Source organism: Podarcis bocagei, assembly GCF_964188305.1.
Source record: "Podarcis bocagei genome assembly, chromosome: 5".
NCBI lineage: Eukaryota > Metazoa > Chordata > Lepidosauria > Squamata > Lacertidae > Podarcis > Podarcis bocagei.
This window is the reverse complement of record NC_138129.1, coordinates 70,537,104-70,609,192: the sequence shown is the minus strand read 5'-3', so window position 1 is coordinate 70,609,192 and position 72,089 is coordinate 70,537,104. Positions and strand designations below refer to the sequence as shown.

General features: G+C 42.6%; 1 long non-coding RNA gene across 2 annotated transcripts; it reads left to right on the top strand.

Annotated features, from left to right (window-relative positions):
- The first annotated feature begins 16,194 nt into the window (after positions 1-16,194).
- Positions 16,195-61,348, top strand: LOC308586841. 2 transcript variants are annotated; one of them, XR_014008090.1, is made up of 3 exons: positions 16,195-16,299; positions 25,419-25,505; positions 60,709-61,348. It is a non-coding gene; the product is annotated as an uncharacterized lncRNA (long non-coding RNA). The 2 variants fall into 2 exon arrangements; XR_014008091.1 differs by lacking the exon at positions 16,195-16,299 and adding an exon at positions 24,899-25,086.
- Positions 61,349-72,089: the final 10,741 nt, after the last annotated feature.

The following is a 72,089-nucleotide window of genomic DNA, read 5'->3' as shown; positions in this document are numbered from 1 at the left end:
CTTGTACATTTACATGGGTTTTTTTGTTTTTTTTTACTAGGGCTTACATGCCTGCTTGCTCTGCTTGACAACTCCCCTACCATTCCCCCCACAGTAACCCATAAGGCATGTTGCCACCACCTATGTGCTTCTGTTGCCCCATGATTCACCAGTGAAAATGGTAGGAAAGAACTGCATGCTGGAATGCCTTCTCAAATTTCGTCCATGAAAATTACAGTGCGAAAACTCCTGCAATTTTCTGGGTTAACAGTTGTTTTTTTCTCCTCCCCTGGAGGCAATTAGCACTGAAATGAACATTAGATTTCCTCTAGATTCCTAGAAGTGGCTTTCATGTTATGTGGAAGATCACAAAAAGCATGGAAATTATCAGGCAAGTGAATGTGGGGAAAATGTTCTGAATGCAGTATTATGTGTAAAATGGAGAAGGGCTTGTATCATATATTCTAAGCCTCTTTTGTTCGGTATGTTACATGCTGTTACCAAGCGGAGGGGTGGGGCATTTCACTGAACTTTCTGCTGAACACTGTCAATGCCCATGTCCCATCTGAGATACACTAAGACAGATAGAAATAGCTATGCTGGTAAAACAAGATACAATAAGAGGGGGGAAATCACAGAATCTTAGAATTGGAAGGGACCCCAAGGGTCATCTAGTCCAATCCCCTGCAATGCAGGAATCTCAGTTAAAGCATCCACGACAGATGGCCATCCAACCTCTGCTTAAAAATCTCCAAGGAAGGAGAGTCCACAACCTCCTGAGGGAGACTATTCCACTGCTGAACAGCTCTTACAGTCAGAAAGTTTTTACAAATGTTTAGCCGAAATCAAAACTGTGGTGACCAGTTAAAACTCTGCAGGTATGTCAAAGCTGCTCTTGTGCTTTTGAACAAACAAACGTTTTAATCAAGGAATGAAAGGAATTTGTATTGGAAATGGAAACCTTGATTTCCGACTCTTTTATGAATTCCCGAGCAGAGAAATGGCCCCCAAACATAACTATTACCCTTGTGCAACAATGGCTTGTCATCTTTCCTAACTAGCTTAAGAGAAAAGGACGCCATAGCAAGCAAGTGTAGGTGCAATGTACTGAGTGCTCAATCATCACATGTGAGTAATCACACGCCTCCTTTTAAGCTACAGTAGCTTTCTGCAGGCTCAGAGGTGGAAAGCTACCCACTTTCTTCAATATTTTACAACTGATACACAGGGGACAGCAAACTGGCCCCACACACGAGACCAGCTTTGCTCAGCAGCTGTAATCAACATGAGAGGAGAGGGAGCGGCAAACTTGAAAGCTCCTTCCCAACACTGTGAGCCCCCTCTGCAGTGACCAAAAGTTGAGCACAACCATCCAGAGAGATGAAACCTGTGCCTGTCAGTTGTCATGCAATCCAGAACCCAGTCACACAGGTTTCCAGGTCACACGAGCCTTGCCTTTGTATGGCTCTGCTTCCACAAACCTTGCTTCCTTTTATCGTTCAGAATCTTGCCATGGAAATCAATAAAGCTTTGCGCAACGCGCCAAACCAAAAGAAAAACCTGAAGCGCACGAGCTAAGCAGTGTAGGATCAGCGCTCAGATTAGGACAGCTAAGTGATGTTGAAAAGGGAAGCTTGCTGTTTCTACGAAAGTCACAGAACCATCCTTTCATGTCCCCAGTTAATAATCTAATACCGGTAAGCATCCCTAGAGCAATCTGCAAGTTGTTTTTTTTTACGAAGCGAAATCTCTACGTGGGACAAAGAGCTTGATCTGGAATCCAGGTAAGTCCCTGCCATGCTCGGTGCTTTAATAACTCACTCCAGTTACATGAGAAGCAGCAGCCTTAGCATCTAAGGGCTTGTTGTTTTCTTCTCCTTTTGTTGTGTCTCTCAACATCCAGAAGATGAGCAGAATCAAAGCTGTGGGAGAGGAGCTCATTGCGATGGGCCACCCTGCTGATCTACTAAAATAATAAGTTATCAAGTGTTTTATCTCTGTGGCAGCACCATCGGGTTTTATTATTGTATCTTGTTTTACCAGCAAGCATAATTGCATATGACAGTGGCTCTCCACAGACCACAATAACAGACTTTTTTTTGGGGGGTGTTATTCTTCTTCTGAAGATCTGGGAAGGTGGTGAAGCTGATCACTGGAGGAGCATTTCCTCCCAAACCAGTTTGCAGCATTTATAAGTCTAGGGACATCTCTGGTTGATGGTGTTGTGTATAAATTTTAATAATATGTTTCATTCCCTTCCCAAGAAGTCAAATATAATTGCATCTTTCCCTCAGATCTAGAATTGCAAGATTTTTTTCAGGGAAGGATCCACAGCCTTTGAATTTGGCTGAGAGGAAATTGGAACATTTGAGGATGCCGCTATAAAAAAATATAACAAAACACGTTATGTGGTCTGATGTGGTATATTGGTTAAGAGCATGAGTTTTGATTTGGTAGTCCTCAGTTTAACTCTCAGTAAAGGCCTGAATACCCTGTAGGCATCAGACAAGCCATAATATATCCCAGACATGCACATGTTATGTGTGTTTAGAGCACCACACATGGAAAAAGAATTGACAATCAAACCTTATTTTCCACTGTAAGATTTTTAGTCTAAATCACCGGCACTGAGCAACATCTGAGCAACCCTTGCTTAGCACTGTCTGAAAAGGATGCTGCCTCTTGAAACCCAAAAGACCCAATAGAGGCTGGACCGTCAGCTATGCTGAGGTATGGGACATTATTATATAAGAACCAATTATTGGAAATGAAAACTCTGCCACAGTGGGAAGTTATGCTAGTGTTCAGAAATTACTAAACACTTGACCTTTCCCATTTGCTCATTCTACTTTATATCACATATCTTAAAGCTTTATTATAGTCATCCGACACTGCTGAAATGTGAAAAAAGCTTCATAGTAAACAGAGAAAATGATATTTGCACAGTGCAGATGCTTCTGGGATTCAACCACAAGAATTCCATGAAATATAGACACACGTACACTTGGATTGAAGGAGCGAGAGCCTCAGCTGCTTTTTCCACATCATTTATACACAAATACATAAAGGTGGAGAAAAAGATACAAAGACCAAAAGAATGCAGACTGCCCTTTGCCTGGAATGATTCTATTCAGGAGGCAGACACTTTGCTTGTTTACATTCTTTTAATTCAGAAATCTGATTGAGCATTGTCATGTTTGGGTGATGTGAGCTGCACCGAAATCTCTGAGCTATAGTGCATAGCATGGATTAATGTACTTCCTTTGCATAATTTGGATATAAGGGCAAGAAAAATATAAATCAGAGTTTCCATGTCCGAAAAGGTCATAGGTGCTCACCCTTTATTTATTTCAAACATGTAGATTTTGTCTTCCCACATTTGCTCAAGGTGGTTCAATCATGGCCTTGCAAGAGTAAAAGTAAAAAGCCCTCCCTCCTGCTACCCAAAACCCTTTGTAGAGGGATATACCATATAGCAAGGAAGAGGAAAGAGGATTGCTGGACTACAATCCCCATCATCCTTGACCATCACCCATGAGTCCAGCAACAGCTGGAGGGCCACCAGTGCCCCACCCTTAGTTAAACTTGCTCCCTTTCCCCAGCAACCGAGTCTGTTCCAGACACAGGGAGAACCTTGGCCCAAGCAGGGTCAACACACTCCTCTTGAGCAGAGAAGCCCTCCTTTTATATGTTAGTGTCTATTCCCTTCAAATAGACACCAAATGCACAACCATCAGGAGGCATGGGTGGGGACAGCTGTTATCAATGACAGGACCAGCCAGCACAACTCCATTTCATGTGTTTTCTCAAAACAACAAACCACAGTTTATCACTTATTCTGAACAATAGCACTCTCCATCACTGAGTTAGAACCTGCCCTCTGTATTTAACAGGTACAGTGTAAATTGGCCCTAGCAAACAAGAACAACCTGATCGAGAATTCTGTGCACACTTTTTGCATATTACTTAAAAGCTAGTTACGGATCACTTACCCTAGCTTCAGTTCCATAGTTCCCCACACCAGATGATGGGATGTCCTAAAAGCTGTATACCTAGGTGGAAAAAAGGGGGGAATACATGTTTTAAAGCAGCCATTAACAACTGCTAAACAAACATATAATGCTCTCAAATAAACAAATCAAGATCAATTAAATCTTTTGCTAGTGTTAATCTTTGAGTCTATATTTATCTGACTGAGGAAAGGCATGGGAGAATGCTTCTTCCTTGATTAGTCAAGACTGAGAAAAGCCAGACGGATTTTGCAAATGAGAAAGGAAAGGTGGATGGCTGCCTGGCTGCCTCTATGGAATAGGATAGCCGAGAGCAGGTGGAAGGCTGCTGATACCCCTCCCAGAAGAGGGAGGGGGCTAATCAGATAATCAATTTTCAATCTTCTGCCTTTCTTTAGAGAGACCATTGTTGGCACCTGTTTACATTGACTGCGTGGAAACAGAGAATCCCTGGGAGGAAAAAACACCACCATCTGTATGCATCTTTGAATTTATTTATGTATTTATTTTAAATGTTGAGATGATCCCTAGAGTTTGCATTAGCACCTGCTGCTTCCATATGAGAAGGTCTTCTCTGATGGTGCAGTGGAGCTGGAGGGAATTTTGATATAGGAAAGATATATTTGATGCTTTGTCTCTGTTTTTGCAGTTCTTAGCTATTTGCTTAAGTACATTGTTTGGAAATATTTAGTTAATTATGTGGCCGATCTGTGATCATAATAATAAAGAAAAGAAAATTAATTATGTTGCTCAAAATGTGGAACGATAGTGATTAGTAATAGTACTGTTTGGTTTAAATGTGGATATTAAAAATTGCATTTCTTACATTGCTTCCTTTTTGTTGACATATGTAAAAAGCTTAAGAGATTTCTGCGGGAATCCAAAGTGGTATAAAATAGAACCACAAAATCACAAGACTGTAGTGTTGGAAGGGACCCAAAGGGTCATCAAGAGAGGAAGGGACCTCCACAGGCTGTGGCAGAATCTCCTTCCTTGGAAGTTTTAAAGCAGATATTGGACAGCCATCTATCATGGATATTTTAGTTGTGATTCCTACATTGCAGGGGTTTGGACTAAATGACCTTGGGTTCCCTCCCAACTCCACAATTCTATGATTCTATGAGTGTGTATTTTGCCACTATGATGTGTGTTTCAATCACTTTGGGTAAGAAAAGCATATGGATAGAGAAAAAGGACTAAAAGGAAAAATTGGATTTACTTTTTCTGGAGATCATTTTATTTTTTTCTACTCTACGTCCTCAAAGAAGAGATGTCTAGAGAACAGGGCACAGGGCAATTCAGAATGGGCAAGCCTGTGGAAACCACTTTGCTCAATTACAAAAATAGTATGATGTCTTTAAATGAGGCCCAATTTTGAATTGGATACATGAAAGACTTAGGTCACTGTTGACATAACAGGTAGCTTAGTTTATTGTATTAAAAAAAAAACTTTGAAAAGGGCATCAACATTCTGCATATAATTGTGCAGGGATAGACAAGAGATAACAGGAAAGAACAAAGTTACAATATGCACTTCATTTCAAAAGAGAGATGATTTAGTTTGTAGCACACATCACGCAGAAAGCTACTTCTGCCAAAAGCTTGGACATCTGCAGCTTACAAATAGCTGCTTTTCAGATATGTAAAGATTAAACTGTCATTATTCTGCTCAAGAAATCGCTGTCTGCAGCCCTTTTGGGATTATTTAGGTAAGCAGCATGATGGCCTCTATGGAAAGGGAAAGAAAATGATAGTGTCCTGTTTTATATTCTTGGAAACGGTAACAGCTCTTCTCCTACAGATAATTTAGATGCACTGTCACACAACACCCCCACTCAGTTGGTGCAGCTAAGAAGATGTGAAGCCCTTAGCTCAATAGGCAAGCCAAGGACAACAGCTTGCCTAGGTCTTTCTGAGGCGTAGGTAAGAAACATGGGAAGGAAGGGAAGCACAGCACATTGCTCTTAATATTCTATTGGCCTACAGGTTACCATGATCTCTGAACACTGGTGATGTTGGCTGGGGTTGATGGGAGCTGCACTTCAGCAACACTGGAGGCTCACTGGCTTCCCAACCCTGAAGTAATTGGATATTACTGGCCTGTGTGGCAAGGCTATTGTGAAGACTGTAAGAAAGCATCAACCATAGGATGCTACTATGAGGATGTGTGCAATGTACGCTTCCAGCACAGGCTATGTTCACTTGAGATGCTGCAAGGTCATTTCCCCTCTGCTGCATTTCCAAGTCTCTTTCTGTGTTGTCAACAGAGTGAGAGCAGAGAGGTCTTTTGCCTGATTATTTCTTCCCCAGCGCCAAACTCCAAGCTGATGACACTTTCACCACCATCTGCACATGTGCAAAAGCTGCCCGAATTGTTCACACCACAACGAAATGACAGTTTGCATTTTTGAATCGCATTGAATCTGATTTGAGGGAAAGTTCATGAAAGAGGAAAGGAGTACAGTATTTCTCTAAAAGCAGCAGGATACAGATGAGTTGTGCCTCATGTCATATGAACCCGGCTCAAGAAACCACCCATGGGAGCAGGCTGGAGCTGCAGTAAATGGTAATATGAACACACCCGCATTAATCTGCATGGCAATGAAAAAGCTGTCTGTTCCGTTTACATAATTTGGGCCACTATCTGATAATAGAAAGCGGAAGGCAAAATGCTGGCATTTTCATTCTAAAATGATGAAATGTAATGCAGTAATCATGAGGGGTGGGGGAAATCTCCCAGGAATGTACTGCATTTGTATAAAAGGGCAACATGTTTTTTCCTCTTCCCACAGGAACTGAATAGAAGATTCCAGTTGACTTTTTGAACAAAGAACAACCATCAAATTAAGAACAACCATCTCTATTAAACTGTAAATAGGAAGAAGTAATTGATAGGGCATTTAGTTCACTGATCCTACACACTGATATAATAGTAATTAGAAAACCCAGCAACTTCAGCAGTAGAAAAGAACAAGGAAACCCAACCAAGAAGTTCAAAGGAAGGATTTTTGAGGCTTTGAAGAAAATACATAGGTTCGATGGACTTGAGAGGATACATTCCAAAGAGCTGTGAAGTGAAAGTGTGTGAAACCCCCTAATGTTGTAATTTGCACTTGCAGTTTGAACAGAGCTTAGTTTGATCAGAGGCTCAACTGGGCTTAGCTCTACAACCAGCCCTCAGTATCAGGATGCAAGCCTTGCACCTTGAAACTATAAGAGAGTGACTCTGACCATGTGGAAAGTGCCCTGCTCTCTCCAGCAAATAACTCCAAGCAATCTCCATTGATTTAGAATTAGGGATAAGGCTTTCCATGAAAATCACAGGTTCTTTGGGGAAGCTTTTTCTCAACATTTATTTATTGCAACTATATTCCGCTTTAACTTTGGGAAGTGCAGTACTGAAGTTGCCAGTTTTTTCCCCACTGGTCACTCCCCGGCTCGGGTGGCAAACCTATTTGGGCTCGTCCGCGAAAACTGATGGATCCTGATAGATTCCGACAAGCCTTGCGGAACCCTGCTCCTCCTGGCGACTCATTAGATGACCTTGTTGAGGACTGGAATAACCGGCTCTTGGCAGCCATTGATGAGATCGCGCCTAAGCGCCCTCTGCGACCCCGTTGAAACCGGGCCCCTTGGTTTACTGAGGAGCTCCGGAAAATGAAGCGGAATCTCAGATGGCTAGAGCGAGTATGGCAACGGACTCGTGACGGAGCCTCAAGAACATCTTATAGGACGCTTATGAAAGCCTATGAGATGGCTATGAAAGCTGCTAAGAAATCTTAATTTGCAGCTTCCATTGCATCCGCTAGCTCTCGCCCGGCACAACGTTTTAGAATAATTAGGTCAATAACGTCCTTAGGAGGACAACCAAATTTAAGCACAAATTCGACCCACAGCTGTGAGGCATTCGCGAGCTTTTTTGCGGAGAAAGTCCTGTTGCTCCGCCATGACCTCCCTGTCAATTTAGATACAATGACTGAACTGGAGGCCCCTCGACTGACTTCAGGTCCAGTGTTGGACCATTTCGATCGGATACTCCCTACTGATGTGGATAGATTCCTCCAAGTTGGTAGGCCCACCACCTGCCTCCTTGATCCGTGCCTGTCTTAGCTGATTAGGGAATGTCCAGATGTTGCGCGGACCCCACTGGTTGAAATTATCAATTTGTCCCTTGACACGGGGAAATTCCCAGGGGAACTGAAGGAAGCAGTGGTGTGTCCACTCTTAAAGAAAACTTCATTAGATCCCTTAGACCTATTGAATTACCGCCCAGTTTCAAATATTCCATACCTGGGTAAGGTAATTGAGAGAGAGGTTGCTGAACAGCTTGGTAGGTTTCTGGAGGAAACATCGGCATTAGATCCATTTCAGTCCGGTTTCCGTCCTGGTTTTGGGATGGAGATGGCTCTGGTTGCCCTAACAGATGATCTCCATAGACAACTGGATCGAGGCGGGTCAGGACTGCTGATCCTTTTAGATTTGTCAACAGCCTTTGACATGGTCGATCATGATCTTCTGGACCACCGCCTCGCAGACGTGGGGATACAGGGCATAGCCCGTAACTGGTTGTGCTCTTTTATCTCTGGTCGGGGACAGAGGGTGGCACTAGGGAGGGAAATGTCGTCACACCACTCCTTGGTGTGTAGAGTGCCGCAGGGCACAATTCTCTCCCCGATGCTTTTTAACATCTTTATGCACCCCCTTGCCCAGATTATCCGGAGCTTTGGGCTGGGTTGTCACCAATATGCTGATGACACTCAGCTCTATCTGCTGATGGATGGGCCACACCGACTCGGCCCCTTACACACTGACCAGATGCTTGGAAGCTGTGGCTGGATGGTTTCGTGGGAGCTGACTGAAACTAAATCCTTCGAAGACAGAGGTCCTATGGCTAGGTCGGGATGGCATGGGGATGAGGGACCAACTCCCTTCTCTTGCAGGGGCCCAATTAGTGCCATTGCCTTCCATTAAGAGTTTAGGTGTAATCCTTGACGCCTCCCTTTCCATGGTGGCGCAAGTTACAGCAACAGCCAAGGCGACATTTTTCCACCTTCGCCGCATCAAGCAGTTGGTCCCTTAACTTTCCCGCCCCGACCTGGCCACAGTGATCCATGCGACGGTCATCTCCAGGCTTGACTACCGTAATTCGCTCTACGCGGGGCTGCCCTTGAAGCTGTCCCAGAAACTCCAGCGGGTACAGAATGCTGCAGCGAGGCTACTCACGGGGTCTCTGCCATGGGAGCATATTCACCCAGTGCTTTTCAAGCTGCACTGGCTCCCGGTGGAGTACAGGATCAGATTTAAGGTGCTGCTTTTGACCTTTAAAGCCCTTCACGGCCTAGGACCCTTGTACCTACGGGACCGCCTCTCCTGGTATGCCCCACGTAGAGCCTCAAGGTCCATAAATAGCAACACCCTAGTGGTCCCAGGCCCTAAGGAAGTTAGATTGGCTTCAACCAGAGCCAGGGCCTTCTCAACTCTGGCTCCGGCCTGGTGGAACACTCTGCCTCATGAGACCAGGGCCCTGAAGGATCTGATTTCTTTCCACAGAGCCTGTAAGACAGAGTTGTTCCGCCTGGCCTTTGGCTTGGAGCCAATTTGATTCCCTCCCTCCCTCTTTCTTTTCCTTCTCCTCCTGCGATGAGGCTACATTTTAATATTTTAATGTTTCATTATTTTAATGTTGTATTTTATTTTTGTTTTTAAGTTGTAATCATTCATCTTGTTTTTATTATTGCTTGTAAGCCACTCTGAGCCCGGCCTTGGCTGGGGAGGGCGGGGTATAAATAAAAAAATATTATTATTATTATTTTCAATATCAGCAGGTGATAATGTTTCCATGCTGTGAAATCTTCACCTACTGATATATGCTCACATAGTTTCTTAACAGCACAAGGCAAAGTCATGCCATATTGCTTTCTGGTCAGTTGGCAACCTCCCACACAGGCATCAACCAGGCCGAAACCTGCTTAGCTCTTGCTGTGAAGCAGCTGCCAAATGGCTTCAAACCATTTGTGTGTGCGTGCGCCTATACCAGGGAATTCTCAAAACTAAATGGCGCATGTTGTGATATCCAAGCAGAAATTAGCCGGAATAAAGAAACCATCTTATGTCACTCAAAGGCTTCCGGTCAGGAATCAGATAGCTCATTTAGGTAAATATGATGAATCCACTTGACAACTAATGCTGCAATCCTATACCCGCTTATCTCGAAGTAAGCCCCCATTGAACTCATTAAGAATTACTTACGAATAGAAATGTATAGGACTGTGCTGTAAGCAACCATTTATGACTTATGTGATTATCTAATTCCTTTCAGTTCGGAGGGGAGGAGTCACACGGCACATTACAGCTCCTTCCTTCACTTTCTTCATTGGGATGGAACAGCCAGGGACAAAGAGCAAAAGTTTGTTTGGGCTATAGTGCCTCTCTGGATTTCTGCCAGATTTTGATTTGAAAAGGGAGGATTTTGGCTCGCTCTCCTAGCCTCAACATTTCCAAAGGATGCCACTTTTTTTGACATCTGCACTATTTCCTGACAGCTGTAGTGTGCCTTTAACAGCTGCAGGATAGAAATTCAGTAGGTTCATCTTCTCCTATCCTGGCATCATGATGCCGAACACAAGCTGCACCTGTTGAATTTCTGCCCATGGCCCATCTTTGTGATACTGCAAGCAGAAAGCCTCTGTCAGGGAACAGCAGCAACCTATAAACTCCCAGTCTCTTCCCTCAGTAACTGACTCTAGGTATGACAACAGGATTTTCTGTTGGCACAGTACACTATATGTGGATGTACGTATATCAACTTAGCCTAGACTACCTCACAGGGCTGTTACAAAGATAAATAGTGGGTGATGTACACAACCTTAGGTTCCTGGGTATAAATGCTAGATATAAATATATATCACAGATTATTCAAGGAAAAAAACCCCACCATATACCTTGCTTTAAAGGCAACATTTCATAGTCCTGCTGTTTACAGAACCCACCAATAAGTTTGCCAACACGGATAAAGAATAATAATCAAGTATTTCACAAATTTGGTGTCTGAACTATGAACTACGTAGCCTAGCCTACCAGACGGGGCTGCTGCAAAGATGAAATGGGGGACAATATACTCAGCCTTGAACTCCTGGGAGGTAAAGCAAGATGAAAATAAACAACAAGAAGTAACAAAATATTTACACACGTGCAGTTTCACAACTCTGAGCAAAACTCACTTACACACATGCAGTGGTACCTCGGGTTACATACTCTTCTGGTTACATACGCTTCAGTTACAGACTCCGCTAACCCAGAAATATTACCTCGGGTTAAGAACTTTGCTTCAGGATGAGAACAGAAATCGTGGAGCAGCGGCAGGAGGCCCCATTAGCTAAAGTGGAGCTTCAGGTTAAGAACAGTTTCAGGTAAAGAACAGACCTCCAGAACGAATTAAGTTCTTAATGCGAGGTACCACTGTACAAAGATTTCTTTGCCAAATTTGACAACAAAAAAGTATCCTTGTGCTAAAGTCTATAGGAATTTTAATTTGCTCCACAGCTGCATGATGATGCTATGGTTGTATCTGCTAGTTAATGCTGTATTTTATATGTTTGTTTTGTAGCTATTGTGTATTAAATAAATAACAGCCCAGTGAAGACAAGCATAATACTAAGTACTATTAATAAGCAATTAAAACAATAAAAGCACAAATTCAGTTCAGGAGAATGCTTGCCTAAACAGGCGTGCCTTCGGGAGCTGGTAGAATGCCAACATTGATGGCAGCTCTCATATTTCAGCAGGGAGGGCATCCCACAATACTGGTGCTACAATTGAAAAAGCCCACCTCCATGTTACCACAAGCTGATAGCCATGAGGCCATGGCAAAACTAATTACTTTATTGCAGTGCCCTTACCAGGCAGTGGAGATTAAGATATCTTTTCAGGTAACCTGGTCCAGAGTTATTCAGGGCTTTGCATGTATCTTGCAGAGGTTTAGAAGGAGTGGCTGTGTGGGAGATATGAAAAATGGCGGCAAGGGGGAGGGGCGGCACTACATTATCACAATTTTTTTGCCAGTAGAAAGCAAGCCTCATTGATTTCCAAGACTCCCTTCTGAGTAAAACAGACCAAAGTCCTGTTGTGGAAGTGGAAATCCTTGTGTTGACTGAGCATGTAGTAGAATACCCCCTACATTTAAAGCACATTCACCCCACCTCCCCCCAGAACCCCGAGACCTGTGGTTTGCTAAGGGTGCTGGGAATCATAGCTCTGAGAGGGGTAAATTGTCCCCAATATTTTTGGAGCGAAGCCATGTGCTTTATGTTTCTAAAATGTATGTTGTGTACACAGCCAACATTTTGGAGGTGCTGTTTGAGAGATTCAGGTACATTACAGTGGTACCTCGGGTTACATACACTTCAGGTTACATACGCTTCAGGTTACAAACTCCGCTAACCCAGAAATAGTGCTGCAGGTTAAGAACTTTGCTTCAGGATGAGAACAGAAATCATGCTCCGGCGGCGTGGCAGCAGCAGGAGGCCCCATTAGCTAAAGTAGTGCTTCAGGTTAAGAACAGTTTCAGGTTAAGAACGGACCTCCGGAACAAATTAAGTACTTAACCCGAGGTACCGCTGTACAGGGGAACTGGAACATGGTAACATTTGGCTATTTACCGTATTTTTCGCTCTATAGGATGCACCAGTTTTTGGAGGAGGAAAACAAGAAAAAAAAAATCTGAATCTCAGAAGCCAGAACAGCAAGAGGGATCGCTACGCAGTGAAAGCAGCAATTCGCCTTGCTGTTCTGGCTTCTGGATAGCTGCGCAGCCTGCATTCGCTCCATAAGACACACACACATTTCCCCTTACTTTTTAGGAGGGAAAAAGTGAGTCTTATAGAGCAAAAAATACGGTAATTTACCAATTCAAAATATACCTCAGAGTGGTTCCTTTTTAGTGTTGCCCTTAAAAAAATGTTGCTGCTCTTTCTTGTGCATTGAACAGCAAACAGTCTGACACATAGAAATTAAGCAAATGAAGTGGAGCTTTTCTTCTCACCAATTTATCTCTGGGTCAAGAAAACTCCACTTCTTTAAATTATGGGTGCTAGCTGCTGCTTAAAGGCATAAAGAGAAGGCCAGTAAAAAAAGAAGGGGGGGGGGGAGCTTGTTAGCCTTTCCTTTGCCAAAGCAGACACCTACTCATTAGACCAAGGATTTGGTGCTCCCTGAATCCAGAGTTTGGGCAGCTACAATTATACGTCACTTTAAAGTGTGAAATGGGGAATTGGCATCAGACCAGCTTCTGCCTGACAGGGTAGATTGATTCTTTTTGTCCACCATCTTCGGTTACACCCCCAAAAGGCTAATTTGAGCATTCCTGTTGGGTGTGTGTGTGTGTGAGAGAGAGAGAGAGAGAGAGAGAATTAACTCTAAGCCCAGGGGGACAGATGTTAAAGGAATGTGACCATTCAAAGGCAGGAGATTGTCTGTTTGTATGTGCAGCGAGTGTGGTTCAATGTAGTCACATGGGTTTTGTTCAGTGCTTGTCTTTCTACCAAGCTCAATGGGAGCTAGATCAGGCCTGAAGAGAACTAAATACTTGACAGCTGTCAGGGCTGGTTATGGTCTACTGTGAAACCCCCAATGGCAGCCTTCCTTCCCAGAAACCGGTTCTCTGTATTGCAAAGAGGCAACCAACTGAACCTGTGAGATGCTGAGTCACACTGGCTTCACATCTCATTGACATTAGGGGGACCTCAACTCTTGATGGGAAATTATTACCGGTCCCCAAACTAGTATGGTGTGAGAGATGCAGCAAAATCAAAGCAAATTGTCACCCTCAAATAATTCTGGGCACTGTAGTTTGTTAAGTGTTGCTAGGAATCATCACTCTGCAAGGGGCAAACTACAGTGTCCCTAATTCTTTGAGGGAAATAATAGGATTTAAAGGGACAGTGTCATTCACATCTGCACATTCCCTGGAATGAAGAAGCAATGATTGGTTGAGAGTAGAACTGGGCTGTATCAGAAAGAAAAAGAACAAGAGTATTTGTAAAGTCCAGGGACTACTTTGTTCACTGATCAAAGCTTGAAGGTTGTTCTTGGCTTGTTGTGGCCCTAGGCAGCAATCGCAGCTACTAGAATCAGCCATATGTTGCCATGTTGCAGCTCTGCCGCTGCCTCTAGCTGTCTCTCTCAAGCAATATTTTGAGCATTATACAAGTTCAGAATCTCCACGTAGCCGGTTGTGTTGATTTGCACCACTGCACCGAAAATTCAGCTCAGCAGTCTATAACGCAAGATAAATTGTTTCGGTTTTGGTGTGTGGTGCAAATAAATTTCCTGTAGTTGCTGAGCCATTCTGAAGAAAAGTGGAAAAGTATTCTCTTAAATACAAAATATGCAATTCTTTCCACCTTTGAATTGATGATAGTTTAGCCATTTTATCCCTCAAAACCTATTGCAGATTTATCAGGAATTCTCTCGTTTGCTTTTTTTATTTGGAGAGAGAGAGAACAAGGCTATTATACACAGTTTAGACACTGTCTTTATGCAATGACTGCCCCCACACTTCCTGATCACAAAAATAGTCCTTTACCTGCCCTAAATGCACATACAAATCCATTGTCCTTCTTAGCTGTGGCTTGGGGTGGGGGGCTACGACTCTTGTGCAATGGTGTAAATCCACAAGTTGGATTCACCTAAGTTGCTGGCCAAACTCCAGCACTGAGTTAAATATGCTTGTCCATTGTAATAAATGGGATTGAGTTGTCAACTCTTTGTTGATGTGTTGCCAATATGTACTGTTTTCACATTAGCGGCACACAGATGTGGATTGGCTAAGGTCTGACCTCGACTGCTGGATCAAGCCTCTTAGGAAAGTTCAGGTAGAATCAGGTCTAGATGTATTCAATAAGATTTTTACCTTAAAATATTGATATACGGCTGTTTATCTTAGTAATACTAGAATGGTTCAGAAAACACAAATAAAATACAGTAAGATGCAACAGACATTAAAATCTTAAGCCACTGCAAAACCCCACCCACTGCAGCCAGCATGATATCTTACTTCAAGCTGCAAAATAGGAGCCAGCTTGAGTAAACAGGTATGTCTTAAGCAGGCTTTGAAAGCCCATGGCAGTCCATGCCTGCTTTATTTCAGAGGGAAGCAGCTTTCAGATAGCACGTGCTACCACAGAAAAGGCACTGCCTTGGATTGCTGTATGATGGGTCTCAGCTAACGGCAGCATGCTTATGGTCAGTTTCAGGTTGTGCAACTAAAGTTGGTTTGGTGCTCTTGCACAATGAGCTGACTGAAATTAATGGACAACAACTAATTTAGTTCTATTAATTTCAGTGGGTCTCATTTGAGTATGAAGAACACTGGATACAACTCTCCGATGTCAAAACCTGTTATTGTCACCATGCTAGGATTTCCATTGTCATATAAACAACAACAAAGAACCCTAGTATGAATTCAGTTGAGACAAACTGTGAAACAGCTGTTGTATAAGACCATACGCTTTTTACCTTTAAGAGTTTGATCAATGTTTACTTCTGCAAACGAGGGCAGAAGGCCGAGTGGCATTTTTACACTCTCTTCAGCAAAAGTCTTTATTTGGGGGTGGGGGCAACCTGAGGTAAAAGCTTCACAGCTTGTTAGTTCTAACAAGCAAATCTTATTTATTTGTCACAGCAGATGGGGAAGCAAATTGTAACGTGTTAAGAGATGTTGAACACTGTTTGTGTCCAATCCCAACCCTCTCCCTAAAGAAGTGGCAACACCTTCCTTCCACAGCTCTAAATAGCTGGCCATCTCTTAAGAATTAAGCTCCATTACACAATCAAGAGTCTCCAAGAATCCACCCACAACAGGATACGCAGCAGCAACATCGCCAGTTAATATTAAGTTACAAGCTTTGCATCATGAGACTGACTCGCAATAACTAATAACGCAGTTATTATGTGCATGCCACTGTTACCTTGATAATTACGAACACCACTGATTAACTCTGAGAATGTTTCATCTGCCTCACCTACAGGAAGGAAGCCACCAATCTAGGGCACTATTTATGTTGCTATAACAAAAGTTGCCATTCCAGGTAGAAAGTGGCCTAATGAAAGGGAGACGGAGGGAGGTTTGGCAACCAGAGCTGACAAACAGGAACAGCCAAGGCTTACAGGGAACAGGGAGGAGTGACGTTCCCTTTTGCAAAATAGGGTTTGGAGAAACCCTACGCTTCAAATGCACCCCACTCCCAGCATTTTGTGCAAATCCCCCATATGGATTCATGTACTGCTGCAACTCAATTAGAATTAATTGATGGTAAGTGAGGTGACATGCCATTCTCTATTTCCTAGCAGATAGGGGCAATGTAGCTTGTGCCAGGTTGCTTTTGGGTTAGGGTAGCTGGCCAGAGAAAGTGCCATTAACAAAAAAGCCAAGCCTTTTCCCCGAGTACAACCACATTGAGGAGGGCTGCATGCTGCTGGAGTCACAGAGAGGGATAGTGTGTCAGGCAGCATATGCTCTGCAGAAGCAAAGAACTGTAGGGAATGCTCAGCACAGCTGGTTCACGTGCGCTCTCACAACCCTTTGATTCCTATGGAGCGATGCTGACAGATGACACAACTTGGAGCAGTGTGTGCTCACACTGGTTTAGTGGACTTTCCTTGCACATGGTTTAAAGGCTGAGGATGCAATGTTTGGTGTAGTGATGTACTATCAGTCCTTGATAGTGAACAAGAAATGCTGCCATGTATGTATGTATGTATGTATGTATGTAACAGTACTTGTTGTATGTCTCAGGTTCAATCCCTCAAATCTTCAGGTAGGTCTGGGAACGTTCCCCATCTGAAATCCTCTAAGGCTGGTGCCAATTGAAATTGATAATACTGGGTTAGATAGACCAGTGATCTGACTTTATAATATAAGGCAGCTTCCTGTGTTTCTGTCTCCCAAAGTCATCTTTATTCTATGGCATGTCACCATTGCCACCAAATCAAAACATGGAAAGACTCGTTTAGTCTGGTCATATGTGGCCTTGAAAAATAAAATAAATAAAATAAGGCACGGTAAACCAGAACGTATTGAGTCCTCTGCTGAGGCTTCCACAACACAGGACTTTATCTGTGCTAGTCCAAAACTGTGCTCAGTTTTGTATTTTTTATATATTTATATACACATTTACTTATATACATACATCGCCATTTGTATGCTGCTCAATTAACAATGCCTCCTGGGCAATTAATGCTAAAAGTTAAAAACAATACAATGCAATTTACGTGAGCTCTCAAAAATAAACATAATAAAACCAACATACAAAACCAAAGCAAAACAAACAAATAAAAAAAGCAACAGTTAAGCATACATTAGCACGGCAAAGCTAAAAACACTGAAGATCTTAAAATAATCTTCAAATGCCTGGGAAAATATTTCTTTACAAAAGGTTCCTGGGAGAATCTTAAAAAGGCCAAACCCTGGTGCCAAAAAGGCTGCAACGGAAGCGTCAGTTTTACAACACATGCATGCTGAAGTGTAAACAAGCTGCGTCTTCTACACTAGAGCATTATTGCTTGGTTTGTCATCAGATGTGTGTTAATGCATAACTGTCCCATGTACATTGCCTTTCAGATCCCGCTCTTAAGATAAATAAGCCAAAGTGTCCACTGAGAGGGAAGTCGTGCCAATGGCCCACATCCTGATTCACTACAATTCTCACACACACTGCACTTGCAGAGGTGTTCCTCCAACGAGCCCAAAACATCTTTGCTGGCTTCTGCCTGCAAAGTGACATCCCGCTACAGTCTGGCTGAGGTTAGAAATACTCTGTTAAGGCAGGGATGGGGAACCTTAGCGCATCCCCCCATGATGTTGCTGCACTACAGCTCCCATCAGCTCAGCCAGCATGACCAATGGTCAGGGATAATGGGAGTTGTAGTCCATCAACAGCCCGAGGAAGGTCAAAGGTTCTTTATCTTGGGACTGGGCTGTAAACAAAGCACAGAGTACCTGTAACTAGATCAGTCTAATTAAATCCCCCCACTCTATGCTGACTAAAGAGAAAATGCTTTGTTATAGGACACACACACAAACACCCAAAAGCAATTCTATACATATTCAGTGCGGTAACATTGGCTCATTCTGTGTGTGGCTTGGAAATGGCACTCAGCTGTGGGTAAAACTAGCTTTTGTGTCTTTTGCTGATGGGTAGCGATGAAATTAAGCAAGCTGACTTCTTTAACAACACTTCCCACACTACCGGGACACCTTGCTGTTCTTTTTAGAGACACGCTTTGCTCATGCCGGAGAACTTGGAGAAGTTCAAGTGTTGCATAATTACTCAAAGCAGGCCTGAAAACAAGAATATCCTGTTTGGATTCCTGTACGCTCCCTAGGGTAGCTCATCTGAATCTCTGACAGCCTTCGAGCTCCATGAAGAAAACATTAAGGCTCCTTCCTGATAGCAGCTTTATACCTAGAGTTCCTCAGCAGTAGGGCTCTTTAGTCCCAAAGCGTCCTCAGACAATCGCCCCATTGTTTACTTGCTAGTCAGATGAAGCGTTATGTTTTCCCTCACTCTGTAGGGCCTCCATAATCCTAACAGTCATGTTCGCTCAGCAGTAAGCCTAAATATATGCTTCCCAGAGGACTTTCAAAGCCAGGCTATGTAGATTAACATTGCTGAGGTCTGATGCTATCTGTGACAGGTTTCTAACACCATTAACATTTTTAAAAATAAAATAAAATGTGGCCAAGGCTTAAAAATGATTTGCTCCCAATAAATACATTTTTTAGTGGGTCAATTATTAGAATAGTAAGGGGGGGGAGTGATAGTCGATGGGACAGGATCCCATTCAGAATTGGTCTGTCAGCCGCGCCTCATCTCTTTATGTGTCACCATGCCCCCTTTTTTTGATTAAGAAGAGAAAAGAGGAGAGAAAGAAAGAGAGAGAGAGAATAAGAAGCTCAATTGTATATGGGTGAATCAGGAGACTGCACAAACATTCAAGGAACACACATGCCACTACAAATTAACCATTAGCACTGCACGGTATTCATCTTTTCTGTCACACACTGTGGGAAGCATGCCTTATTAGCATGGAACCACGGAGTAATAGTATCTCCATCGACTTAGCATGTCCTTATCTTGGTGGTAAAAAGAGGCAGACAACTGCATATGCAAGCACCCAGCAGACCAGGCCACTTTCCGCTCCCCCCCCCTTTCTCCCACCCATCCCTGGAATTACTCCCTGCAATTTACAAAGAAGAATAAAATAATCCTCAAGCTCATGGCCTTTTCGACTGTTCTCGAGTTTGCCCTGGCGTTTTACTCCGCACAGTGGCGTTTGCATTTTTAATCAGCCATACGCATAAAGCAAACAATGACCCCAATTGCTGCATGGCTTCCCTCGCCCCGTCCCCCGTCCCCAACTGCAGTTTCTCATTGGCTTTGAATTTGAATAGTACACGGGGCCCTTCCTGGAACCCAGATGTCAAATTATAGGCTCTGTCTTATTGTGTGGGGTGGTGGTGGGATGTTTCTGTATGGCAGTGAAGTTCATTGTTAATTCCCCCCCCCTCCCCCTTGCTATTGTGATCCAAAAAATCTGCAAAGGAATCCCCCAAGTTTCATAGTTTCATTTGAATGTGAGTCGGTCTTGGTGCTCCCCCCCTCCCTAAATAAGCAATTAAACTGTTAAAAAGAGAAAGAAAAACCACGCTACATACGTGGTCTTAAAACGAAGCACTTTCAAGATCTGTGCTCAGACTGAGGAGGCAGCTCTCATTTGATGCCTGTGCAGTCTATAAAAAGGCTTGAGAGGGGCCCGTTCCCCCTACCTGGCCCTCCTTACATGCTGTTTTATTTAAGAAATCAAGAGTCTATTTCACAACCACTTTGCCGTATAAAAACCAAACTTTTACAACATAAAAGTGACTTTCAAGGGGAGGGAAAGCTTATTGCTTGTTTCACTAGCTTCTTTTAGCATATACTTGTAAAAATAAAAAAAAAATCTGAATGCCATCCAATTTGGTAAAATCTAATGTAGCAACAAACCAGAGCCTCCCACTGAGCTAAAAGCAGAGCTGGTATTTTAAATGTTATAGGGCTGTAACCTAAGCACTAGAGGTAAGCGTGGGGAGGGGGGCAGAGATGGGGGGAATGTATGACACAGTTGTAACCCAACACGGTGGATTCCCCAGCATAAACAAAATCAAATGGGAACGTGGGGTGGTTTGGCCTTCCAACAACTCCAGTTTCAAAATAGTTACAGATTTGTGCTCCTAACTGAGAAACAAGACTTCACATGAACAATGTGACAACGCAGGGCTCAACTGAAGCCAAAGCTCACCGGTGCTGAATCTTGTGGATCCAGCTTAATGATGGAATGAGCACAAGACATTTTGCTGCCTGAGGAGGACAAGATGGCGCCTCCCCCCCAGTTCCATGTATACAAGCCAACTGGACTGGCATTTGTGTCTTACTTCAACACTGGTTGATGGGGCAGCACACTCCATGACACCAAACAGCAGCAAGTTAGCTTAGGGGGAACAAGGCAGGCTATTTTGCACACCTAGCACTGTCTTCCATGCCTCGCCATGGAAGACGTGCGTGCGCGCGCGCACACACACACACACATCCCACACAGGCCCCTGCTGCCTGAGGCATCTACCTCACTCTGCCTAATGATAGGCCAAACCTTGCTAGGAATTAGCAGGGCATCCAGAAGTAGGCCTCTTGTATAAATTAACTGCGGGGAAGATGTGAACCTACTGAAAGGCAGAGTGATAAGATGCCTAGCATCCCTCTAGATCATAGAAAACTGATGCTTGGGGAAAGTTCAGTCTTTGCCGCAAAATTATACACTATTAAGGATGCCTATCTTGAGAGACGAAGGAAGAATCCAACACCATTCCTCAAACTTTATCTGCCTCTGAACTAAAATTCTGACATTTCTTCCAGTGGTGCTGTGTACTACTCCCATAGAAGCTTCTGGAAAACTGTGATGAGGGAAGGCTACAAAAACAAAATGAATAAAACAAGCCATTGGCCAGCCAGCACAATTGTCTTTTGAAATACGAATGGGTAAGGCACATCTCTGTTATCCGTTGCCTGAAAGATGCAGGCAGACCTTCTCCATGCTTGCTGTCATGAGCATATGTTTTACCATATGCCTAGCGTGCTGTAATTCACCAGCCACTTCCAGTTCCCTCAGCCTGCTTCAAGACAACACGGGCTACAAAACTTCAGTCCATCTCATGTAACTTCTGCCACCAAGCAGCACTTCTCATTGAAAATTCCCTGTCAGCATGCAGCCGCAATAAAGTGCTGGTTTACTTGCAAGCCTTACTGATTTTTCACCACGTCATTTTTGCTCGGACATAGGAACTCTCCACCTTTCTGCTCCACCCTTGCTAAATATGCTGGTTAAAGGCCACCCGATGCAACCTCGAGTATTAAAAAATGGACAGGTTACATTTAAACACCGGGGATTGGAAGGAGAGGGTTGGTTGTGACTTGTGAGGACGTGGGCCCCCCTTTTATACCACCTCAGCCAGCTGCTTCTATAAACAGCCTTCTCTACCTGCCCTTTGAGCAGGCTGTTTTATTTAGGAAATCAAGAGGCTTATTCACAACCACACTGCCACATAAAAACAGATCAGCACGCCAAAAATGGATTTGCGAAGCAGAATTAAGGAAGCAGAAGGGTAGAGTTTTACTAATTACTGGCACACTTCTTAAAGACCAAAATACACAAGATGCAGATCTGTGAAAGGAGGATAGTTAAGAGAGTTTAAATTCAGCCATGGCACATCCTGAATTGGATTGGACCCCAGAAACTGGAGCAGGGGCGATTTAGCAGCCTTTCCCAAGTGTTACATCACAATTTAAACCACCTCTCCTCTCAACAGCCTGCTATTAGTCCTACTGGGGTGGTGGGGGGAGGGGGGAGAGAAATACAATACAAGCTGCTTAACTTGAGGTGTGATCCTATGCAGACCTACTCAGACATGAGGGAGGACAGTCACAAATAGGGCCCCATTCTGCCACCCTGATCTGCTCAGGTTGTGGGGTGCATTTGTGGCTGGCTTGGCCAAGAAGAGACAGTCTCTAGAAATCATAGAACTGTAGAGCTGAAAGGGACAACAAGGATCATCAAGTCCAACCCACTGCAATGAAGGAATCTTCTGTTGTGGTGAGGACTGCAGGACCTGCTCCCTCTGCAAGGCTTCTACCATCTGGCCTGGGGGGCAAGGCTGGACTCACTGGAACGAACTCTTGGGGCAGTGCTTGGGGTGTGTGTGTGCGCTTGCTATTGTTTCCCTGCTCCAAGTGTCTAACGTGTTTCAAAACATTCTTTTGTATAAGGAAAGTTGTTTTTAAGTTCAGGACTGCCCCGGGAGTGGTCCCTAGCCCACAGGACACTCGATCACATGCAGCTTGGAACCCTAGAACATTAAAACAAAATTTTAAAACATTTAATATTTTAAAAAAAATCCCTATGTGGCATACAACTTAAAAACAGTTAACAATATCATTAAAACAAAAATATAACATAAAACCAGAAAAGCTGTTATGTAAAAGCATATAAAACCAAATAAAAAATGGGAATTCACATAGACAGAAACAGAGTCTGATCTTATGAGTCGGACTTTCCCTGACCCATTGGGCAGGCAAAGCCTGACTCATAAGACCAGGCCCTTTTTTGTCCGTATGAATTTCCTGAATACCTGTTTTTAATTAGTTATTATTTTATTTATATTTGAGGTGATCAAATAGCCTGCAAAACCAGATACTGTTATGCAGAGAGAGAGAGAGAGAGAGAGAGAGAGAGAGAGAGAGAGAGAGAGAGAGAGAGCGCGCATATTATGGTCATTGTGGCTTTGCTATACTTCCAAATATTTGAAGAAGAAAAAAACTATTGTGAAGTGCATAGCCTTACAGTGCAATCGTATACATGCGCACTCAAAAGTAACTTGCAGCCAGTTCAATAGGGCTTACTCCCAGGTAAATGGTTTTACAACTGTAGCCTTCATGTCATTGCAAAACCACTGCTTTTTAGCAGAGCTGGAGAACTCTTTATGACCTCTCTAGTCTAGCCTGTTCTTGATTTGTGATTGTTTATAACTGGGCAGCAGCTATTACCAGATCTTTCTTACAAGCTGATTTCTGAGACAGAATGGACAAGCAAACACTGCTTGGGCATTCTGAGCGATAGCCCATATACAATCTGTATATACTAATTCATTTTTACATGTAGGGAATTTGTACCTTCCCTTTCCATTCAACAGAACACTGGAGGTCATTCACAAAGCTCAGCAAGAAAAAAGAACATGTAAATGCAATATGCATAAATTATAGAATGTGATTGCCAGGCAAGCTTGAATTTCAGCGCATCTCACTTTAGAAATGCAGTGTAATAATAATCAAGCTACTGCAGTAGAGAATCCTGGTTTTGAACAAGTTTGGTCTTACCACGAAACAAAGTGAAGCAGCCATCACTGCCGATGGATCTAGAGCAACACCATTTTGTTTTCTCCACATCAGTGTTTCATGAACAAGGCACTATTTTAACTTTTTTGCGTTGTGTGTGGAAATGTCTGAGAGATTTTTGTGGTGCCTGAGGTAGAAAACTTCACTGTTGTCCCATAAAAATTCAGGGAACAATTAAACCACCAATACATGTGTTGCCCCTTAATGGTACCTCATCATCTGCCTCATCTGTGGAAGGCCAAACTCTGACATAAGGCCTGCACATATATTGAATACGCTCAGTCTAGGGCTTGTTCCTGTGCATAAATGGAAAGGAAAGTGTGAATTGGTGCCCTAGAGATTCTCTCTTCGATTCTTTCTGAGACCTTCACATGGAGGGGGCATTGGTACAATGGCACGACAGCATGTAGCTCTCAAGCATATGTGTGGAGAAGCTGATGAGTGATTATGGGTTAGAGGGAGAGAGAGAGGTAGCCAGGAAGCTTTCACAATGCTTCAAAGCAGATTTGACTTTGACCCCTGCATCACTCCACCACCTATGCTTCTCATTTTATGACCTTGCCATGCTGCGTCTCTTTTGGGAGGCCTCCAGCTTATGAGATGCTGCTTCGCAAGCAGGAGAGACAGATGGCAGCTTTATAGATTTGGGGTAGGGGGTGGAGTGGGGGTAGGGCACTAGGGTGAACGGAGAGTGAACTGCCCAAAAAAATAGGCTGGAACGAAAAATATATCAAGGTACTCTTTTGTTTTTGTTTTTTTGTCTGCACATTTCAAACAGAACTGGTTTGCGCACACTAAATCGTTTTTTTGTTGAGTGCAGATATCCGACATGGAAATAACCCTTGCCACTCGCAGAGATAACAATGGTCTTATTCACAGAAACCTTTTGTCAAGTCTTGTTTTCGAAGTCTTGACAGAAGGAGGGAGGGGGGTTGTTGAGAAAACACCCATGCAAGGTATTATTGTGAAATAATTTTCATTTAGGGGGGAAAATATCTCTCTCTGGGCAACGCATAAGCAGCCATAAGCACTCATCCAAGACTAACCATCCCTGCATTAGGAATTCCTAGCCACTGCTTTTAAACTGTGCTGTAGTTTATTGTTTGCTCTAAATCAAAGCCGAATACCACTGTGTCTGTTAGAAAATCATTACAGTGCCATTAAAGTCGGAGTCGCAGGCCTAGCAAACATGGAATTCCCCCCCCCACCCGAGTGGGAGGTGGGTCTGCAGCACGCTGCCTCCTTGCCTGATTATGTGCAAACCAGTTCTGGTCAAGAGATACAGCTGTCACAAAGCACTCAACAGATGGCAGTTGCCGGGTGAAGGCTCATCCATATTTGGGCGCTCGGGTGACATCTGAGAGCCTGTGTGTTCCATAAATGCTCTCATGCAGCCTTTGCAATGCAACGGAAGGCTTTGCAATGCAGAATGGCAACATTCATCTTTCCCAGGAATAGAGATAAATTGAACTGCCCTTATGAAAAAGCACTGCATAAAATGCTCAAATTTATTGTCCTTTAAAACTTTTAACTGTTATGGAGAGAGGTGGCTGGAAAAATGGAGAGGCTGACAAATTGGGAGATGGATCCCTTTTTTACAGAGATGAAAAACAGTGGTAAATTCGTATTTTAGCCTTAAAAGGTTCTTTAAAGATTGGTTTAACTCACAAAGAGCAGCAATTTCTCTCCTGATGCAGGAAACTGTGAGGAAGTAGAGAGCTTTGGAAGGCAATCGTACTGATCAGTTCCTTTACAAAGAAACTTAAAGCAGCCAAAATAATACAGTGTTTCTTGGGGCTTTTCATGGACTGTAAACCTACCTAGTGGCTTTATTTTAAATTAAGTTTTAAAGTTAATTCATATTGGAGTCTGGATGCTGCTCAAACAGATGCCTTGTATCAAGCAATAGAATTGTGCTGTTTTAAAATGCCTCTCTCGTTTCTTTCAGGAAAACCCTCTGCCTGTGTTGGACTAGAGCGTGGGAGAGCTGTGTTCAAATTCCCACTCAACCATGAATTTCACTTGCCAATCTCAGGTCAGTCACTGTCTCTCAACCTAACCTATCTCACAGGGGTTGTTGTGACGATAAAATGAGGAAGCGAAGAACCACATAAGGCACCTTGAACTAGGAAAGGTGGGATATAAATGTAATAGGGACACAGGTGGCTCTGTGGCCTAAACCACTAAGCCTCTTGAGATTGCCAATCAGAAGGTCAGTGGTTCAAATCCCTGTGGCGGGATGAGCTCCTGTTGCTCTGTCCCAGCTCCTGCCAACCTAGCACTTCAAAAGCATGATAGTGCAAGTAGATAAATAGGTACCACAGCCACGTGAAGGTAAACGGCGTTTCTGTCCACTCTGGCTTCCATCATGGAGTCCCATAGTGCCAGAAGCTGTTTAGTCATCCTGGCCACATGACCTGAAAAGCTGTCTGTGGACAAACGGCCCGAAAGCGAGATAAGCGCCACACCCCATTGTCGTCTTTGACAGGACTCAACCGTCCAGGTGCCATTTACCTTATTTTACCTTAAATGTAAAAATAAATAAATGTACAGAAACTCATGAAAATGCCAGTGCAATGTTATAAATGTCTACTCAAAAGTCAGCCCCTTTAAGTTCAACGGAGAAGGACTGAGTGGATGAGAACTGCATCCTATATTGGATATGACATTATTTGTGTGATTGGCAAATGCTTTCTTCCCATGCCAATTTATCTGGTTGACATAGTTACCGCACACCTGTCCTGGCATGCATAAGACACACCAATGCCAAAGGCTTATGCCCTGTATTATACACAAAGTGTATCCTGCACCAAGTACAATATCTTGTGGCCTCCACTGTGTAATAGATGAGACACCCATTTGCAGTCTCAGGGCATGGATGAAATCAAAGGAATATCTCCCCCCCACACACACACCTTTCATTTCACACCTAGACAATAACCACTTCCTTTTACACATGTGTTCTTAAAATTCCTTCCTTCAGGAGGAAGGGTGGGATATAATCATCATCATCAAGTGTTCATACATGTTGTTTTGTTCAGAAACAAGGCTCTAATTTGATAGCTTTGAACTGAATGAAAAAGCCTTAAGGCATCTCCTTCCTCTTTATTCTGCCCGAGTATTGCTTCTGCCCCCAAATCCTGCCCTGATGGTGCTACTGCTGCTGCTGCTAAATCTGCTCCAAAAAAAAGGTAGAGGAGGTATTTGGTTTCTCTCCAGTGGGTGGTTCTGCATTTCCCTCCTGCTGTTTCCAGAAGAACCTGATCTAAAAAGAAGTGCTTTCAGAGGCTAGTTGCTCTGTGGTAATCCTCTTCCTGCCCTGTCCTGAAGAACTTGCTCCAAAAGTATCACTTTCAGAAACATGGACAAGCGGTGAGTCAAAATGACATCACTGTTTGTTTATTTGCACAACTACATTTTTTTGAGTGACCACAAGCAGCAAGTATAGCTAATTAAAGCCAGCTAGTTATTTAATAAATTCTTTCCCATAAGAAGTTCCCATAAGCTGCTTCCTTCATAGACATGCCCATTTCCCAACAGCCTCGTCTTAAGGTCATGGGAACCTTCAACCACAACGCCTACTTTCCACTTTGGTAAATGATTAAGTGGCTTCCAGTTGTTTCAGGGAAATGGCACCCCAAGTGTTCAAATGTAGATTAATTCCAGGTCACTTTTTGGCTGTTAGAATGTTTGTTTGGTGCAGGGTTATGAGGCTGAGCTGTGAACCACGATAACACTAGTTCTAATCACACACACACACCCCACCACAAGTTCATTAGGAATGAATAGGCAAGCCACTATTTTCATCTCAGCTCTCCTCCATTCTACAATATTGGTCTTACCTTACAAGGCAGTTGTAAAGATAATTACAGGAAACACTTGCTGAATTCCAAAATCACTAAATAAATGCTTAAAGAACCACCCAATACTGTTTGCTTGGAATAAGCTGCAGCATGTTCAATGGGATTTGCACCCTAGGAAGTGTTTTTAGATATGGAGCCAAAGTATTAATGTATTTGTACCAGGCATTTGATGCAACGTAATTCACATAAACACATAGATGCATATGGTTTTCTCTTTTACACTGTATGTGGTTCTTTTGTTTTGTTGTGTTTTGGGGGGCGGGGAAGGGGAATCATAAAGTTTATCTTTTAAAATGACAAATGTTGTGCACTGCATACCCATATTTCTCACTGTCTCCCTACAAGGTCTATTGCTTTGATCACAGTCAGATTCTGATTGTTAGCACCATTTTCTAGTGTGATCAGAAAACTATATACACTAGACAAAAGTATTACTTCATGAAGCATATACATCCTGATGTATAATGTAGGGTCAGTAACTAAGGTTAGAAACCTGCATGTTTCATGACAATACCTCACCAACCGTAGCTCTACCAGTCTTCAGACTGGAATAAAAATGTAATATTTACTTCTGCGAACTTTATACTCAGCAGAAGACCAGCATGTTAGACAAAGGATATTCAGGCCATGTTTGGTTATCACACTAAATCACAGGGTAGTATTCAACTAATTTTTACTCTGCAGACCCTTTGAAAGTAATGACCATCTACTAATTTCAATAATTTTACTTTACTGTAAGTAAAACTTAGTTGAACACCACTCTCAAGTTGGCTTGTTTCAAGCAAACCAACATTTTTCAAGTTGGATGAAATTATTAGCAAAATGAGAAGACAGTTCCTGAACTCCTCATGGCCACACTGGAAGCCAGGAAGGGGAGGAGAGAATGTGAGCCTGATGTTTGCCTAGGTTTGCTCATGCTACATTAAACTATATTATTATTATTATTATTATTATTATTATTATTATTATTATTATTATTATTATTATATTATTATTATTATTATTATTATTATTATTATTATTATTATTATTATTATTATCCTCCAGTGAACTCAAGGTGGTGTACATGGTTCTCCCTGCCTTGTGAGGTAGGTTAGGCTGAGAGACAGTGACTGACCCAAGGTCACCCAGTGAACATCATGGCTGAGTCGTGATTCAAACCCTGATCTCCCAGGTGGTTTAGTGTGACATCTGAATATAATTTCCTTTTTTGTTCTGTGCACTCTACAAAATAATTTCAGAGCTGCTGCTAGGGGAGGCAATAGCACAAAAAGCATCCAGACCCTCCAAGTGTCCCTATTTTCCAGGTACAGTCCTGGATGTACTGAAGCTGTCCCTGTTTCTGATTTGATCCGGGAATGTCCCGCTTTTCCTTAGGACGTCCCAATTTTCATTGGAGAAATATTGGAGGGTATGAGCATCACATAACGAATTGCCAGTTCTTGAGCTGGGTATATGCTCATCATCACTTACTGTCTGATGAAAGCCCAGATTACATTTGTTCAAGTTGCTGCTGTGGCTTTAGCCCTAGCCCTTCTGTCAGCATTTTGCTGCGCGATTATAAAGAGCAACCCTACGCATGGCAGAAGGCAGATGCTGGCGATTTAAGCAGGGCAACCCACCACAGCGCTTTTACTCAGCTGATCCTTAATGATTTAGCATTTAATGCAGTTCATCTTTCATAATGCAGAGTTCAGAGAGACACAGCTGCTACTGAGGATGCAACAATATTGACCTCCCAGCCAAGGGCAAAACATGGCTTCTTTCATTGTCTTTGCCCCTGGAACCATAGGACCCCTCAGTTGTGCTCTGAAGGTGAAGGTGAAGGAGACTACAGTACTAAAAAATGAAACAATTAACTTCTCGTCAATGAGTTCTTCCCAAAGAAAAACTGTAACTCTGATTTTGATACAATTAATTTTCATTAGAAACTCAGCCTCCTTCTCAAACTGTGGAAAGCAATCCATGCTATCCAATTATCCAGACCACTTTCAGAATTAGCCAGAGCATATGGCAAACCATGCTGATTGGGAATCAATTTCCTGAAGGTGTCATGGCCAGATCACCTTCTGGTGAGCTTTTGACTTAACGGTGGCCTCTGCCCACTGCAGAAGTGGGCGATCTATTAAGATGGTTCACCCCAGAGACTAATGGATCCAACTAGTTTTCAGAGAGCTCTGAGCTGTTTTCCATCTGGCTCATCAATTAAAGCACTGGTCAATCTTTGGAACGCAAAGATGAGCCAAGTAGTTGACTTGAGTGCACTGAGCATCCTTTCCTGACTGGCAGAGTTCAGAAATCTCTGTGGTATACCTCAAAACTAGAAGCAAGGAGTAAGACGGCTTGAGTACAGGTGAGACAAACTTCCTAGTGAATGTCACCAAACACTGGCATGCACTTACTGGTACATTTGAGCCTACTCAGTGGTAATGAAAGTGTTGAAGAAAGCTTGCTTTTCCACTGTGTCCTCATCTGGCTGTCCAGCAGAGTTGTTTAAGAGTGGCTAATATCCGCCCTCCCTTCTCCACAGGTGGGCAGGGTTTGTGGCACCAAGCGAGGCTCACCTGGGCGGGTGCCGCCCACCTGCTTGAGCTGGCCTTTGACCCGCCCTTGGCCAGGGAGGACAATGGACGGCCAGCCGGGGGTGGGCCTAAGGCCAAAAGAAAAGAGGCTGACTCCTGGGCTCAAGCCTCTTTTGCCGTTCTTCCTTCTTATTACATACCGGCCCTAGGGAAGTGATGGAGCCACCTAAAGCCCACTTTTATATGTTTGCTAAGCATTTTGAGAAGAAAACTGTTTCCCTCTCCTGGGATTTAGATTACATCATTGGTGCTGATGAAACTGCTGAGTGCTTTCTTGTCCCATCTTGCCTGGGAACATAGACATGGCCATGGACAAGAAACTTGGCCAAGTTCATACGGCCACTTGTGGCTAACCATTGCCCCTCATGGGTTCTAACATCTGGCAGGAAGGGGACAGCAGGATAGGCCAGCAAAGTAATTAATGCCTCACTTCAACAAAGAGTGGTTCCAAGCTGCTATCTTCAGAAATGCTTCTCCCAGCATTAACCTACCTGGACCCTTGGACCATCATCCAAGGTCCTACTCTGGGTCCCTCCTCTGAGAAGGTGATGATAAGAGAGAGGACCTTTTCAGCTGTGGTTCCCTACCTGTAGAACACTGTCCCCAGTGAGGTCCAACTGGCACCTTCACTGACATCATTTTGGCATCTGGTAAAGTTCTACCTTGTTTCCAGGCCTTTCATGGATGGAGTTGATTTTGTTTTTATTTTTAGGGTGCTGTTAATGCTTCCTGTCATGCTTTGGGTGGGTTTTTGTGTTTGTTTCATTAGAAATTGTTAATGTTCATATGACCCCCCCACACACATTTGTGGTGTGAAGCAGAGATGTTTCTAAGACACGCAAATGGAGATCTAGGCCATGGCTGCAGTCTGAAACACACTGACTTGGGAGTAAGCTTCACTGGATGCCATAGGACATAAACACTGATAGCACTGTGATATACGGAACTATTTTTCCTTATACTGAATTCACAATTTAAAGGCCTCTTATGGTCCTCCAGCTGAAGAGAGAAGGGCCACCTTAAAAATCTGCTTGACCTCCTGTAACAATGTCCAAAGTTTTTCTTCATAGTTACTTTTCATCAAGTCTGAGCATATAAACAGTAAGTTGATAGGTCGAACAGCAGAAATATTATCAAATTGGTTGCTTTTAAACTCTGCTCCCTCACCACCCCCACCCCCACATCACAACCACCACCCAAAAGCCTTCCTTAATGCAATAATCTTCTGTTTTCATTTTCTGCTAGTGGAACTCAGGCAGAAAGTAGATTATATAGCAAGAGTGCATCTACCTCGGTTTCTAACAACATCTGTAAATTAGGATTTGAAAGAAAAAGAAGCAGATTATATGAACTTTCATTACAATTACAATGCCACAGAACAACTGTTGCCTAGCTATGATTATGGCTAATCCCTGGACACTCTAGCAGAGATTTTAGGTTTATAATGTCTTATTCATAAAAAAGAGCAAAAGACATGCATGTTCAGTTGAGTCTCCAGTGGAAAAAGAGACTCAACACACTATTTGATCAAATCCAATGAAGAAATGGCATGCCTTAAGAGGAGAATCTAAAGATATTTCAGAAGTCCTATTTTTAAAAATGGACATATCCCATTGAAACCACCATTTCTGAAGCACCTTCAGACTGTCAGTATTTTGTGGAAAGACCTCAATTTCATATTGGGAAATTTAGATTTGCCCAATTAAAGTGGATTAAAGCAATCTGTTGCCTTAGTGCAACAAAATGTGAAAAGTGTGGCATGAACAAACTATTAAGGGGAAGACATATGAACACCCCATAAGCAAAACAAGCTGAATGCTCATTTTCATATATTCTTCCCATGAACAAGTCAGGATGAATGCTCAAGAAAGACCAGATATAATCTTGCATCCCTGTAAACTTTGTGCCAGTAAATCAGGATGGATGATCAATAAACAGGTCATTTGTAAGAGCCTCTGGATTGACCAATGTGCTAGTGGCATGTAAAGAATGACAAACTATGTAATACTTTCCCCTTAGGGTATTCTATTTCACCTACTTTGGTTCCATGATACCAGGTAGTGTGGGATTGTACTGCCTGGCCACACCTCTGCCATTCATTGCATGCCCTTGTGGCCTTGCTCCTTTTACACCTACACATTATGCACAGTGTCTAAATAGGAACACAACATGTGTGCAAGCCCAGATGTGGTGGCTACTGCCACACAATCATTTCTCTGTTATCACCTTCCCCCAGAAACTATTAGCCCTGTAAGTGAAATGCAGGGATATAAGGACAAAACCTGAAACTCTTTGACACATGCAAAACAATGATTCTATTCCTAGTATGAATGTTCTCCATTCGCTTTGGACTGTTTCCACTGCAGCCCTAGCCAGTGAGGTGTTTGGATAGGTGAAAATGTGGGTAGCCATGGTAAGGGTTCTTCACACTTACCTTTCACAGTAGAAAGCTGCCTGCATCCATCCTTGGTCAGCTCTCCACTTTGCATCCATGCTGGGTTAGCTCTCCACTCTGCAACTTGCACTCACATGGTGTTGCATGTGGCAGCACCAACCTCTATCACAATAAAAGGTCTGAGCAATGAGAAGTGAAGACAGGAGCACTATCCTCCTCTGTTGCTACCCTATGGCTGTGGGCAATTTCACCTAACAAACCACCTCACCAGCTGCCATCCATATCCCTGCAAAGCTCTAGCCAATTGCCTACAAATCACTTGCAAATATTCACATTTTGCATTCTAGAAGTGAAAACGGATACACATGAGTAGAGATCAAGCAAAGAAGTGACCGCAAAACTGGAAAGAACACCACTGACAAGTGTGGGGCGGGGGGAACAAGGAATTACAGGTGCTTGAAAAAAGTTTTGTTTCAGGCCTGATACATTATAGTCCTCCTTCAAGGGACACTTTTGGTATAGCTGTTTCCATTGAGTGTATGAATCATTATAGTAAGTCTTATTGGGCTTATAGACATCCAACAGACCAAATAAGTTACAGCTTCCTTCATGGCTTTTTCTTGTTCTAATGAAAATGTAATTTTTGTATTTCAAATGAACTTTGAGGAGATCTGACTGTTACATTCTGGGCAGACAAAGTCTGGGGTTTAAATGGTTAACCCATGTATGTGGTTTAAGGCAGAGAAATGAATCTTGTAGCCTGAAGAAAATGAGTTAGACAGTTTGGGAGGTGGCATCTTATGTAACCATATTTCACATATCTTTAAAAGTGTAAGAAGGCTCCATGGCTCCTACTTCATCATACTTGATTGTACGTTGAGCTACCATTTAAATTAAAATGCAGCCACCTAAGATGGTAGGTCAGAGATAGGAAACAGTTATTGCAAGGATGTTGATCAACACTGCCTTTGTTTTCATCATGCAGTATTACCCTTCCTATTGTTTCTGCTGCGACTTAGTCTGGTTTCTATGTGTGGGTGGTAGAACTCACTAGAAGGATTATGAAGTTTGCATGCCAGAAGAAAGGAGCAATCAAAAGGCAGGGATGGAAACCCTACCACGAAGCTACTGGCGCTCATGTTGGTGCTCTTAGCCAACAGGGCATGCATGTCTCCACCAAAGGATGCAACCCACAGACCCCTTGAGGCTGTGTATTTGAAAATGAATTGGTTAATCCTACAGAGCACCGCAAGGAAGTAGGTTAGCTGGTTTGTTCATTAGCTAGATGGGAGGCACCTGCTTGTATAGCAGCAGAATGATGGAATTAAGACAGAACAGCTACATTCCAGAGACAAGAGGCCCCTGCGACACAGCAAAGTCCATGATTTTGAAAGCAGAATTAACTAGGGCATATTAATTTTATCAATTGCGGGGTGTAGCTTTCTATATATATATGCCCAGGGTTGTCAATATATCATAGGTGGATCAAACCCAAATGGACTGAAGGACAAAATTCCTCACTCAGCCAGCCTAGGGTATACTTGTACTTTGGCATCCTCAGAATGCCAGTTCCAACTCAATTTCACTCATACGGAAAATAGCAATGGCACTCTGTCTTACCAAAGCTCATGCACATTCCAGAAAGGCAGATGTCTAATGCCAGCCTGCCTCTTGAAGGAACATTTCAGGAAGTCAAGGGTTTCATATCGGTTGAATGCATTGGATTCCTAATTTTCAGGAGGATTTGGTCATTTGTGTGGAATGCACAGGTTAAGGTTGTGGAGTCTGTAAATACCAGCTCCAGGTCTGATGAGTCCCTCCCCCAGTGCCCTATAGCAGGCCTCTCTTATATTACTGGGTTCTGGTGAGTTCACCAGGTGGCGGCAACAGCAGCAGAGTTGTGCAACTTGGACCCAGCATTATTAAATTTTCCACACATCCCCAGTGCCTCAGGGCATTGTGGGTGATTAAAATGACGTCCTTCCCAAGAGAAGTTTCCAAACCTGTGGTAGGCAACAGGAGTGGGCCTTAGGGGGCAACCCATTGCCTGAGGTTGCTGCATGTTGATACCAGGCCTCTGTACAGAGCCTGATAAGGCCCTCAGCCTTAGGTTCAACACTCCTAGCTTTATGTTTACACACCGAGTTCTGTGCCTCAGCAGTATGGCATTCATAAAATTCCTGGAAATGGAATGTGATGGGGGAGTGGAAAGAATTCAATATATCTTTTGTGTCATTTTCAAAAAAATAATAATTTAAAAATATATTAGAGAAGAAAAGATAGGGGGAAATTGAAGCAAGGAAAGACTCTGTTCCATTACGAAAAAAGGTCTTGAAGTTTAAAAGTGCCTGAAGCCATTATAGAATGCCATTCCTTTGAGTTTTCCAAAGAAAGAGATTGACAGGCTCTCTTGGGGTTACTATAGGTATAAGATACTCTGCCTTAGGACTAAATGACCTATTGGCTCCCTTCTAAATCTTCCATTCAAACATGTAACAGCATTCTGAATAACAGCAGGCTTTATTCTCCTTGATTTATTTACTTCCATAGAGTTTTTAAAGCAACTCCCCTTAAATTTTAACTGGTTAATATTGTTTATATTCCTATCCCTACCCCCTTGCTAATCCTTCCATGTTCGCCTTCTTTGGATATCTGACAAGTACTCTCATGTTTAGGCTTATCACCTAGACAGTCAGTCTCCAGCTCCCTAACAATTGATCTTCATCTTCTTTGAACTCCCTGCGATGTGCCAATAGATGTGTCTAGCAACAGGGTGTCTAGAACCGATAACAATATTCACAGTGTAGTTGCGTCAAGGATGCACACAGCACAATAAATCTCCTCCTGTGATGTAAACTGTGTTGGCTGTGATAATAGCATGTTGCATGCTCATCTAGATATATATTATGGATCTCAGAGACTTTTCTCAATATATATTTGAATCATGCCATGGACACTGTGGAAGACTCATCTGTTTTCAGATGACCTCTATGAGTATGGTACTGCTCAAGGTGTAAAGAACCTTTGACCCTCCATATGTTGCTGAACTACATCTGCCATCAGCCCTGGTCACTGGTTGTGCTTGCTGGGGCTGATAGGAGTTACAGTGGTACCTCGGGTTACAGACGCTTCAGGTTACAGACTCCGCTAACCCAGAAATAGTACCTCAGGTTAAGAACTTTGCTTCAGGATGAGAACAAAAACTGTGCAGTGGTGGCAGCGGGAGGCCCCATTAGCTAAAGTGGTACCTCAGGTTAAGAACAGTTTCAGGTTAAGAACAGACCTCCAGAACGAATTAAGTTCTTAACCCGAGGTACCACTGTACAGTTTAGCAATGTCTGGAGGGCCATAGGATACTCACAGCTGGACCAGCCAGTCGCTAAGTGTACTGTATACTAACTTTTAGCAAGCATAAGTGGCACGTGTAATTCCATGGTGTTGGTGCTGCTGGTAACAGTCACAGGTGCTTCTACTTTTTTTCTTACTTCTGGGTTGACAACTTCAAAGGCAGGTGATACTCATCAGCAGGTTCAGTTTGACCTACAGTTGCCAGCTGCTAATCCCTATCACAGAGAGTTGTATATAACTTCATCATATGAGGATCAAATACAACAAAATATATCCCCTTAATTACTCTTGAAGATTTAATGTAACAACAACAGTCCTCTTAATTACTATTTCTTCTAAGTATTTCTAGGAGCTGCCTGTTTCTTATCGGCTTCAAAAATAAAAAAAATAAAAGTATTGTACAATTAGGTCTGTGAAACGCTTGTTTTGTAATGAGGTCTATACATTAGCCATTAATTTCTTCTGCCCAGCTAATAGGCCACACCTTCAGCTCAAAGGACAAAAACATTATAGAACAAGTTGAGTGAGCAGCTAATTGAAAAATGTGCGAATGTCGGACTGTATAATTACAGATGCAACAGGTGGATACAGGAATTTCACTGGAAGCAACGGATAGTTAAGCAACAAGATTGAACAAATGGTGATTAACTATTTAGGTTAACCTAAGCCTGCTGTGTGGCCTGTTAGGTTCACTAGTGTTCTATGGCAAACAGAAATACCTGGAATTGTCTCTTAATGATCAATCACAAAATATTATGGATCAATGTCCCCTTGATAGTGCTGCCCTTCTTTATGTATGCAGCACTAATGATCGCAGGAGCCTGAAGTCTGAGTTATATCTTCTAAAACAGAGATGATATTCGAGTAGAGAAAGTCAGCTATATAATTTTCCATTCATAGATGGCATGGGGTTGCCTTGGAGATATTGCAATGCAGTAAATGGATCACTGGACAGTGGAATAAGAATAAAGAGGATGAGATTGCCAGCCTGATGTTCTAAAATGGCTCTCTGTGTTTGTATGTAACAGTATATCCTCTGTATGCGCATCAAGCATAAATCTAAGGCATGCATCCTTTTTATGTCAAGTGTGGGCAACAATTACAATTCTTCACTTACTAGAATGCCTTTTATCTTGCAAGATCCAAATCACTTAGCAAAATCTATCTAAAGATCTCTCCACTAGTACCAAGGAGCAACATTCAGTATTTGAAATTCAGCAGCCCCATATAAGTGGTAGTTACGCTACACCCAATTTATAAAGGGAAAGCAGCCATCCATTTTGAAGTGCTTTGGAGGACTTGGGGATAGAGTGAGTTTAAGTACCTAAAGAATTTGGCTTGGACACCAAGGTGTCAAAATATTTAGCTTGGCAGAGAAGTAGGTTTGACTGCAATCCTATGTAATCAGCTGATCACTATAATGTTCTGATCCATAAGTGGACTGCAATAAAGAAGTTGTTTGTTCAGTCTCCTGAATTTTTCAATATGCAATTCCCTAGCTTTTGCAAAAAAAAAGGGGGACGCATTTATTTATGGGCTGTGTCACCCCCTAAAGATGAAAATCCCATTTAAAGCTGAATACAATTCAATCAGATTAAAATATCATTAAAAGTCCTTGCCAGCTCAACTCTAACCCCCAAAACGACCTCATAACACTTTTGAATAATGCTTAGTTTTACACTTTGGTGGGTCTCTAAGGGAATGGAATTCCATAATTGGGGGCTGGAAGTCACTGAGAAGACATTTCTGTGGACTGCTTCTGTCTGAACCTGGTACAAAGGAAGTTTTATTTAAGAAAACACCCTTGCTTGATCTCAGAGATAATACTGGGATATGAGAGAAGAATCTATCATATGGTATGTCGGACACAAGTTTTTCAGAACATTTAAGTTCTAAACCAGTTTGAATGGAGAATTGATATCCAAGTCATAATACTGATTTAATTGATTCCAACTATTTCTTGGAACCGGGGAATATATTCTACAACTTCCAAGTTTCCAAATGTTCTTCACATGCTTTTGCACTGCACAAAGCCAGCCAACTGGGTGATACTTCCAGATGCCACATCTGCTGACAGGACCTAACAACTGACACCTGAATGCCCTCTGCTGGCCACACAAAGCAAACAAGAAGCTGGCTGTTCTTCCTTCCCTCCCTTGATACATAACAACTGCCCAGCCTAACCCAGTATAAGCAAGATCCACTTGCTCTGCCTATACTGCTTATCTGTGGCCTGAAAGAAAACCAGGCAAGTAAAGAGGCACTAAGAAGTCTTCATGAGTTTGTGTGACCAGAGAACATGGAAAGCACATGGGGGTGTGGGGGGGATGAGGCACCTTGAGGTTATATGCAATGTGAGGTGGGATGGTTTGCATGAACTGAGAACACAGGAAGACTACAGGTGAAAGAAAGAGTGCCGTCTGAAGAACCATGAGGTGAAACTATACTGACCACCTGACCTTCCTTGGGTCCATCACTGTTGCATGGAGAGGAAGAGAAGAGTCATCTGTGAGGTCAGTGCAGTGCAAATGCACTAGCAGAGCCAATCTGGCTCTCCTGCTATCATGTCTGCATCATGTCAGCCTCACCACCACATTGTCCCTGTCCCACTTCGTCCCAGGACACAGCAGCAACACAATGTGAGAAAGGTGAGGTGAGTGACAGAGCCACACCATGTTGTTGTTGTTTAGTCATTTAGTCGTGTCCGACTCTTCGTGACCCCATGGACCAGAGCACGCCAGGCACTCCTGTCTTCCACTGCCTCCCGCAGTTTGGTTAAACTCATGCTGGTAGCTTCGAGAACGCTATCCAACCATCTCGTCCTCTGTCATCCCCTTCTTGTGCCCTCCATCTTTCCCAACATCAGGGTCTTTTCCAGGAAGTCTTTTCTTCTCATGAGGTGGCCAAAGTATTGGAGCCTCAGCTTCAGGATCTGTCCTTCCAGTGAGCACTCAGGGCTGATTTCCTTAAGAATGGATAGGTTTGATCTTCTTGTAGTCCATGGGATTCTCAAGAGTCTCCTCCAGCACCATAATTCAAAAGCATCAATTCTTTGGCGACCAGTCTTTCTTTATGGTCCAGCTCTCACTTCCATACATCACTAGAGCCACACCATGCTGTCTACTAAAAGACAGGTGATTTCTTTTTCTTTTTCTTTTTAGTAGACAGCATAGAGCCACACCATGCTGTCTACTAAAAGAAAAAAGAAAAAGAAATCACCTGTACATTTCAACAATGCTGTTTGTCTGCCAAGTGCCATTAGCTGAAGGGTGTCATGTCTCAAAGTCAGGCGAGACAAATTTCCAGTCATTAACTCCCATTCAGGTTATATCAACCAATGATTAGCCAGCTTAATGGATGATGATTCAGAAGCTGTAGCAGAGTTGGCTCAATCAGAAACCAAACCTGGTTATTATATAGATGAAGGAGCAAGAATGTCCTGATACGAGTTACTTGATCATCAGTGCAGTGAAAGGACTTGGTTTTCAACTCCAATGAAGTAGGTGAAGACATCCCTTTACTTTTTTCTAGCCACACATTTATGGAAAATAGTAAAGTTCTGTGCATGGGGTTCCAAGCACAGTACATGATGCACTGACGGCAGTCTTCAGGACCAAACCCTGGAATTCTTTGGCTTAGACTTCTTCAGCAGGAATCTTTCAAGGTCACTGCAATGCCCAGGTTTTAAGCCAGGGATGGAGAACCAGTGGCCTTACAGATGTTATTGGACTAGAACTCCCATCATCCTCAGCGATTGGTCATGTGGCTGGGGCTGATGGAAATTGGAGACCAACAATATCTCAAGGACCACACATTCTTTTCCGCACACGGCATTTCTAACAGTCCTAAAAACAGAAAACATCCCCCCCCCATACACAAACATACAAAAAGGACTTCATTATCTTGTAATAACTGTGTTGAACCTGGTGAAGGGCCATCAAGTGACAATAATAATATCTGAATCTTCACACCTTGGAGTGAATGCAAATTTGGGATGAGCCTCTTGTAATTATATTAAAAGAGCTTAGACCCAGAGCGCTTCCCCCTTAACTTTTGGAAACACTTGCAAAGCCATGCTTACCTCTCCTGCCCCACAGGGCATAGCTGAACGCTTCACCCTGCTGCCTCTCAAGCGGAGATTGCTTCCTTTTCACGCCCTGCCTCTTGATAAATGCTGCCGTGTCATGGCAGAAACAATCACAAGTGACAGTGACTGAACTGTACAAACATGCAGACAACTGATTAAGCAAAAATAAAACAAGAATCAAATAGCTCTTCTGCATAATTCCTAATTTGCATGCATAAATGAAAAGGTGGCAAGGCTCCAGGACTCTGTGCATTTCCTAGAGCAGCCTGAATAATTTGGTTTTCTGTGCTCTTTCCTTGACAGGAATTTCAGAGTTGCCTGCCCTGCCCATGTACAAAGAGATGGGGTAGAAAAATGTAACTATCATCCCACGAATCTCGAAATCGTCCCTTATTGCAGCAAACAGGCAGCATGCATAGCCAGCTGTTCTTTCACACGCTTGGTGCCAGAAGATGTAGCAAAAGGTGATGTGAATAGACAGCAGAAAGCCCATGTGCAGAATACAAATAAGTCAGTTACCAGGGTTTGGGTGACAAACTGAAACTGATTTCAAACTAGTTTGAGTGTCTTGGCTCCCATCACATTATGGGACTTTGAAATGTCATTTTGTGACACAGCTGGGGAATGCTCTGTTAGGATGTATATGGAAAAGGCCTTCCCATTATTCCATATTAACCAACCAACCTCTTCCTTCTCCCTCCTATTGCACAGTCTCACCCACATGGATTAGAATAATCACTCCACACATGAAACATGTTCACATATTACACCAAACACAGGCACAAGGTTTTCTACACATGTGTTGTGCGAAAGAGTGAAAACTTGTAAGGGCAATGGGGGAGGATGTTACACGTGTGACATCATGACGTTGTGTGTGTGATGTCAGGATGTCCGGAGTAGCTGGGCATGGAGTCTAATGTGGCAGCTGCTTGACTTCAATGGCTGGTGGCTCTTCCTTCACCTCCTTCTGGTATCGCCACCAGCCAGAGGCTGCTTCAACCCTTCTTCTCCTTCGTGGCAGGAGGAGGAGCCAGCTACTGGAGCTGAACCGTGCTTGACTCTGCACTTTGCCTCTGCACTTTTTGGGCATTGGGGGGTGGCCCCATCTGAAAAATATTTGGGGGTCCAAAAGGCTCGGTCCCCAGGAGCTGGTGCCTGCTTGTTGATTTGCACAGCTCATCTATCGACTACACTGTTACTTTCAGCGAATGTTGCAGGCGAGGGTGCAGCTCAATTATTTGTATAAACAGGTTATATACCTTGTATGCTCATTAAATGTAGCATGTGAATATAACTCTACTGAAATAAGGTGTGTGTGTGTGATATAGTTTCTGAACTTTAATCACCTTGACTGTAACTATACAATGATGTTTAGAATTAGGTAAGAGCTAAACTGTACATTCACAAATATGACATGGCATGTAGCTCCTGAGAAAGGACTATTTTAGAAACCAGGCTGGGAAACTACATTTGAAGCCACTTAAGGTCAAAAACAATAACGTCCCCACATATAGTAACTAGCATGGTAGGGAACAGGCTAAGGCTAGGATTCCACATGCAATACCCTACCTGCAGTGCCGGATTTATGTATAGGCTAAGTAGGCTGAAGCCTAGGGCCTCTAAATCTAGGGGGCCTCTCCAGCCCACCCGCTCCCCAGTGGGCAGTCTCCCCTCTCCCAAAATTGCAAATCCAAGACTTCATGTGAGGGCAGGGCAACTCAGGCCTCTAAATCTAGGGGGCCTCACCAGCCTGCCCTCTCCCCAGTGCCACAGTCTCCCCTCTCCCAAAATTGTAAACCCAAGACTTCATGCAAGAGCACGGCAACCCAGGCCCAGCAACTATGAGACTCAAGGCTAGCCAGTTTGAAGCAGTGGGGAGCAACTCAAATCATTTTTTGTAGGACCCCAGTTCACAGCCAAAGTCTGCAAAATCTTATAGATATAAATAAAATCCATCTAGATTGCCCTGGTGCGGAGGGCCCTTTAGGAGCGGCACGCGGGGCCCAATTTGTCCCAATTGCTCCAATTGCTTTAAGGTCAGCCCTGATGAGACTGTGCAGGGGTTGGACTGACAAGCCCTGCACCTTCTAGGTCCCTGGTGTCACTATCCAGAGTACAGACTCAAGGATTTGTTATGGAAATAAAGGGGGACACTTATTGGACATCAGTTTTGTCACCTGTTCCCCCCAAACCCTGAGACAATGAGCCCAGCCACCGTTTATTCACAGTCGCATTAGCACTACAGCAGTGGAGGTTTATGCTACTGCTTTATAAATGAACACTGTGTTTTATGAATGGACTCTGTACCTAAGAGCCACCAATAGGGAGCTCTAGAATCTGAGAGCTAACCAATTGGGTACTACCAAACAGTGACCCCCTACTGCTGAAAGCAGGTAACCAGCAGGGAATGCTTCAGCTCAGCCTTTGCACTGTTGACTGAACACCCCCTGCTGTGCAGATTATGGAGAAAGTTCGTTAATTGTATCCCTTCTGGCATCCTGTCCAACTCTATTACGCTGGTGTAAACCCTGGTGCACCAGAAGCCCAGAATAACAGCAAATAAAATCTGCTCATACGTCAGTGACTGAGAAGACTTGTCAACCAGTTCTTCCAAAGTCTTCCTAAATTATAAAGCTCCAAAATACAGACCGAAAGAGAGCAGGTCTGGGAAGAGCGAGGCATACAATGGGCACCACCAGTGAAAAGGCCCTGCTCCATGTAGCTCCTGCCCTGTCATTTGATAGGGTGCCCACTTGCCCTCCTTCTTGACATGGAATGCTCTCTATTTGAGTCTCCAGGTCCAGTACAAAGACTATAAGAAGGGAGAGCAAGGACATTGAAGTTCCCAACAGCTGTTAATCAAGCAAGCAAGCACAGGTCACCTTTGTCACAGTCAGGACACCTATGTCCTGGCCAGGCTTGCACCCAATCTTGTTTTTGTACAATCTTGTTTGTCCTCAGTAACCAAAATTATATTATCAATATATACAAGGAGAAAAGTTGTTTTCCTTCATTTGCAAAGAATCGTACAAAACAAACTGGCACTAATAAATAAAAGTTCCAGGGTGGCAACAGAAAGCAAACTAAAAATGCTTTTGCAGTTCATCAAAACTATCCAGGAATATCAAGTTATAGGAAAACTGGTGCTATTAACAGTAATCCTTCTAGTTGGTTAATTGGTTCGGCAACTTCCATGCACATGACGTGTGATGCTAATTATTTCTCCCAAGAGTTAAACGATAACTAATCAGAGGCAGCTACAGTTGCAAATGGCAACAAAATATCTGTGAAAGGAAGAGGAACAGGTTTGCTCAAGAATGTTGCAGGTAGAAATACTGTTTATAATGAAGTGAGAGCAGTAGCTTACTTGCTCGAATTAACAAATAAGAAAGTTTTGAGAATTTAAATTCTAGATTAAATTGATTACTTAATTGAGAAGGGGGTTGTAACAAAAACACTGGGGACTAATTTGAATAGTAGAGTGCCTGGTATCTGGTGGGCAGACCAAAGCACTTGTCAGGAGAGCTATGAGATTCAGGTGAGTGTCAGATGCCTTATCAATCCCAGCAAGTATATAAGAGGCCCCTTCGGCCTGCCCAGTTCAGTTATTGCAAAAGTCTTTCAGTGTTAATTTTATGCATTTTTTAAAATCAACATGGTATTTAACAATAATATCTTATGTCCTTTAGAGGAGAAATTGTGAATTGCAGAATTTTAAATACCTGTCATCATCCTTGCCTTCACTCAATTTTGTTTATAACACACTTCCCTTTTTTTCTAGCTGTGAGGGTGGGGGATGGGGGGCCACAAGTGGAGTAGCCTAGGGCCTCTCTTTATCTAAATCCAGCCCTGACTACATGGTTTCTGAAGCAACATAGTCTAAGGATGCAGGAGTATTTCTTTGTTGTTCTGAAAGGGGTGTGATCTTTCATGAATGCTCTGAAATCTCCAACACTCCCTCTCTCTTTCTACGCTGCCCCTTAGACATATAACCTTACATCTGGCAGCAAAAGAGACAGACATGGGTGCTCCATTTCCCTGGTGAAGGAGGACTACACGTTCCAGAGTCTGTGCCAGGAAAATGACCACACAGAAGCGATCCACTTAAGTATGCCACAAGGGAAATATTGGATCAAGTCTTCCTTTAGCATGTCCCAACTTTACTAGAGATTTTCACTGAAAGACAGAATCATGCTATTTATAAACCAGAAAAGGATCTGGCACTCTTCATATTTTACGTTATACTTTCTGAGTGATATTACATGATATGGAAATTAATGTTCCTCTAAATTAACATATCACAGTGGAGTGATTTAGCGATTTGTCATTATGAAACCTGCCAATGCCAAGAAATAAATTTTGGTAGTGTTAACCTCATTAAGCAAGAGGCTTCTTGTACAGTGGCTATCAAGCCATGCGTTCCCTTCATGATGAGAATCCAGTCTTCTTGGATTGAAGTATACCATGTGGTAGGGAGACAGTAAGCAAAGGAAGCTGCCTAATACTGAATCGGACCACTGGTCCATTTTGCTTAACCATGTAGCTCAATATTGTTCTCAGTAGTTCTTCAGGCTTTTCAGAGAGGAGGTCTCTCCCAACCTTACGTGGAGATGCCAGGCTTTGAACCTGGGGCATTCTCCATATAAGACAGATGTTCTGCCACTAAGCTACAGCCTTTTCCTTGGCACCTGCAGGTGCAGGACAGCACATATTTATCTGCCACACCCTTTCCTCCTACCTCATATGTTTCATTTCACATCCTGTAATCGAGTACAAGGTCAAAAGCATGTGGATGATGCAGGCCCCTTAAGGCAGGACTGCAGCCGGATTTAAATTCCACATGCATTTAAAATACAGTATAGCATTAGTCAAACTCGGGTCTTGGGAGTTCTTTTCATCTCACCAAGATTATCTAGCTATCTCCCATATCTAAAACCTGTTTACAGAAGAGAAATAACAACAGAGCTCAAAGTCAGCCTGCCATTGCGATTCCTTGGCCATCCCGGATATGGTTGCTACTAGCGCTGCTAATTCATTCATTCCTTGCTCCCTTTCACGGGCATGGGAATGTCTTTTTCCGTCTCCCCGCCGCCACCACCACCTCCCCAGCCTTCTTCGCATTAACATGCTGCAGCTCTAGCAATGGCAAGGGTCCTGGTGCAGACTGCCTGCCAACATTTTTATAGTGAACTGGGCAATGGTTAACAGAATCTAGACAAATAAAAAAGGGATTCTGAACATAAACAGTGTGCAGCAGGGCATGGTGTCTTTACCACCCAGAAAGCTGCGAGTTCCTTGCCAATTGAAACAGTTAACTTCCCTTGTGCAAGAGAGGTGGATGTGCACACACTCTGCTTGGCAGCACACAGGGGCGTGAATAGAATAAACCCAAGACAAAGGAGGGAGGCTAATCCTCCTGGCTAGGCAAGGCAGACTATGGATTAGGGATCGCTCCTAAAAGAGGCTCATCTAATCTCCCTTTTTAAAAAGGCCCCCCCCCCTTATTCCATAGCACTTGAAGAAACGTCACTTAGGCAAGTAGTGTCTTTGGTGCCATGCAGCCACGTCCTTCATACTTTCTAGTCCTGTGGTTGCTGGTTCAATTCAGGATGGAACTTTGCCAGCAGGAGAAGGGAGGCTGTCTTGTTAGGACACATGGTAGAGTAAGTGCTTTGGAGAAAGGAGCATACAAAAGAGCCCGGCTGGATCACGCCACTGGCTCAGTATCTTGTTCTCACAGTAGCCAACCAGATGCCTTGTGATTCCCCTCGTTTGGTATAGAGAAGCTTACTGCCTCTCACAGAGGAGGTAGAATAGCAGCCCTTGTGTCTTGCAGTCACATCCCCTCCAACATTTCTCCAATGAAAATAGGGGCATCATTTCTACACCAGGAAGCTTCCACCGTGTTTCATCTCGCTGAACACACAGGCATCATATACGCATCTACATCAGTAACCTGGTACCAACTGCAACCTCACCACCGAACCTACGTCAGAGGATTGTTGCAAAGAAAAATGCACAAGGGAAGGGATCGTGTACAATGCCTTCCACAAATAAATAGAAGGAAATAAATATTTAGCTCTAAGGTGCCTTGAGTCCCTTGTCCGGGAAAAAGGTGGGATATTGTAGCAGTAGAAATAATAATGGAAACTCTGAGAATGCTCAGGAACATACCAGAGAGTAAATCCTATTGAACTCAGTGGGACCTCTGAGTAAAAATGCTTAGGAGTGCAGTGTAAGGCTGCCCAGTCTTTACCCAGTTACTTGGGAGTAAGCTGCATTGAATACAGTGGGATTCTGAGCAGCCAGTGTAAGGGTCCATTTCCAATAATCACCACTCCCTGTATTTCCTAAGAAACGGTTGGCTGATGAAGCATTGCAATTAAAGAATTTAAAGTGGATTGGTGACCCTTTCCTTCAAAATTATAGGAAGGGCTTCATATGCCAGTGTCACCATTTCCTTCATTTGGTGCAGGTATTTTATTTTCAGGATAACGGTTGCCATATGTCCTCTTTTTCCAGGACACAGCCTCTTTTTCATGGGTATGTAAAATGAGAGTCGTCACAGCAATCCACAATTAAAAGTAGAAGTCGGCAAATGTGTCCTCATTTTTGCTCTTCAAAATATGGCAACCCTAAACAGGACTCTGCTTTTGTACCTACACACACACACAACTTTTAATTGTTCTCTGAGATGTGACGGGGAGGAAAAAGGAAAACAGGGACATTCTGGGATCAAATCAGAAACCGGGACAACTTCTGTAATTCTGGAACTGTCCCTGGAAAATAGGGGCACTATGCAGTCACTGATAGCCTTATCTTCCATGAATTTGTCTGATCCTCTTTCAATCCATCCAAGTCTGTAACCATCACTACATTTTGTGGGAGTGAATTCCATGGTATGCCCTGTGTGAAGAAGTGATTCCTTTTTCCTGTGTCAAATCTTCCAACATTCAGCTTCACTGAATGGCATTGAATTCTAATATTATGCAATTCAAGACCTTGGGCATGCAAGGTTCAGTCCTGAACATCTCTAGGTAATAAGTGTCAGGAGCTTGTCCTACACTCAAGTAGGACCCTGGCAGAGACACATGCCCGACTGGCATGTTCCCTCCCTCCTGGTCATTCATTCTGGAGCTTCAAAAGCTTTCTTCTGCCTGAAGATCACAGCGACCAATGCCAACAGACACCGGCACACTTAGGGATCCGCAGAGTCTGCGCAGTTCGCGTGACAGACCTCAGCAACTCAGCATTTTGGCTAATCTACTTTATTTACATATAAAACACACGGAACACTGCAACATGGCTCCCTCTCTCTCTGGCATCAGACAGCAAAGAGAAAAAGAACAAAGGACAATAGTCCCACTTCATGGAACACAGTAACACAAACATCCTGTCTCCGTCACTTCCCACTCTGTAGAGTCAAAATATATACCGTCATGTGATAGACAAAAATCCCATGACTGCAATCAGGAAGCAGGAATTCTAACAGGCTTCCATGATGAGAAAATGTCTTCTGGAAACTCTGGAGAGCTGCTAGTCATCAGAGTAGATGGATCAGTGGTCAGACCTGGCATAAAACAACTTTCTATTGACTCTGATGGCAGTACTGAAGTGGGTGTGAGCACAGGCCATTGACTGAGTTCATTTGGCAACTGATAATGGTAAGTAATTTTTTGGTGATAAGAGGCAATGATATTTAACTTAAGATGCCTGACTATATACATGCTAGTGAGATTGTTAAACATAATGCATAAATCTTTGGCTAACAGATAAGGTGTAGAACAGGTTCAGGGTAAGCAAATTTTTATCACTCTTCTTTTGGTGATTGATTGAGTCACTTCATTTATGATTATACACCTGCATTTAATACATATAGAAAACAGCATATAACCTACACCACATATGTCAATGGTATGGCACTGCATGTTTACTCAGAATATAGATTTATATCTATATATCTATAGCTGTATCTGGGAATCTGGAATCTAACCTGCTTTCCTAGTTTGTATTTGTACAACACACTAAGATGATCTATGCACTGATTACCTGCTATTTTTTCTAAAGAAGGGCAGAATGCCTTCTCTGTAGGAATCTCACCATGTGTAAAGTGATCGTGGCAGACCAGATTTTGCATCAAAAGCCACCCCACCCACCCTAGTTCAAGATTTACAATTGTCATTTTTTAAACAACATAAAAATAAATGGATTAAGCACTGCCATAAATGCTTTTATCAGCAACGTGACAATTTCTGAATGATGGCCACTTAGGAAAAAAGATAACGATGAACAGAAGGCTTGAGATAAAAGATAAGGCAGCAAATGTTTCCATTAAAATGAATACACACACCCATCTTTAAAAGAAAAGCCTGTCTGTTCAACATGCACCAATAAACACCTAATGAATCCTGATTCCTAGATTTCATGGCTACATGCACATACTCAGGTCTGATTACCTATGCTGACACTTTAGTTTATATATTTAATTAGCATAAGATCTTTCTAGCTGTGGCTCCTTCCCCCACCCCTTATCTCTATTATCCAAATGTGCAAAAGACATTTAGAGCAGATTGGTAACAACCAAAGGAGCGGTGTTGCATGAATGATTGGGGGGGGGGATTTCCTTTTTTTTTTTTTTTTTACAAAAAATGCTAGTTGCTAAAGGAAGGAAACAAAAAATAAAAATAAAAAGAGGACAAGGTGTTTTGTCCATGTAAACAACACATTCATTAAAATGGAAAGTGACTGTCTAATTTGGATTGGAAATTTTGAACTTGCAGATCTGAGAATATGCAAGATTGAGGGGTGTGGTGGTGGTGAGAAGACATATTTTGATTTGATTATCAGGTCTAAATCCACACAGTCTGTTATTGTTCCATCTTATTTGGCTGAAGGGAATGTATGATTGAGAACATACTTTGTGACTTGACATATTACATACTTAAATCCCTTGATTTGCATTAGGTAACCCTGGAACACACGACTGCAAGTTACTGCTGACTTTGATATGCTGCCTCTATATCTCCCCCAAGGCCAGCAAAGGCTTCCAACTATTATCAAATGTCCTTGGCAAATGTGAAAGTACATTTTACATGTACTCAAGCAGGCAATTTTTTCCCTATAAAGTAATGACAGATTTTGGACTAATGATAGTCATTGTCTTTATTTTCATACAAACTTTCAATGACTTTGTTTGTCGAGCTATTTCTCTTATCTTTTTCTAAACAGTAAGGTGGGGGGGGACTCTTTATGGAAGCAGGCAGAAATCTCTGTGCTCTGTCTAAAGAGTTGTCTCTAGGAAGTAAAATACAGACTAGGAATTCAGAGCAATAAAAGGTATGTTAGAAATGTTCCATTATGTGGCATTTCACAAAAGAAGCCATTATATTTAGTCATTTGGGATCAATAGCATACCTCAGTTCTATTCTCATTTATTAGGACAAACTGAATCACTAGTCCATAGTTAAGGTGCATCCTCATGAGTTGTTGGCTAATTAAACCAAACCAATGGTGCCCACTCTAGACTTCTGAGGATGACCTCTATGCAAAAGCCATCAACACTTTCAACACTTGCAGGTATTTCTCACGTAGACAGAACTTGCACATGTACATCTTTTATCTCTCTTGAGCATGCAGAAGTTGGAGCCAACAAATGTAATTCTAATAGGCTCCCTCCATGCTTTTACTGCTTTTATATGCTTTTACTTTTATTCCCTATGAAAACTATTTGCATGTTCAGACCTTTAAACCTCCCCCTTAAATAAATTCAGACACTGACCCAGGGCATCAGCATAGGTGTGAACACCTGGATAAGTGGAAAGCCGGGAACAGGCTATCTCCGCCACCCAAATGTCTCCCTGGACTCAGGCACGGGCACAACCCTCTCTCAGGGGTTGACCAAACTATTTGAGTCCCTGGATTCCTTTAACGCAATACCCGTCACATAGGGATGGCGAGAGCGTTCTCCCATCCCTATCACCTGAACCAGAGCCTATCCGCAACCTTACAAGTTGTGACGATTTGCTAGGCGGCAGGCGAAACCCAAATGGCAACAGCCAATCAGCCAAGTGGGTAAAATTCCTGCCGTGCCCCTGTCCCAATGACAGACGACACACGATGGCATAGAAAGGTGAAGCGCAAAGCCCTAAAAATAGGGAGAGGTTGGTGGGTGTTCCAATGCACGCGCCGAAAGAGGAAGCTCTGGGTCACGTGCATGGGCATAAATAGGTCCCTTGATTCATTTAGCTTGCATCCCATTGGCCTGATTAAAACCAGCATCAAGGGACCTACCAATTGGGTGTTGTGTCTAATCAATCAACCCACCCACAATACAGGGTTTGATTGCCAGGTCTCACCGCAACATGTGCCCTCTTTAAGGGAGGACCCGATTCATTTTTATTTTATTTTTCACTTGATTCCAAATAGAACTTCTAAGCAGTTTACAAACTTTGGCAAAGGTTCAGTCTTTTAAATTCATAAATCCATGTTTATCAGTTTTTACATTAAGGAACTTGAAATGAGAGAACTGCAGAAATGAACAGTGCTGACTAGCAGCGTGTTTCAAACCCATAATCTGCTGTGCTGGATGAGGTCTCAGTGGGGTGGAGGTGCCCCCTTTGTCCAGGCTTGCCTTGTGCTGTTGACCTCCATCAACAGCGACTTTTAATCTCATGGTCGTGGGCTCAAGCCAAAAGATTCCTTCACTGCAGAAGGTTTGACTAGATGACACTCACAATCCCTTCCAACTTTAGAATTCTATGATTCTGTGTAGAAATTCTATTTTGTTTCCCCAAATTGTGAAGCCAAATAACCAAATACGCAACAATAATCCATGCTACGCTACACTATCGGGAAAGAGGAGGTCTAATTATGCATGCTTATGATTATGTATGCTCCTTCAAGAATACAGTGGTATCTCGGGTTACATACGCTTCAGGTTACAGACTCCGCTAACCCAGAAATAGTACCTCGGGTTAAGAACTTTGCTTCAGGATGAGAACAGAAATCGAGTAGCAGCGGCACAACGGCAGCTGGACGCCCCATTAGCTAAAGTGGTGCTTCATGTTAAGAACAGTTTCAGGTTAAGAACAGCCCTCTAGAACGAATTAAGTTCTTAACCCAAGGTACCACTGTACACACGTCATACCCCTCCTATTCCCCTATTTATAAAATTGGCACAATAACCTTGTTGGAATTGCTGAGATGAAACAAAGAGCAAAGCATGATATGTATGTATCCCTTTATTTATTAAGACAATTATACACTGGTACCTTGGTTTACGAACTTAATCCATTCTGGAAGTCCGTTCTTAAACCAAAGTGTTCTTAAACAAAGGTGTGCTTTCCCATAGCAGCAGGGGACTCAATTTACAAATGGAACATGCCCAACAGGAAGCGAAACATGCTCTGCTTCCAAGGCAAAGTTCACAAACCAAAACACCTACTTCCGGGTTTGCAGCGTTCTTAATCCAAGTTGTTCATAAACTAAGCTGTTCTGAAACCAAGGGACCACTGTACCACTCATTATTCCAGGTTGGTTTGCAACAGTTCCCATAAAAACCAATAACATGAAACCAGAAAAATAGAAAATAGAAAATAGAAAAATACAAAATGCTGAAAGCCTGGCAATAAAAAGAAGCAAGTGCTTAAGTGAATCACAAAGGGTGGAGAGTGCAAAAATGATTGCTTTGTCATTGCAAGCCTTTCTGCTTGCCTGACAGAAGGAAGCTCCACACACTGTTTTGAGGTTTCTCCAGAGCAGGTTTTCTGGAGGCATGGTGAGGTGGTGGGGTTAGCACACAGGGGAAGCAGGGGAAGGAATGCCCTATAGTGGGAGTCCTTGCACTGGAACTAAGTAGCCAAATCCGGCCCAAAATTTTCAGCAAGAGTGCCCCAAACTGGCCAGGGTTGGTGCTTGCCTGACCCCTAGAGGAGCTGATTCTGAAAGCTGGGTGTCACCGCAGAGAAGGCCCCCTGGTTGCAGACCAGAGTGATGGACCTCATCATCTCAGTGGGTGGGCAGGACTCTACATGAAAATGCATTCTCTTAGTGAACCTAGTTCCAAGTCGCTCAGGGCTTCATACATCGACTACATTACTTTGAACTTGACCCAGTAGGAAGTTGGCAGCCAGTGCAATGCTTGGTGTCATGTGTGCAGCACAGGAATAGGAAGATCAGCGTTCTTCCAGCGGAGTGTCAATGGCAAGCACCAGGGTTTGTGAACAAGTCACGGTTTGCAGCACATCACACATTCGATGCTTTATAGTTTAGCCTAAAAAGTTTAGGCACTAGCCTTTGTATGTGTGTGGTAATTCAGTCCCTTGTTACTGACAGCACTTTCTAATGTTAAGCACCTGTTGGCTGTTATATTTCCTCAGAGCACATTCCCATATTTGTCTGCTTGCTGCTCAGATATGCTCCCCACATCTTGTAATCATTATTGTACTCTGGAGAGAAAGGAGGGGGCAAAAGGACGGGTTTCAAAGTATGTTTCTGCCCAATTCATTTTGACTCTGTTTGGAGACCAAAGCTAAGCTTTATTGAGGCACGTCCTTCCTCAGCTATTCATCACAGCTAAGCTGAGATATAAGCAGCAATAATATGGCTTTGGATAGATTAGCAGAGCCATCTCACTTGTCATGCCTTGTTTTGGCTTTGAAGCTTCCTTCGTTATTTGTCATGCATAATCCCCTTCTGCAGCTACCCCTGGGCCCATTTTCACTGTCAGGGTAAAACCAGGGGGGGGAAAGTCTCACTGTTTCAGTCATATCTCCCTGGAGACCACAAGTGGGAGATAAAAGCCCTCTTCAGGAGCCTGTGGGATAAATTTGGCCCCTGATGCTGCCACACACATCAACAATGCTTCCTTGGCTGAGTCTGAAGGGGGCAATTTTCACTACATGAAGGGGTTCCTGGTTCAGACTCAGATGCCCCCCTTCAAACTCAAGTGCCCCCCTTCAGAAACAGCCAATCATGCATTGATTCAGGAGCATGACCAGTGCATGGACCATCAAAAGTGGTCAAAGCTTGTCTCACCGATTCCTGCAGGTTCCCAGAAAATGTCTGATAAGGGTTTTTATCACATGAGAACGTTATCTTACAGAACAAGTACCGTATTTTTTGCACCATAACACTCACTTTTTTCCTCCTAGAAAGTATGGGGAAATGTCTGTGCGTGTTATGGAGGAAATGCCTATGGGTGGCATGCCTACGGATTTTCCTCCTCTAAAAACTACATGCGTGTTATGGTCGGGTGTGTGTTATAGAGCGAAAAATACGGTAATTGCCATTGCAATTATATCCATAAGTCTATGTTGCATGCATTCTTCCTGGTCATGCTAAGCCTCTGATGTGCGCACACCCTAGCATGAGCATGCTTGGAAATCCCGTATCTAAGAGAGAAGCACCCTAGTGCCTCTTTCAACAAATTGTCATTATAGAGCAGCCACTGTCGTTGCTTGGCTGAAGAACTGGAGGCCGCAGTGAGGAGGAAAGTTGGAAGATAGCAATTTCCACAGCTATTCCCCGCTCCTCTATGTAGCCAAAGCCCAGTTACTGCAATACAAAGGGAAGACAAAGGTATGCCATGCAGCTCTAAGCAACACCTATCATCCCAATTCATATTATCACATGCTTCATGCAGTACAGGGAACATGTTATCAAATGTTCCATACGGGAAAGACACTATGGTTAGTTAGTCTCATAGCAATATGGTACATTAGTGCCACAGCTTCTGATGCCAGCTTTTTTTGGGGGGGAATCTGAACATATGAAATAACTGTACTGCAGGGTACAGCCCTGTTTGCAATCTGTTGTCCATATGCTCTTTTTATAGGCACACTCCCCCCCCCCGTGCATTAAGTTTTCTATATGATACAAGCAACACTCTGATACATTAATGCAATATTAAAATAAGCTTTCTGAAAAGCTATTTCTCATTCTTTTGAAAACCTTCCGGGTTTTCCCATTGTCTGCTATTTTTTACCCCAGAACCAAGAAATGATCAATAAACAACAGAGAAAAGAATGCTTAAAAGTTATTTGAATTAAGAGATGGGGATTTTGCTGATTGCTAGTACATGATGAATCTCATAATAGATTTCCATAATCATGATGCATTTTCATTAAAAGAAAAAGACAGATAGCTCCAAGATTTGCTCATCACAAATGTGCTCTTCATCGTTTCACTCTTTTTGTTTTTTTTACTACCTGAACAGATTTCTGAGTGATTGCCAGTGGTTTATAGGTTGTATCCCAACAGGCCCTGTTGCCACCGCAGTATAGCAAGTGTGGTTTCTGCAGAATTGTTATAAACAATGCTGAAACGAAGAAGATGTCATGCAACAGATACAAATCACAGCCAGTTGCAAACATAACAGGTTTACATTTCTTTGGAGTGAGATGCGAACACATGATAACGGGGTGTGTGTGGGAAATCATTCATCGTCCTTATTGCAGTGTGTGTGTGTGTGTGTCTTGGGCCACTGCCACACTTGTCACAGAGAAACAAGATAGGCATAGAATGTGCTGACACCAGAGCACAGCAGAAAGGGAAAGGGAAATCAAAGTTGATACGGTTTTGCATTCCTACCTGTTGCAGCCCTGCCTTGTCTAAGAATGTGCTGGCAACTCTGTATGGCCATACTGAAAGCTGCTAGCTGGTTGCCAGGCTGCCTCTTCCCACTTTTCCTTCCAGTGTTCATGCTACACATTTTGTCTGCATGTGGTTTAACTTTTCTGAACACACAGCAAGATTGGGCCCAGACTACATTTTGGGATGGTTTTTATGATGAGCATGTCTCTGTCCCCTTGGACACACTCCTTCCATTAAACATGCTTTTGTTATTGACATCATAAGAATATATTCCTTGTATGCTGAAATGGGGTAGCTGGCCTTGACATGAAAGCAGTGACATCAGGTTGGGGGGGGGGAGTAAGGAGTAGAATAAAAACAGCTGTTATCCACTTGTACTATTTCTCTCCTTCCTTTCCTCTTAAGAACTGTAAGATAATGATGTGGAACAGTGGGTTGCCTCCAGCCATAAGAGCTTTTTCCACAAAACTGAGTTGCCATGTGTTTGAATCATGACTCTTCCCCACAGTCCCTAATGTGCTCATTTTGGCTCTCCTCATGGCTGCTGGTTGTTTAGTGAGGTGATAAATGTGAAGGAGGAAAACCACCTTTGATAGATACTCAATTGGACACGCGAGTAGGCATGTCTCTGGTAAGTAACCCACTAATATTAGAAGCGATGGCTGTAGGCTCTTGTTGTGTGATTTTGTTCACTGGGAACAAGTAATAGCTATTCCCCCATATCTAACTAGAGAGCACTAGACTGGTCAGAATTAATCAAGGCACATTTAAAACTATTACAGCTGCCTCAAAAGAACTTCGCTTGGGATAACTTCTCTTGGCTAGGGAATAAGAAATAGCCACATTCTGACAAAGGAGTCCCGTCAAGAACTTGGGGCTTTAAGGGAAGAGACTGATGTTGTTAGAGAGCCATAGGGGGGGGTGGCTTTATTAGTTTAATTTCCATTCAGCCTTCCCTCATCCCCAGACCGTTCCCAAAGATTTCGCTGCGTTGGCCTGGACTGACAGGCCTAAACTGTATGTAACTCCCAGAGGCCTCTGTTCATATTGCTGATGTTGCCAAGTGACTATAGCACAACTCATCCATATCCCTTCTCCCAGCCAATGATTTATGGGCTCAAGATGGATCAACCAGTGGAGGCCATAACTCCCGTCTCTTTGCAGGAGAGAATGGCCATTTCCTCCTTTTAATGAATTGCAATTGTTAGTGGATAATGCTTAAAAATCTCTCTCTCTCCCACTCTCTTTTTAGGAGGGGGAAAAGTCTATTCTAGAAGTGTGCTGAGGGCACATGTAATGAAAAATGCTCAAAACATCAAAAGAGTCATTTTCAAGTTAACCAGCATTTAGCCCATTATCCTGGCTTTGTTTGTGTGGGGCAGGGAAGCATACCTTGGGGCTACAGCACTAGAAATCCAATGAAAACAGACTCTTCCATGGAATCCTCTCGGTTTGATTATAAGGCAGAAAGAAAAGGTAGTTCTACGACACATTTGCACTTCTCTTTCTGGCCCTTTATGGAATGTGCAGGTGCCAAAGCTTTTTTTTTAAAAAAAATCAAAAACAATTCAGTGAGCAATTTCATTTGAATTCTAAGAAAGGTCCTGGACTGATGCTGATTTATGGGAATTGTCTTGCTCAGCACTAATACTTGGGAGTCTCCGTTAATACTTGAATCCTGAATGCTGCCAAAGATTTTATCCAACACATCTGTTTGTTTCTATGAGGCTGTGAAACTGAAGAGCTCCAGGGCAAGGCACAATGGAAAATATTAAAGGATTGATGAGGCAAGCACTGATGAGCATTGATTTCCCCATGGATATGGATATATAGGGCCAGTCCAAGACATTTTGCTGCCTGAGATGGACCAGATAATGGTGCCTGGCTGCTGCTTGCTCCATCACTGCTGTCTCCTCCCCATTCATGCAGCTGGTATCTGTCTCTGCAGTGACTATGGCTTGGTCCTCCTCTTCCTCTTTCTTTTCCTTCTCCTCCATACCCACAGTGCATCCCACAGTGCCTCATTTTGCTGAGGGGAATGGGTGAATGCCAGTTTCATTTCTCTCAGCTTCTAATCCCCCCCAATCTTAAATTCAGTTCTTCACAATTGCATCCCAGTTTGCATTAAAAAAAAACCTTCTAATGAATGTCAGTAGCATTTTTGTCTGAATTTCTCCTAACATACACATACATACATGCAATTTTGTGCTTAATATAAGTGTTTTTTTGTTACAGTATTCATTAATACAAAGCACTGCCATGATATTTCTCCTTTTTTCCTTTTTTGGCTGCCATGGCTGCCACTTTGTGCTGGCAGCCACGGCCCTTTCATCAAGATATGAGTACCAAAAAGCACTGCTGATTGGCTTCCCCAATCACCCCCCCCCCCAAGCTGGCACCTCTGTCACAAACTCTATGCAGCACTTTTAAAATGTAAGATTTTTTTTTTAAAAAAATTGCAGCTACCATCTTGTCTTCACAGGGGCGGAGGAAGGGGGTGCGGTGGGTGCGGACCGCGCCGGGTGTCACCACTGAGGGGGGTGACAAAATGCTGGGCAGCACTCACCATGGGGCCTGCAGCGTGCCCGAGCCACGCATCTCTCCTGGGAGTGACACTGTGGCTTGAGCGCCCGCAGGCTCCGCGCTGCCCCAAATGGTCCACCTGCGGCCTCCCCCTCAGCTCTAGGGCGGCTGAGTGGGAGGAGGCAGGCAGACTCCTCGGGGGCCCCACAGAGCATCCTGCCCCGGATGGCCCCGCCCCTGGGTGCAGGGCACGTACGCTGCCCCAGGCACCTGAACGGCTTGCTCCACTGCTGTGTCTTCATATTTCCTCTGTCACTTAATGCATGAGGCAAACTATTATGTGGGATGGGCCATACCTCAGTTGGTAGAGTATCTTCTTTGCATGCATTCCAGGTTCAATCCCCACTATCTCTAGGATGGGCTGGGAAGATCACTTTCTGGGGAGTCAGTGTAGGCATTACTATGCTAAATGGGCCAATGGTATGACTTGGTATATGACAACTTCCTATGTACTTATGGGGTCTATATTTTAAAAAATAGCCTTCAGAATTATTTAAACCCTTCCACCATCCTCGTATAACAACACATTCTTTGTGCCAATGGGAAGGCATTTAATGTTTACTGCACACTGTCATCTCAGTAGGGGTCACCTCAAGCTCCCTACGCAAGTCCATTTAAATGAATTAGATGGTGCACAAACAGCAACAAAAGTGTTATTCCCTGTGTTACCCTTCTGTGCTAGACATTATTTCATTTATTACCTACACTTTTGGAACTACCTGCCCATTAATATTATTCATTTGTTTTGCTGCCTGCTAAAAAAAAAAAAAGCATTTGTTCCAGCAAGCCTATCCATGTAATTGTGTCGCCTGATTTTACTAGGTATAAGTGTTTTAAAATGGCTTATTTTATATTATATTTAACCTTTTAAAAAATGTAACTAGTTTTTAAAGTTTGTTTTATTAGCATTTTAAATCAATATGTTAGACTTTTAAAGTGCTTAGAGGTATTTTGTTCCAGTATACAGAATGTTAAATAAATAAATGAAAGAAATTATGTTTGTATCTTACTCTTAATTTATAAAGCTTAGAGCATCTTAGAGTCTGTTTCCAATGGCCTCCCAGACAGTCACTGATCAGGTCCACAACTCATTAGTTTCACCATTCCTTTAGGATTAGGACCAATCAGAAATTGACAAAATGCTTCTTAGAAGGTATCTGAAATAATAGGTATGTTGAAGGGTAGATGGAGTAAATCTTCTACTGCAAATCTACATCTGGGATGTTTAATAGCTACTATCAAAATCAAAGATGGCATTCACTGGAAACTGGGATTTGCTCTGAAATACCAATTTAATATAGATAATTCTTTGTGATTTCTGGGGGGGATTTAATCAAAGTATTATCAGCCAAGCTTTGTTAGCATTAATTGGGTCTTCTGGAATTTGGGAGTATAAGTTGGTGCAAATAAATGAGCTTTGCCTACAGAAAATCCTTAAAGGGGTAAGGTTATTATTGGATGGCCAATGACGAACGTACGCTCAGCCCAAATAGTATTAGACTTAGTGATAAAATATTCTACAATAGTTTGATAAGGAAATATTAAAATTCTTTGAAACCTGTCGTGTTCTTTGTGAGTTGTGGCTAAGGTCCAGAAATATGGCTTTTATGATTGGCATTATGTTTTTATGCTGCCTTATTGCTTGGCTGTGCCGTATTTTATATTTTATTGTCAGGTGGGGTTTGTGTTTGTTAGAGATTATAAATTTCTTTGTGAAGGAAGTTCCTTAAAAAGGGAACTGAGAATGTGTTAAATGGTTCCTTAAAAAGCAGCATATCCATTTTATATACACTAATAATGACAATAGTAATAAACGCTTCTCGTCCTTGATTTCAGTACACTGTGACTCAATTAAGTCTATGACTATGATCCAACTTTCTAAAAGGGGGAAATGGTGGCAGTGAAGAAAAAGGAAACCAAATCACAAAAATGGGGAATGTCTTGACCATTGGAGAGAGAGATGCTTTTTGAGGCATAGGGAGAAGTTTGAGAGAAAGCATGGAGGGAGAGTGGGGGCTGATAATATATGGGTTGTGCATAATAGAAGGAGATATAAGAGAGAAGATGTTGTAGTCTGAGCAGAGAGATTGAGATTGAGATTGCACGGGGTTGGACCAGATGACCCATGGAGTCCCTTCCAACTCTACAGCTCTATGATTCTATAAGTGTGCTAGAACTCCACGTAGTAGTAGTAGTAGTAGTAGTAGTAGTAGTAATAGTAGTAGTACTTTATTATTTGTACCCCGCCCATCTGACTGGGTTGCCCCAGCCACTCCGGGCAGCTTCCAGCATAGTGTATTTGGTAGGTAGGTTAAGGTAAAGGACCCCTGGATGGTTAAGTCCAGTCAAAAGCGACTATGGGGTTGCGGCGCTCATCTCGCTTTCAGGCCGAGGGAGCCATCATTTGTTCACAGACAGCTTTCTGGGTCATGTGGCCAGCATAACTAACCCGTTTCTGGCGCAACAGGACACCATGACGGAAACCAGAGAGCACGGAAACACTGTTTACCTTTCCGCCGCAGTGGTACCTATTTATCTACTTGTACTGGTGTGCTTTTGAACTGCTCAGTTGGCAGGGGCTAGGACCGAGAAATGGGAGCTCACCCCATCACGGGGATTCGAACCACTGACCTTCTGATTGGCAAGCCCAAGAGGCTCAGTGTATTGCATAGTATATTTGGTATGAAGATTGTGACTGTTACGTTTCATATTTGCCATGTCTGGCCCATGTAGGTTTATGGAAGCACTCCAAAACAACTATGTATTTGCAGAGTGTTATCTGCACAGATTGCACAAAAGTAATTTATATGGATTCATATTTTATTTTGTTTTAAATACAACTGACCAAATTCAGCTTGTCTTGCATCCCACTCCTAGAATTAGCTCACCAGATAGAACACTGAGGATATTGTGACAGACATTTAGTTGTAAAGGAAAGTGATATTACTTTTTTTTTTTAAAAAAAAAAAAAAGGACAACACAATTTAAAAGATACTGTTCAGAGAGAGGAGGGGGAAACATTCATAGTTAATAAAACAAAATAGTATTCCTAAACCTACAGAGGGTTCCATACAACGGCTGCCATCGTTGAAAATCTTCCAAAGGCTTTTGTCTGGAAGCATTGCTGAAAAGATCAATTTTAAATAGCTCTGGCTGTAAACAAGGCATCCACTGTTTCTTTTTCAAGCGAAAACCCTTCTGTATATTATCATTATTTCAAGGCTTCAGCAAACAGGTTGCTTAAAAATATATATCCATGTTCAGTCATAAAAGGCAGGTTGCAAAACGTAATAACATTTTTTATGTGAAAATGATTGCGCTAACTTCAGCTATTTCACTGCACAATATGCTTTTATGAATGATTTTACTATTAGAATCACTGTCACCAATAAAATAGACTAGCGCATTAGCTTTATAAAGAAAATTAAGGTGATTTTTCTTTTAATAGCAATCGTCAGGAAGAAGGGCACCAAAAAGAATGCCAAAAAAGCCACCCTGCTCTGATTTAATAATATCAGTTTTCATAAATTTTTATATATATTTCCCCCCTTTTCCTCAGATTCTGGTCGTGTGCCAAAGGATAATTTCCACTACACCAGTTGTGTTCCATAAAAAAAATGGTAAAAATCAATTAGAGTCATATATTCTTGAAGAGCACCTAAATATATGGAAATGTTATTAAGTTAAAGCCTATTTTGTTGTTTCTGGCAATGCTTCTCCAAATTGTGTCCAAACCACTTTGTTTCACTGCAGAATAAAGGAAGCTATGTGTTTTCTTTTCTTGGCAGGTTAGGGTAGAACTAATACAGAGAGGAACTGCCTTGTACAGCATGGGGTGCCGCGGAAGCTGGTTAACCAATGACATCACCCCCACCACAAAGGCCAGTCTCCAGGCTTTGGAAATCAGAACAAGCTGCTGTCCAGTCACGGGTGCCATTGACTGAAAGATATATACTGTTAACAGAGCAGGGGGTGGGGGAGAAGGTATGTAATTCCATAATGAAATTTCACCTATGAGCTTATACACACTGCATGCAAGTTAATGCACTGTTGAACAATACAGCTTAATAATACTTTGCTATTGAGTATATCTCTGGTCCCACGGATATCAATGTGCATAGATTTTTTAAAAAAAATACAACCCTGGGTATAATTTCAGATAAGGTCTCATGTAAATAACCATTTTTCATTGTGAGAATGTGTATCCAGGAAACATAGGAGACGGTCTCCTTATGGAGAACTGGGCAGCAAAGTTTCTAAGAGTGAGTTAAATGGTGGTGCTGGTTACAGAGACTCTGTTCTGTTCCAAGTACTGAGGCAAGACAAGGGTACCATGGACAGCTCCCTGCCCAACTCAGATTGGCTACTTCATGACAGCATGGTTTGTAAGCCCTCTCAGTTGTTGTTTCAGCAGCAGTCAGCTAAAGCTCTGTCTCAATAGCTACTGTATCTCTACCTTCACTCTCTTCATACCCAGTTAGTGGAGTAGGAGAGCTGAAAAAAATTCACATCTGGCAACCAATGAGCCCCTTTGGTTTCAGATAGTACATGGGTAGATGAGTCTAAAAAGCTTGGAGCACACATTTTCTCTGTCCTCTAGCAGCTATGGTGGCTCATTTGCCAGATGTATTTAACATTACCTCTGAAAGTATATACTCGATTCTGACCAAACTAAGCCTCCTAGAGCACAATATACATCCAGAGGCTTCGTTCAGTCAGAATCGAGTATACATTTCCAGAGCTAACACTAAATACTTTACTTCTGGTAAATGACCCACCAACCGCTAGAGGGCCATGAAAATTTGTGTTCCAGACTTTTTAGGATCATCTACTCATGTATTATCTGAAACCCAAGGGGCATATTGGTTGCCAGATGTGAAATACATTGGCATTATTTTCAGCTCTCCTACCTCACTAAGTCAGCTTTAGCAGTTATTTATTCTAATGAGGTGGAAGATTGGTTGTGCCAGGCTTTTGGGCTGGTGTTCTCTGGATATGGAAGTGAGAGCTGGACCATAAAGAAGGCTGATCGCCAAAGAATTGATGCTTTTGAATTATGGTGCTGGAGGAGACTCTTGAGAGTCCCATGGACTGCAAGAAGATCAAACGCATCCATTCTTAAGGAAATTAGCCCTGAGTGCTCACTGGAAGGACAGATCATGAAGCCGAGGCTCCAATACTTTGGCCACCTCATGAGAAGAGAAGACTCCCTGGAAAAGACCCTGATGTTGGGAAAGATTGAGGGCACAAGGAGAAGGGGACGACAGAGGACGAGATGGTTGGACAGTGTTCTCGGAGCTACAAACATCAGTCTGACCAAACTGCGGGAGGCAGTGGAAGACAGGAGTGCCTGGCATGCTCTGGTCCACGGGGTCACGAAGAGTCGGACATGACTAAACAACTAAACAACAATCTCTAAGGAGGGCAATACAGTGTCCTCAGGCCAGAAGGATACTGGCACCATGGACGCTTCTTGTAGAAGTGCTTCCTTTTTGTTGAGTGCTTCTGGGACTGGCCCTCAAGACCATTCCCTGAATCTCTGGGCTCATCATCTGAAGGAGAGTTTGACCTTAGGATCACAACTGGCTAAGCTGCAATATACATATAACGTGCAGTGAAGGAAACTTCAGCAAAGGCTTAGCATATCCTATCTCCAGTCAGTCCCTTCATCTCCCCTGATGACAGAGGTTGTACAGTCATAAAAGTTAATGCTTGCACTTTTTCTAAGTGCTCAAAGTTCCTTACGTAAGTTCTCCAGTGTTCATTACAGGAACACAATAATAGGGTAGTCCAGTATTTATGATCCGCATATTATAGGTGGGGAGTGAGACTGAGAAATAATGGTTTGAATAAGGTCACCAAATGAGATTATGGTTGAATTGACATTTGAATAATGGATCCTAGGCTCATAGGTGATGCTTTTAATAACTATACTTCACCAGGTTTGAGGACTGATTCATGGGCACTTGGAAATAGGGCATCTGGGAGCTGTTCAATATGCAAAGGATCTGTGTTTTCTACTAAATTTTCAAGAAAAAACCCAAACCCCGTACTTCTATATAAGGAAGCCATAGACTCAGTTCAGAAATCATGCCAAATCATGGCTTGTGATTTGTATATTTTGCATCCCAAACCATTTTTGAACTTCCAAATGCGTACCAATCATATCATGGTTTAAAACTATTTGCTTTCATTCCATTTCTTTCCTCTCAGTAATCAGCTTCAAAAATTCATTCCTTCTCCATAGTGCAGAAGCAGAGCATGGAGGGCCAGCAATGGCCACATCTATAGTCGAGCAATTCAGATATCATGCCAAACCATAATTAGCAAAAACAAATAATGGTTTGTAAACCCTCTTCAAACCATGGTTTCTGATTCTGGTTTGCTGGCTGCACACAAACCATGATTTGGCTGTGAGTCCTAGAAGATCTTCTCTGTGCCTTGTATGCCATTTTTTTCTACTTGGCCTGGGAAGGTGGGGTCCTGACTGACTCCAGCTACAAAACCTGAGGCTGCTGAAGAAGCCAGAGACATCTTGGGACTAAGTGCAGACCCAGGTCATCAAGCCTAAGCTTTCAGAGCTGCTACCTGTCATGAACCACCATGGGCAGGATTGGCCACAGTAGATATGTTCTATGCTTATGATAATATTTTATTCTCTTGCTGATTATGCTGTTTTAAATGTGCATTTGATATTTGACTTCATTTAGTAATTCTTTCTTTTTGAATGTTTTAGATAAAAATATATTCGGTTAACTTTGCTACATTAAATGTGCATTCATAGTTGACCTTTGCAATGTTTTATGTTGAAATCTTTAAGATAATATTTTAGTTTCCTGTTAATTAGGTTGCTTTGAATGTCTACTTTATATCAAACTTCTTCAGTAATGGTTTATTCTGGATTGTATTATTCAATGTAAACCACTTTGAGGTTTACCCCCTTAAAAATATAAAGTGGTATAGAAAGGAAATAAATAATAGATAAAATAAAATAAAAATTGTTTATCAGTTCAGACATCACACCAAGCCATAGTTAAGGTTTAGTGTGAGTCAGCTCATAGTTTCTTTTGAAGTGTAATGAACTCTTGTGAAATACGAAGAACCGAAAGTGCAGAAACTTTGGAAAGAAGGAAGAAAACAAGAAGGAGATAGTTCAAAGCAAGTTGTACAGAGGTCATTAGTGTGAAGCATACATGTGAACTCAATGATAGAGCAACCAAAATAATGTATCTGCTCTTGCATAGGCCCTGCCCATTTCAATGGGCAATGCATAGACTCCATATGTCCACAATGCAGAGTCGATCTCTGAGAATGCACCAGTTGCCTCACCACACCTCTCTATAAGCCTTTGGCATAGTCTGGCAATGTATTTGCATCAATATGGCTTAACACCTAGAGATGCTTTTGTGTGCATGGACAAGAAAGCACATGGACTTCCTTGCGCAGAAGCCGCTCAATAGGAAAATGGTGTTTGCTGCACTGTTTTAAGGCAACTATCCCACCTGCACTTCCTTGGGAGTAAGTCCCGTAAGTGAACATAATAGGGTTTACATCCAAGTAAAGATACTTAGAACTTGGCAATGCATGAATGCTTTCTTTATACACTTAGGGTATGGAGGACATAAATCAGGGGAAGCCCTACCATTAGGTAGAGTGTGGCAAGTGCCTCAGGTGGCAGATGCTCAGCAGCACCAACAGCCACCATGTTGTGATCTTCCTGATCCTCCAGACATTCACCTCTGCTGCCACATGGCCTCTGGGCCTTCTTATATAGGGCCCAGATTTGGTGGATGCTGTTATTCCACCACCAATGTTAAAGTAAGACTCGGTTGTCAGTCTAGTTGGCTTATAGGAGTGAAGATGGAAGAGGTGCCCATTTTGTCCTTCACTACAGGCAACAAAGCACCTTGGATTAGCCCTGATTAAAATGTAATATCAGGGCAACACCCACAGGCTTCATTGGATTACATAATTACTTTCTGCTGAAGGAGATGAACAGAAAAATCCACTGACCATCAATCTAGCAATAAATAAGTTATGATCTGAAAGTTTATACTGCAACAAGCATTAATGTTGTTTGAAAGTCCCTGGCATCTTCCTCGGGATCCTCTTGCCTATTTATATATTTTATTTTTTTGCAATGCCTGAAGTTAGCGTTTCAGTATAAATGGCAACATCTATGCAAATTTTTCATTAAATAATTCATACCCCCCAGGCTTCCTTGCTTTGCAGAACGCATTGCCAAATCAGAAGGCAAACCTTTAATTTACTGTCTTTCTGCACTGGTCATGCGCTTGTGTGTTTGTGTGTGTGCGCATGCATGTGTACAAGTGTGATTGATCGCCCTTGGCATGCTCCAAATATATTTTGAAATAACTGTAAGTTAATTCTATTAGAGAGAGAACAATAAAACAAGAATCTTTGGCGTTAGTTCTATCTATCATGGGAGTGCTGACACTGTCAACTGTAATTCCAGTGACTTTTGCTCTTAGTAGCAATAAAGCTATTTCTTCAGATTATTCTATCCTGCCCTCAGGGGCACTTATCCTGAAGTATAACCTTTTTCTCACACATGCTACTAGCAACAAAGTCTCCACAGCAATTACGTATCTTCTCCCCTACCAGTAGCAATGTCGCAGGCTGAAATGCTTCTTTCAAAGAGTCCGGATGAGCACGCTAGTGTTTTATTCCATCAAACCTTTGACCTTGCTAAGAGTTCTAATGTGTCCCCTCGCTGGTTTTGAAATCTTGTTCAGCTAACACTCCAAAAGGACGTCAGAAATCTGAAAGCCAGTGTTCCATGGGAAGAAGAAAGGCTTTATTTACATGCACAGATATGCCATTATCTTACTTAGCATCCAATCATAGCACTGTTTTCAAAAAGTATACCAGTGTAAGATATTAAGCAGACTGCTGGGCTACTGGCGTCCTCCCTTGGTATTAAGTCCCCATTTCAGCCTGCTAATGGGTGCCATGTGCCAGGGCCAGGTGGCACTAAAAGGTGCGCCAAATACTAGTACTGTATTGTTTGAAAGTCTTCAGGATTCTGTCATTTCATTTTATTTTTGCAATACCTAAAGTTAGTGTTTCAGAACCCTACATTCAGTTCCAGACATGGGATAGATAAGTAAACATTGGCAATTTCTGCTCCCCTTTCTCTTTTCACTGGAATTCTCTGACATTGCTAGTTGTGATAACTTTGTTGAACTGAAGAAAGTGGCCAAGCCTGCTTTGGGTGTTCCTATGGTAATTTATCATTTTCATACTGAATTAATCCCTAGGGTATTCTTTATGGCATTTTTAAAATAATCGCAACCATTGTTTTAATTTCATTTTGTTTTTGCCTTCATGAAACCACCATAATTGAAAAAGGTAAAAAGAATGTGAAGCTATAACTAAGGCATGCCAAGAGATGGGGGGGGGGGCACACTCCTAGTTGTATTGTTAAATTCCATACTTCAAGGACTGTAGCCAGAGATGGTAATCAGATCGCAAGTGAAAGCTAGTTTTCCTTCAGCTACACGATAGATGGAATCTGCCATACGTAATCAGTACTGCAAGATCAGATGTTGTATCAAAACATCTATTTGTGAAGTAAAATACTTCTGATGATCTAATGCTCTGCTTTTTTTGGCATTTAAAGTTAACAAATGTGTCTTTGGCAGGGATTGTGAGCTCTCGCAGAGGATTCCATGACCAAAATTTAATCTGAAATGATCTCAGCCACTAACTCAAATGGGTTAACACTTTTGGTTTAGAGATTTATTTATTTAAAAAATGTTGTCTATAAAATATTAAATGATAGAATTATGACTTTGCATCATCAAGCAAAAGTGAAGAAATGATATAAAAATGATAGCACACACTTGTTCCCCCACCTCACCCCATCACCTAAAACTGTACCATTTATTTTTTTCCAGCAGTACCCATCATTTTTTGCATTAAAACATCCCGGCACTGTTTAATAATGATTAACTGCAATGTTGGTGCAAACTGTGGTTCACTTTGAAGAAACCCTGCAAGGGATACATACCTTTCTACATACTCTGCAATATGTTTTTATTGGGGTCAGCAATAGCGTTTTTATGGGTATTCATTTTAATTAGTAGGAGAATTTATATTCCTGTAATTAATCTGCTCTACTAATTGAGACGCATATATTTCTAATCACAAGGGGCACAATTCAGTGAGATCTAATAATTTTTAAAACCATTGCATGGTCATGTGGTCACTCCAGGAAGTCCTGCCGGATGGGAAGCCTTCGTGTGAAGGGCCCTGCGGCAGTGTGAGAACAAATACAGCTTTTCTAAAGTTTTGTTCTTTCCAAAGCATCGTCAGGAGTACTTCCAGGTTGGAAGTCTCAGTATAGAGAGCTTCACATCATAGTGTGCATGTGTGGAGCTTCAAGACGGCCATTTTTGTAGGGCTGCCATATGTCCAGGTTTTCCGGACAGATCCAGGAATTGGGCTGTCAAAATGGCGTCTGGGCGAATTTTTTTAAAAAAATTGGGCAGTGCCATTCAAATGGTATGCATGCACCAAGTCATGTGATCAATTATGCAGGGTGGGGCTTACCTGCCCTCCAATATTTTATTCCAGTTGGCACCCCTGGCCCCTGGGTCACTCCTAGCCCCTTGTAGCATCTCATCCAGCAGGGCTCTCACATTGCATGCAGTCACTTTTTCCTGTCCATGGAGGCCTTCAGTTACTGACTGCATTTCTTTGCAGTCCAAGCTGCTTAGCTGTCCATATTCTGGATCTCTCCAGCCACCCCTTCCTCTTGGGTGACTGGCATCTGGGCTTCCAGCTCACTAGTTTGCTAAGCTCAGGAATTTCTGTGTTTGACACTGTTCAGAAGAACCGCTGCAGGCTTTATTTTCCCAACTATTATCTAAATTCTAACATTTTACTAACATTTCTAACACTCACTAACTCTAGATCTGTAACAGTTAAAAAACAAACCAACCTGATGACCTGGTTGTATATGCAGAGATGATAGAGAGGATAAAGATAGGTTTATTTATCCCCAATGTGATTCCTTCTTGGTTAGGCCCTGCACCACATTCTTGCTTCGTGTCATAGATAGCCAGCCTGTGCTTTCTCCCATATGCTTTGAACTACAACTCCCATTGGCTCTAGCCATCATGGACAATGGTCAGGAATGATGGCAGTTGTAATCCACGACATCTGGAAGCCACCACATCAGCTGACTCTGTTCTATATGGTGCATCAACACCTCCTTTTCATGTTACACAAGCACAGCAGAAATTAGCAATGCAAGAATGCCATCGATTATAAAATGAATGTAATAAAATGCAATTTACCATAATACAACTTGAAAATATACTACTTAGAAAGCAGCACAGCACAGGAAACTAAGAGTATATTTAATGATGTTTTTTTAAAAAATATATATTTTCCCCTAATTTCCTAGGGATCTAAGCTTCTTTAAGGACAATTGAGATTCATCATTTTGATCTTGAACAAATGTGCATCTGAATCACTGAGTAATTTTCCTTTTGTGCCACTTCATAAATCAAAACAAGTCTGTGGATTAAAACAATCTTTTCTCTGTGAAAATATTTGAAACTGTACTGCCAAATTGCATGCAGGGTTTTCAACGTGATATGATTTGAAATAGCCAGGAGAGATAAAAGGCATGAAAATTGGGATTTATTAATGAATAGGGGAATAAAAATACTGTCTCCTGTAATACGGAGAGGAGATAAACATTATGAAAAGAAGTATGTCACATACTTAGTGGCCCCATATCTCAAGTGAGGAAATGCATGTTTCATTCAAAAAAATAATAATGAAAAGACAAAAGCTGAATCCTAAGTTTTAGAGCACTGACTTCTGATGAACACAGATGCAGGAGACAGTGGATGCACCCAGCACTTCACAGGATTAAGTTTCATTGAGATTCCTTGATGTCATTGGTAAAAAATCAGGCCTTAGTGCTCCAGGAAGGCACTTAAGCACGTACCTGCCTTGAAGTGGGTCAGTAGTCTCAATGAAATCAATGGGACTGGTCACATGTTTTAAATTAAGCATACATTTTAAGTGCTTTGCTGGATTTGAGCCGACAGGCTCTTACTGTTTCTTCTGTGAGAAATTGGCAAACACAGGTTATACTGATTCCAGTGTGTGGAAGACAGTCCCTTCTTCCTTCCTTCCTTCCTTCCTTCCTTCCTTCCTTCCTTCCTTCCTTCTTCCTTCCCTCCTTCCTAGGGTGAATTAAGGAACATTTTCCAAAAGATTACCATGGTTCCTCAGACCTGGTGTTCACAGTGGTGCCTCTTTTGAAGTCCTATGGGAGACTTTGTCTCCACCTCGTATTTGTTTTTGTTTCTTTTTCAATTCAATCGTACTGACTGTTTAGTTGCACAGGTGTGCTTTTATAGTAATGAAATCATCATTGCATGATATGGCCGGCTAATTGCGCCCATCACGTTTCACAGGAGCATCAGAGTGTGTCGAGGGAGGAAGGGAGTAGATAGAGGATCCTTTCCCCACTTTACATTATCCCCCACTTCCAATAATTGCACACCTGGGCTTCAGAAGGCTTCCTCATAGTTTCCACTAAGGGGAAGATGCTCCATGAGGCTGTGTGAGATATGTAAGAGTCATATTACATATGGTGCCAAAGTGGAGTCTTTCCACACAGCAATTCCAATCCATACCAAAAGCAATAGCTACATAGATCCACTATGAAGAGGCAGCTTCCTATTGCGGACACAGTGTGTTATGTTTATGGTGTAACATGCAAAGCAATAGTTCTGAACTCTTTTTTTGAGTGGGTGCAATTAAAATGGGCAAAAATGTATTTTATGTTATGGCACACCTCCCACAGCAGCCAACATGTAACACATAACACATAATCTTTCTCAAAGATTCCAAACGGTCCAGGAAAATTGTTACCACTTAGGCTTAGAAGGTTGAAGTTACTCTATGTTTTTCTCCAACCTCCCCATTGTTCCCACTGGGACCAGTCTATGTGCAATGAGGATGCTTATTGCAGTTCCAGCACCTCTTGAAGCAGCAACAAAGTCCCCCTCCATCTCTTCTTTAAGGCCACTGGTATACTACGTTAGGGGAAGGGGGATGGGATATTATGGGAAAGGTAGTACCTCTGGTGGGAGACACATCGTGCTCCCTCTGGGGTAGCTTGCCCACCTTTGGTCTCCACCCAGCATTCAGGTCTCACCTGTGGCACCGAGAAGCTGCCAGCACAAGACAACAGCCACACCTCAGAAAATGGTTTCAAGTGGTCGGCTAAGCCAGGTGAGGGAAGCCGATGGGTCTTATGGGTCCTCAGTGAGTTAGGGACTTTTCCTGCATGCAAAAACAGGCTCCAGGGTATTGAGCAGATGAGACCAATAGTGGGTCCAACAGTCAAGAAGGCAGTTACTGCATGTGTAGAGGGAAGTAAGGGGCAGATGGGACTCGCCAACCTGGGAAGATAGCCATTCCAGGAGAAGGAAAACTCTGATCCTGGACTTCCACTGCCTTGTGACTATGCCTATTCATGAGAAAGAATTTGGGAGTAAATTCCAAGGAAAAATCTGTATCTGCTGCCTTGAGGGACATATTCAGGAGAAGAAAAGGGTAAGGAGTAAACCCTACAGAAATCCGGAGTGCAGTCCCTCAGATGGTATCTTGTATCTCTCCTTCCAGCAAATCCTGCAGACAAGCTGGTGCCAAATGTATTTCTATGCTGTCCTTTGGACCACTTCAGCTATGTCATCTGGGCAGCCCAGGACCTCCATATACACAGCTCAGGCTTGCACCCTGGAGTGGTCTTTTTGGTGCTGCTAGTGCAGAAAAAACAACGCGGGAGGCAGCAGTTGCCAGTTACCAGTTTCTGCAGCCAAAACAGGTGCTGTGATTTTTGAGTGGTTTGACTTCAGCCCTAGAGGTGCACTCCACAGTCTCTCCACTCTTGAGACAGACAGATGCCAACAACAAATATCACTTGAACATGAATGGCTTCCCCCAAAAGAATGTGGGAGCTAAAGTTTGCCAAGGTTCCTAAAGTTTGTTACGAGACCCGCATATGCCTCAAAGAGCTACAATTCCCTACGTGGTTTAGCAACCAATCCCTCTTCCTAGGAAACTCTGAGGAAAGTAGCTTTGTTGTGCGAGGGAGATATAGAGATTTCCTAACAACCCTCAGCAACTTTAAAGAACTGTAGTTCTCAGACTTATCTGAGGGAAGTTCTGACCATCAAAATGGAATAACTTTAAATGTATGGTGTGGATGTGGTGTAATAGAGAGGTGGCAATGCTCTCTTTCCTTGCCTCTGTAATGGTAAGCCACTCTGCCCCTGAGAAACATTACAATTTTGGCCAGCCTCTGAAAACTGCAAAAAAATAAAAAAAAATACTTGCAGGGGGTGTGCTTTTTGCTTTGAGTGTATGCGTGCATTTTGTAAGGAAGTATAAGGAAATGCTGAGTATAAGGACTGGGCTTGTAAAATGAGCTGTTTCAGAAGCTGAGATTCTTTACTGTGTTCCACTGTGGAATAAATTCTTGCACCCACCTCCCTCTACTCCATCTTTATTTTCAAAAAGAAAAGAAAATTCACGGAAACAGACCTGAAAACAAACAAAGGATGTTTGCTCAGTGAAAAAAGACAGGTATTAAACTGACAAAGTGGTGACGGAGAACAACAAAAACAGGGCCGTTTGCAGATAATGGAGAAAAAGTACCTGTTGGCCCATGTCATTTGCTCTGCGACAGCTAATTATCAGAGCAAACCTCCCTTTACTGCTTTCATGGACTGCACTCTGCTTTTGTCTATGCATTAAATTGTTGACACCTCTTTCTTTTCAAGTCAGCCATGGGTTTAGGCATTAAAGCTAAATTCCTTGGGGACGGTGTTTGACATTCCAGAAAGGGTTAGAGGCACCCCCATATCCCTGGAGGTGTTATAGACACGGCATGGAGGGGAAAGTGGTGTTTTCTAACCAGATGAGGTGTTTTGATTCACTAAGAGGCAGCATGATCTCCTGATTAAGGTTGCAGGATGAGTTTCCAGAATGCTTCACATTTCCTGGCCATGGCCACAAAGACAGTAGCAAATAGTCACCAAAGTGGTACCCTAGGATTTTCTTTTTTTTGTTCCTAATCTCAGATAGTGGTGGTGGACTTAGCTTTCAGTTAAGC